General features: G+C 44.7%; 2 long non-coding RNA genes across 4 annotated transcripts; both read right to left on the reverse strand.

Moving 5' to 3' along the window:
- Positions 1–39,287: 39,287 nt before the first annotated feature.
- LOC125942589 (uncharacterized) lies at positions 39,288–50,450 on the reverse strand. The gene is made up of 3 exons (XR_007465242.1): positions 50,216–50,450; positions 47,731–47,895; positions 39,288–40,017 (listed from the first exon to the last, which is right to left on the reverse strand). It is a non-coding gene; the product is annotated as an uncharacterized LOC125942589 (long non-coding RNA).
- Positions 50,451–56,233: 5,783 nt separating this feature from the next.
- On the reverse strand, positions 56,234–60,466 carry LOC119455239 (uncharacterized). Of its 3 annotated transcripts, none has more exons than XR_005192865.2 (4): positions 59,715–60,466; positions 58,454–58,656; positions 57,912–58,072; positions 56,234–56,653 (listed from the first exon to the last, which is right to left on the reverse strand). It is a non-coding gene; the product is annotated as an uncharacterized LOC119455239 (long non-coding RNA). The 3 variants fall into 3 exon arrangements; XR_005192868.2 differs by lacking the exon at positions 56,234–56,653 and adding an exon at positions 56,670–57,573; XR_007465243.1 differs by lacking the exon at positions 56,234–56,653 and having other exon boundaries at positions 57,605–58,072.
- Between the last annotated feature and the right edge of the window lie 3,430 nt (positions 60,467–63,896).

Genomic DNA, 63,896 nt, shown 5'->3' on the forward strand with positions numbered 1-63,896 from the left:
TCTGCTTATCGTTCAAGCACTCACCGTGTTGACACTCACTTCCACTCACTCATGTTCACACTCACCTGCACTCACACTCACGTTCACACTCACCTCTACACACCCAGAAGCACTCACCCCGTTCACACTCAGCTCCACTCACACAGCACTCATCTGCACTCACACTCACAGGCACTCACCAAGTTCGCACTCACTTCCACTCACACTCACTGGCACTCACCTCCATTCACTCACTCACTGCCACTCACACTCACCGGCACTCACTCACACTCACCAGCACTCACTCGCACTCACACTCACTGGCACTCACGTGCACTCGCACTCACTTCCACTCACAGTCACTGGCACTCACTCGCACTCGCACTCATGTCCACTCACTCGCACTGGCACTCACTCACACTCGCACTCACCTCCACTCACTCACAGGCACTCACTCGCACTCACCTGCACTCACTCGCACTCACACTCACTGGCACTCACTCGCACTCACCTGCACTCACACTCACTGGCACTCACTCGCACTCACACTCAGTGGCACTCACTTGCACTCGCACTCACGCCTTTGAAATGAGTGCGAGTGAGTGTGAGTGAGTGCACTCATGAGAGAGTGCGCCGACCTATGCCTGATGCGCACCGGTGCGATTTGCTGAATTTGCCATCATTTTCGTGGACTGGATGTGGCAGGCCAGTGTTGGTGCGGAGCGGGAGGGGGGGGGCGCTTTCCCGGGAACGGCGCGGAAATTTGAAATTGGCAGTGAAGTTAGGGAAGGGGCTCTTGCATGGGTGGGGGCGCTTGTTCGGAATTTTACTGTAGTTATCCTGTCCAGGAGTCCGTTATTTCAAGTTTGACAATCATTTCATTGGTTAACAATCGCAAAGCAAACGTGTGCTGTCATTTGAAACAATACCATGCCCTTAAAGAAGTGATGCCAATTTTTTTAGGTGTGGTGAGCACCTGCACTGCATATATAATTTTGGTTAAAAAGAAAGTAAGGCAGAATGGGCCATATAAAATTAATGGCAATAATTTCGGCATAAGTAGATTTTTGCTCAAACCATCTGAAAGTTTTTGTTTTAGAAAGTATAAATTTTGTTAAAGGTAGCTGCTATCAGATGATTCTATATAAATATTTGGCCTTATGCAATACTATTTGCTTTAAATAAAATTTGGGGGTTCTATTTGTCAAAACCACAATATAATTGCTGAATGACATATTGTGTGTATTTGGGAACTCTGGATTAACTTTTGACACCCGGGGTATGTGTCCAATGCACCTTATGGGGGTGTTTTTGCACTTTGCTGCCATTGAAATGTGGACGTTGTGCATCGGATTTTATCCTGCGCCACTATGCCACCGCAATTTTTACTTTGCTGGCAGAATAGCAGTTTCCGAGTAATTTAATTAGCTCGACCTATTCATGCTGCTTTCTAAAAGTAGATTTTATGCATAGTATGTTGCTTGAGCAGTAGTAATTATTGTTACTCAAAGGTCTTTTTTTAACTGTGATAACACTTGTTTCAGTGAACTGCTAATGTGACAGGTTATTCTACGACACTAATGCACATTTCCTTAGGAGTCATAAGCATTGTAGGAAACCACTTATATTTAATAAATTTTGTTCAGTATCGCATGTTCTGAATGCTGAAGCATTCCTACCTGTGTGAATGTAAGCCAAACTGCTTTTGCCTATGTGTTGTCTTATTGCATGTGTGAAAAAAAATTGTTGGCTTTTGTTTACTTTTTCAGGTGCGCTGCAAGCTGTCACTCAAGCAACACATTCCAGTGGTGTTCTTTCAACAGAATGGGTGTATTGAAGTACCATTACAAGGTCCAATAAACAACGCTTGCGAGATGTACGACGTGCTCTTGCTTAAAATAGGAGGACTTCACTATTAATGTTAGCTTGAATAGGTGTGCTGATGAACCTGTGTTAAGTGTACTTGTTTATTAACAAGTACAAACCATTACCTCACCTGACATTTTTTCACGTCAACATAACTATTTACTGTAGATTTCTGAACGAGCCATTACATCAGCACAACACTGCAGTAAGGTCAGCACAAGTGTTCGTGCATGAACACTTGTATTTACAAGAATTGTATTTGCATTATTATACTAAGTATGACTCTAAGGTGCCTATCTTTTTCAGGGTGCATACTCTCGCAGGTCGTACAAGCTCGTCATCTTGTACGCACTCAGCTCATAGAAACAAACTCGTTCATTTAGTATGAGAATCTCGTTCAGTGACAAGAGCGCGATCTCGTACACTAGTGTAAGAGTTCTCGTAGACTGATCGAGTTCTCGTACAGTCTACGAAGCAATAATCGTGTACAACTATTTCTCGTACATTCTCGTTCACAATTTTTCCTTACCACTGTTGCAGCACACACACAAAAGTGATTTTTGGTGCTTTGAAAAGTTGCCAATTTGATTTACAACTGAACTGTGGCTGGCCTACCAAGAGCTCCTTGTGGGCCCTGAAGCCATGTTTTGATTATGAGGTGCACCGTTTCTGCTAACCGGAAAGGCGCGATTTTCATCCCGGAATACATTGCTGCAATCTTCTCCTGACGATGGGGGACTCCCATGCAGAAAGTTGGTCGATGAGATCATGGGTACTGAACTTCCTTCTTCGTGCCACCTCAGGGAAAGATGCAGCTACTTACTTACACAGTGACGTAGGGGCTCAATGGTTTCTAGTATTCTGCATGAGTTAAATCAAGACAACAGTGTAAAACAATTTGTGCATCAAAATGATTACTCTCCCTTTAATCTATCGAGGCACCTAGGAGAAATTCATAAAGGGAGTACTGACAGAAATATTTGTGTCCCGCTTTTGTGCTTTCTTAGGTGGTTGCCCACCCCACAATTATGACACGGAGCCTGAATTCCTTGAGCCGCACAAATAATTATTACATCAAACCTTATGCAGCTAGTTTAAAATATACTCCAAGTGCAGTTCTATTTTAGACGTAAAGCAGGAGACTATTCACATTACTGAAACCGTAGTTGGAATACATGCGGTGTCGCCAACTAGTCGACCATGAGCCAATTGGCTCAGTGCAGTAGTTGACGGTGATATAATGACCTTGTCACTAAAAGCCGCCAGACTGACCCTTTTTCTGAAATGCAGGACTCTCTCCTCTGTTATCCTGTCGAATGTTGAAGGATCTCTGTTTTTGCAGCAAGGTCATAGTGTGTGTGTATTTATCAGTTGTATCTGGTACCATGAGACCGCCACATAGAATATTGGTGACATGAATAAACTTCTGTTTCACGTGCAAAACCACACTACACTTCGCGCATGTTTTGAGCTGTCACACTAAAGGGTAACGTATTAATTCTTAATATTTTTGTTATCCTAAACAAGGAATCGAGTCTCCATAGCATAATTACTGAGTTGACAACTATCCATTATTAATATAAAAATGAGACAAATTTTGTGGTATACTAAAAAAACTATATACTTTCTTGTCACAAACAACCTCATCGTGATTGTTTTAAATTCAAATTCGCATCGGATATGGTAAATCTCAAAAGGAAGCCTTATTTCCTTACTGACAACACAAAGCTCCCTTTTCTGAAGCTGACAGCAATTAAACATTGCAATTTGCCAAGCTAGAGTTCAGGCTTATATTTAGACCCGAATAAAAAAGCTACAAAGTCCTCCACCAATAAATGCAAGTATAGCTCACTTTCATAAATGTCTGAAAACACAGTAAGATGTTTATGTTATTAAGGTTATAAAATGCATCACATTTACCTTTTAGTCGCAGATGAGGCTCAAGCAACAGTTTTGTCAGCCAGTCTGACCCTGTTTTGAATGAGTGACAGCATGTTAGCTCATGTTGAATTGTTCCTAGCAGCCTCTGAAATTCAGACAACACTAATCACCTGATGCAGGTGCACAAACGACTACTTAGAATAGCCAAATAGCACATTGGCTGTTTGCAGCGTTAAGCTGCAATGGCGTATGTCAAGGAAACTGTTTAAATGTGATAGCTTACTATTCAACAAACGAAATAAACCTTGTTTTAGCTTTGTTTCTTGTCTCAAATTTATTGTCATTGCTTTCTCTCTGCAGCCAAATTAACCCTACATTACTTCAAGGCCACATTCAATAACATTTATGAATTGCTTCATTAAAGGTTTTCCTCTTGCAGTTAAAAAGGTAGAAAGTCATGAACAGTGATAGCTTGCACAAAATTTCAAATGCGACCTCCAAGTGCAGACTGGCGATCTGGACGTCTGCAAGTTTGCAGGTGATCCGAACAGGACGTGTGCAAGTTTTGCAGATTCGTTCCAGTGGTTAAAGTCACTCATGCGGTCGTTTAGCTCTAACCAGTCTTCAATGTCCTCACCAGGAAGTCCAGCAAACACCGGTGGATCCTTCTGAGGGTTGGTGACCGTCCAAGGAGGAGTTCCCTGCGGAGCAGGCAAGGCAGATGTTGCGGTATTGGCTTGCTGGTCTTGGTACATGGCCAAGTGCAGTTGGTAGGTGCGGCGACCTGAGTGGAGCTCCAGGGATGTAGCGTAGGTGAAGTTAGAGACCGGGAGCGAGAGGACCGAGGAACTGGGCAGCACACTCCACCCCTTGTGAGACAATGTTTAGGCAGTCAGATTCTTCAAGAGCCCTCCACCAAGCCCCAAAACGGTGATGATGAGTATGTACAGATGAGAATATGAAGCGTATGATTAACTCTTTCAGTACGGCGCCATAGGCCATCGGACACGGAGTTCCGATGATTTTGAATCTCCCGCAAAATTTGAAACCGGCGCGATACAGACAACTAACGCCATCTGGCGTACTCCTTGAGAACTGCTTTTTCAGTTTCGTTTTTGTTTTTTTGTTGTTTGCGTGCGGAGGCGCCGCCGTAAGTGAAATTCGAACCGAAGGTGGTTTCGAGTTCAGCGAGAATGGCGTCCCGTCAGCTCCGCGCGCCGCGGCAGCCGACTCCTGTAGCAAGTACTTCGGCCGCTTCTGCTGCCGATTTTGATGATCCCAGCAGCAGTGATGGCTCTAGTAATGATTTGGGATCATCAGATTTCAGCTCCGACGAAGACGCTCCAACTCAAGCGCCTCGGACGTCAACAGGTGCTCGCAGGTGAGCTTTGTTTCTGACTTCGCGCTGTATTTATACAAAGGCCTGCATCATATTTGACGACTGCCATTTTATTTTTGTGTTTAGGGTCTCAACAACCTACGGCCAGGATGTGTTGCCGAATACACCACGCCGTATAATGTTCTCGCCCACGAGAGAGCCCGGTGTCCATCTCGGAGCAGCGCTGCGGAGTGACGCGCGCCGATACTCGAGAGCGCTCGATTTTTTTCTCTTGTTTTTTACTACGGAAGTGGTAAAGACTTTGTGTGACAACACAAATAAGTATGCCTGGATGCATATTTTGGATCGACAGACATACGCTCGACGGGACGGCTCCTGGGAGGAAGTCACTCCACTGGAGATGCTGAGAATGATTGGCATCATTATCTACATGGGAGTTGTCGAAGTGCCGCGACTGCACTTATACTGGCGCACAACTGGGATATTCAGTGGCCTTCTCCCGCGAAATATTATGCCGAGGGACCGTTTCTACGCGCTGCTGTCGTTCCTAAGTGTAGGGGATCCTGAAGACTTGGCGGCCGCAACAACTGTTGGCAAAACTTGGAGGGTATCCTGGCTTCTCAACCACATCAATGAAAAATCTGCAAATTTGTTTCAACCAGAGCGCGACCTTGCCGTTGACGAACGCATGGTGAAATCTGAAGCCCGATCAGGAATAATACAGTACATTCGAGACAAGGTGACAAAATTTGGATACAAACTCTGGGTGCTGGCAGACTCAAAAACTGGATACACCCTTCGATTTTCTGTGTATACTGGCAAGCGTGAGGCACCAGGACCACATGGCTTAGCCTTTGACGTAGTCAACAGGCTTTGCAGAGAGTACCTTGATCAGGGATACAAAATTTATATGGATAACTTCTACACTTCCAAAAAACTTTTCGAACACCTCCTCGAGCACAAGACCCTTGCATGCGGGACAACTCGCAAAGATCGTCGCTGCTTTCCTAATGAGTTGAGAGACTCCTCATGGGAAAAAAAGGCGCAGCGTGGAGATGTGCGATGGATTCGTGATGGTAACATCCTGTACATGCAATGGAAAGACCGGCGTGCAGTAAACTTGATGAGCACGATGCATACAGCGAATGAGCATGTTCCTGCCAAGCGAAGAGAAAAAAGGGGGGGCCAATGGGCTCTGAGAGTCATCAAAAAGCCAGTCCTTGTCCACGAGTACAACGCAGGGATGTTAGGAGTAGACAAATCAGACCAAATAATTGCCACGTACAACGTCCTTAGAAAATGCGTACGTTGGTGGAAAACTGTTTTTTCACTCTGTGGACATCGCGTGCGTGAACAGTTTCATACTCTTCCAGCAGCACCGAAAAGACAACCCAACAGTCCCAGAGCTTTCTCGAAGCACCTACTTTGACCAACTGGCCTTTAGGGAAGAATTGATTCAACAAATCTTTCAGTATGATGAAGTTGCACAAGCTCATGCTCCCATCTCACCCCCCTTCTCACCCCTGGACCCCGTTCGGCACCAGCCAAAAAGAATGAAGAGGAGAAATTGCAAGATCTGCTATGAAAAAACAAAAGCACAAAACAGAACAAACGTCTTCTGCTCCACTTGTGAAGTATACCTTTGCTTCCTGCCTTCACGTGACTGCTTCGCCGAGTGGCACAGCCGTCAAGGACGCTAAATTGACGGGCCCCGAAAAATGCAAAACGTGGTGTACAGGATTGATATATATTGAAGCCATAGTTAAGGGTACTAGCAGCAGTTTGTATATTTCAGAATTCTGAAAATAATTTTCTGGCTATGTACAGTCACTTATTTCTCTTTGTGTATACATTCCTGTGCATTGTTTTTGTTTATTTGACAAATAAAATACGAATAATTGTAACCCCCACAGCACTGCCATTTTTTTTTATGGAAAGCCACACCAATAAGCTACAATTTCATGTGTTGCAATTTTAAATGCGTTTAGTTGTTCAAGAGAAAAAAAATGTTTTCTGGACGCATTGTAAATTAGCCATTTTTCTGCAGTAATGAAAGAGTTAATGCTCACAATATATATATACTTGATCTCAATGCCACGTGGGGTGTTACAGAAAGTAGTGGGGCTCAATACGACAAGTGGAAATCGCGGTTTTGAAGGATGATGGAACGGGGTTGCAGACAATGGACACGGGGAGGCGGTTCCAGCTGGTCGATGTTCTTGGAATGAAGGAATAAGCATGCAGGTTTGTACACGAACTTGGGACGTGGACCTTGAAGTTGTGATCGGTGTGTGCTGAAATGTAATAAGGAGAAGTGAGTAGTGCATTCTTGAGGTGGATGATTGGTACGGTATATTTTGTGGAATAGCCCAAGCCGCGCCATTTTTCTTCGTGTCGTAAGGTCAGGGAGGTCCAGGAGAATTTTCATTGCAGTAACACTTGCAGTGCAGCAGTAATCAGAAAGGATGAAATGGGCGGCTCGGTTTTGAATAGCTTTGAGAGAAGAGGTAAGCAAGGCAGAGTGAGGATTTCAGATACAGGCGGCATATTCGAGCTTCGACCTTACAAGTGTTTTATAAAATGATAGTTTTAAAGAGACAGGAGCCAGTGGAAAGTTTCGGCGAAGGAAACCTAACATGCGATTGCCATTGTTAGCCACAAAGTCTATGTTAGATTGCTAGGTCAAGGTATTAGATATACGAACGTCGAGGTATTTATATATTAGCTAACTGCCTCTAAGATAGCATTATTGAGAAAGTAAAGATAAAGGGTGAGTGCGTTACTGTTACGACATACTCGCATTACATTGCATTTATTCACCTTCAGTTTCATTAGCCATTGAGTACACTATGCTTGGAGGTAGTTCAGATCAGCTTGAAGCAGCAGTGTGTCGCCTGGTTTAGTTATCTCCCGGTAAATTACACCATCGTCATCAAAAATTAATCTGAGAGGGAACATTGTTAGGAAGATGGTTAATATAAATTAGGAAAGGTGAACGGTTCCTCACTGTACATCGGAGGTTACAGTACAATTGGGAGAGTCGTAGCTGTTTGCCGTGACGTACTGCTTTCAATTTAATAAAAAGCACTCAATCCACTGGAGCACGTTGGGGTCGATGTTAAGGGTTTTTAATTTTAGAAGAAGGCGATGAGAGATGGTGTCAAATGCTTTCTGAAAGTCAAGAAAGATGCAATCTACGAAAGAGTCGCGATCGACGATGTTAAAGAGGTCGTTAGTAGAAAAGAAGCTGGGTTTCACAAGAGTAATGTTTCCTGAAGACGTGTTGACGCATACAGAAGTTACTTTCAAGGAAGGTTACTAGATTGGAGTATATTACATGTTCTAGCAGTTTACAAGGAATGCTGGCTAATTTGATGGGTCTATAGTTTTGGTGGCTGGATAAGTTACCTTGCTTCGGAACTGGTACCACCCTCCCCGCATTCCGGTCCTGAGGAAGCTGGGAACACTGGAAATACTGAGTAAATATTTGAGACAAGATTATTGATGAATATCAGTGTACTTCAGAAACACCACGGTGATTTCGTCGGTACCAGGTGAAGAAGACTGCTTCTGTGCCTGTGTTAGTTTGGCTATACCAACGCGGTCAACTTGATTGGATCCATCATATAAAAGAAGTCACTCCAGGCTTGGGGGCAATACATGATACATCATTTGAAAATGAGGCAAGAAAGCGGTTTTCAAGAACAATACAGCACTGAATGCTTGGTATGAGATATCACCTTTCCCATTGCAGAAAGGGCAATGTCCGAGGGTTTGCAGTTGAAGTGAGACTCGAACATACTCTGCAGTGAGGTTGCCAAGTGAAATTCCTTCGGGTAAGAGACATTCAAGGGAGGAATCCCATGGCAGTGGTGCACCGATGGGGCGGGTCGGGGGGGGGGGGTCTGGGGGTTGTACCCCCCCCCCTGAGTACAAGGTAACTCCCCCCCCCCCCTTTTGTTTACCCCTTTTCTTTCCCTGCGCCTTTGGGTACTGCAACTGAGATGTATGACGCGCAATCGTCTGCACACTCGCAAGCTTGCCCAAAAATAGAATTTTTTGACAATTTCCCGTGAAGAAATTGAAATTAGTGCTGTTTACATGGTATTACCAAACTGTCACCCCCCCCCTGGCAGAGATCCTGGGTGCGAAGAGTCTGAGGTGCCTTCTAAATGTGATGTTTTGAAACGTGAATTGGTCCTATTTTAGGATGGAGTTCTTTACATGTTGAGGTGGAACTGTGGCCTGGAACGTCAGGGTGTAAAAAGTCTGAAAAGGATAGTGGGGCACCTTGTACAGGCATGCCTTCATAAGCGAAGTCAACATGAACATTGCATAACTTAGATTAATGGCTGATATGGGTATGTGTTCCCCCTTAGGAAAGTATTTGGATTTTTGTTGTAGCCACTGCAAAATACAGCTACATTGCCTAATATCAATCCTCCAAGGAATTCTGCTCTTTTTCTGTTGTCTTCTAGATGAATTAATGTATTAGATTGACATCTCGAGTTGCCAATTAAGGCACCTCGAGTAAAGTACTTAAATTGGAGGCTCAATTTTTCTCAAGAGCTAAACAGTAATAATAAATATGTAAAAAAAAGTGTGTGACGTGAACGCTTTTGTCAAGACTGCAAGTACGTGGCACACCGATATATTTGCCAGCGAGTTGTTTCAGAATGAATGGGCCCACAGTCTGAAGAGCAAATACACGATGCCCGAAAGTTTTTTTTTCTTTTTTGTTGAGTAAATATGTGCAGAAGTGCAGCTATAATGTGTCGTATAAATATGGCGTCTGTTTTAAACGAAAGCCTAAAGTTATAAGGGTAATGAATATTCGTATTACATTACTTAATTTAACCCTAATTTAGGTTTTGGTTTTGAAACCGAAACCTTATACACGCCGAAAATTAGCAATCAGCGTCATCGCTTCGCTATGACGTGAGCGCGCTTCGGTCACTTGCACATCATAATTGGAATTCTCCGCTCTTTCTGCGCATGCGCGAGGAGTAGTTGGTGCGAGAGAGAAATGTGGGGACTTTCGGTCCCTGAAATTTCTCTTCGCCTAGGTACTACGGGGACGAAAGTTGTTAGCGCCGTTCGTCCCTAACCGAGCTGGCAGCACAGAATCGACAGAATTTGTGCCGGCAAGGCGAAGAAGCCGTGTCCGAGGTGAGTTTGTTGCGACGGTAGCATATTAAATTTTTATAGTCGCAGGGGGATGGGTTTGGAAGTGAGGTGTCTTCTCGAATGACTTTAGTGGCAAAGCATTACATCGTGCCGATGCATTGTTCATTAGTGTCGTTGAGCAAGATCAACATGCCGTACACTTCAGGAGATTCGCGGGAACGGAAACTGTTTATGAATTCAACTGTTTGTATGTGAAAATAAGAAAACTCAACGTCGCTATGCACTTTAATTGTCATAGACCATTGTGACGTACAGCTGTACAGCAACACGACAAAGCATTACGCCGCGCCGATGTTTACGAAAAGGCTTCGATGAATTGAAACACACATCGTATCCTGTATGTTAAAGTAAAGTGAACGTCGTCATGCAATATTTCATAGCCGTACATAGACCATTGTGAAAGCTGTACAGAAACACTCGTCAACCACGTGATACAGGTTCGTAGTTATTCTGAGGATCTTGTATATAATTAAGGAACGCGTATTGTACCCAATTCCTGGGCCGTTACGATCATTGTATCCGACCCGGCGTGCTAGGTGGGCGAAACAAGTGTCTCTGTGTTTGTACTGTGACAGGAGAGGTGACGGCGAGCGCCGCGAGTGGAAATTGGGTACAATACGCGTTCCTTAATTATATACAATATCGTCAGAATAACTACGAATCTGTACCACGTGGTTGATGAGTGTTTCTGTACAGCTTTCACAATGGTCTATGTACGGCTATGAAATATTACAGGATACGATGTGTGTTTCAATTCATCGAAGCCTTTTCGTAAACATCGGCGCGGCGTAATGCTTTGTCAGTGTTGCTGTACAGCTGTACGTCACAATGGTCTATGACAATTAAAGTGCATAGCGACGTTGAGTTTTCTTATTTTCACATACGAACAGTTCAATTCATAAACAGTTTCCGTTCCCGCGAATCTCCTGAAGTGTGCGGCATGTTGACCTTGCTCAACGACACTAATGAACAATGCATCGGCACGATGTAATGCTTTGCTACTAAAGTCATCCGAGAAGACCACCTCACTTCCAAACCTATCCCCCCTGCGACTATAAAAATTTAATATGCTACCATCGCAACAAACTCACCTTGGACACGGCTTCGTCGCCTTGCCGGCAAGCATTCTGTCGATTCTGTGCTGCCAGCTCGGTTAGGGACGAACGGCGCTAACAACTTTCGTCACCGTAGTACCTAGGCGAAGAGAAATTTCAGGGACCGAAAGTCCCCACATTTCTCTCTCGCACCCACTACTCCTCGCGCAGGCGCAGAAAGAGCGGAGAATTCCAATTATGATGTGCAAGTGGCTCGGACCGAAGCGCGTCCACGTCGTGTATTGGTTATTTGCGGCGCGTATCAGATTTCGGTTTCAAAACCAAAACCTAAATTAGGGTTAAATTAAGTAATGCAATATGAATATTCATTACCCTTACAAGTCTAAGCTTTCATTTGAAATGAACGCCATTTTGCTCCGCCTGAAAAAAAGAAATGCACAAATTTCGGCCGTCGAAAACACTTTTCGCCTGTTTTGCGATTTCTGAAATTTGAGCGCGCATAGAGACACAATGGTACATTTCTCGCTCACAATATTTTTTTCCCACAAAGAACAAGTGAAATGCTACTTGATGAGTATTTTATTGCATTTGGCTATAGAAGGAACTTTGAGAAAAAAATCACAAACATGTTAAACGGACTAAAATACTTGTAATTCAGTAATTTATTGCTATAGACTAATTAAAGTGAGGATAATGAAACTCGGTGCACACGAACTTTTATGTTTTCACATTCTTTAGAAATAATTTTCGTTGCTTTGAAAAGCACCGTTGTATTTAAAAATTGCACTTAAACATGAGTGGTTTGCCAAAAACATCAAAATTTGAAAATAGTTTTCTGAAAAATGCCATTTTTAATTTTTTTGAAAATCACTCTGGTCTAAGTCAAGGACGTTGTCTACCACTGTGCATAAAAAAAACGCTACAATATTTGAGTACCGAACAGGTTACAATGCAACAAATGTGACCACACTCAGCCTAGCGGCCATGCCACTGATACTGTGCTGCAAGTCGGATGCAGGTCGTTGAGAAATAATTCTACCCAACATACTCATAAAGAAGCCCTAAAAAAAATAAGAAAATAGAAAAGAAATGTGCCGCCAGGTTACATATGGTGCTTCAAGCTTTGTCTTCCGATCCGGCGTTTAGCAATCTTTAGCAGGCGATCCGTGGCGGCGCTCACGTTTCATCAGTACCGCTTCGATTGTAAGCGGAGTCCGCCTGCGTGCGACACCGAAGTTCGGAGAGTGAATGAGATAAGGAATGTAGAAAGTGAAAGGCGAAAGCTGTTAGTGCGTCAACATGGTATATTATACCCCTGTCACACGGGCACTCGAAAGTCGTTTGAGCAAAAAGACTTCTCCCCAAAAAGTTTCGCTCGCAGACACACGACAGGGAGCGATCTTTTTTTCAGAAGTGGTCTTTTCTGGAAGCGGAGTCCGTCAATCACTTTCAAAACCACTGGCCGCCAGCAATTATTATGTAATAAAGAAAATAAGCAAATGCCTTGGCTCATGACAAAAAAATAATTTTGTCTCAAAAGCCCAATGTTGCCAGATAGGCATGTGCACTTCGCTAGTTCTGCAAACTACTACATGCACTAAATCTTTATATTAATGTTTCCTAATCAGGCGTTAAATTTATTTGAAAAAACGTGTAATACAAGAAGCTTTCTCTTTATATTTCGAGATACATCAGTGCATTTTGGCCGATTTTGTTTCGAAGGATAGTGCCATGCTTTCGGCAGTGTGTCCACAAGGAAACACTAAAATGAGGTCGTCGGTGCCGTGTCTGCTGTGCAACACCTCTTTATTAAAAAGTCTTTGAACTTGGTAAAAGAGCGCTTGCGTGAAAGAGTTTTTGCATGGTCGTGTGACAGTGGTATTACATTAGGTCTGCTGGTAGTTTTTCTGAGGATGCCTCCAGTGCACGACGAATGTTTCTTCCTCCGCTGTCATGGCTGAAGCGGCAAAGTATAGCCTGAAACGCGTGGTTTGTGCCGACTATCTGCAGAGACACAAGAAAATTTTGTATCAGCGGAACTTTCGTAGCATAGAGGACTTGGACATTGTTCAAATAAGGCAACACCTGCCTAACACAAGTGTTCCTGTTCGAGAAACAGATTTTTTTCTGCGGGAACGCTGTCAATTGCTTCAAGGCACTGACCGCGGATTGTTCAACTTCCCTGGCTCCTGAGCACACGGTGACACATGAGAATGCATCGACACTGGTTGAAACATCTGGAAATGACGTTTCATCCGAGTCTGAGGAGGCATCTACGTCACAGGAAGTGTCCGCTCTAAAACAAGTGGCCGTTGAAGAGCTCGATAGCTATGTGCGGTGCCCAGATGTTTCGCCACTAAAACCTCCATATTTTATTAAAAGAAAACATTGAAGCTCATATGCCAAGCAAAAGGAAGGAGAAATTGAGCATGGTCTCAAGAAGACACTTAGGTCCAGTTTATCACAGCATACGACACAGAAAGCCAGCCTGTGACATCGACAGAAAGCTGAAATACCTGTTCAGACTGGCTGAACAACTTAAAGCAAGCCTTCGAAGCTTCGGAGTCATTCAGTGAGCGTTGTAGTCTTTTAACTTTGCTGCCAAAGTTGCTTGACATCAAAGAGATACAGCATGTTATTCCAGCAGCGACACGCTACATGATCCGTAAATCCAGAAAGTACAAAGAAAATCATGATGTGTGGTCTGGCCCTGACCCTTACACAAGAAAAAAGGTAAACGAGAAAGATCTCGAAGCAGTATTGCACTATTACACTGAAGATGAGTTTAATTGTATTCAACCAAGCGTAAATATGAAGGATGTGGTTCACGGTATACTGGATGGCAAAAAAGAATTTATTGCAAAACTTGTAATGACACGCTCTATACGTGAAACTTACCACGTGTTTAAGGAAGCTCATCCTGACACTGCAATCGCTCGGACTAAGTTCTACTCTTTGCGACCGAAATGTGTCACGCCCACGTCGACACAGGAAGTATGTGTCTGTGTGTATTCTGCCAACATAAAATTGGCAGTATGTGCCATCAACTCTGCTTCCGATATGGTGCAAGTTTTGACTCCTAAGCTACCAAAGGTTACATTATTTATGCTCCAAAAGCTGCCATTAAATCTTTCAGGCGATTGAAGGCAAGAGAATGGGTTGTGGTTCCTGCAAGGCCTGGTATTCAGTCGTGGCATATGTGGGAGTGCAAGCGGACTGCAGTTGTTCGTGGCAAGAACAGTTGCTTTGGATAAGCAACTTCTTCCGCAGTGAAATCGAATGTCACATGTTGTTAAAAAGGTGCCAGACCAGATTAATGAAATACAACCCCATGGTAGCAGTACCATCAGCCTTCTTTCTTGGCCACATTGGCATACAACATGCGCAACTGTGCGGTTAAAAAAGGTTGTAACCCACACAGGACAGCATCGCTTGTTGGCAGCATTATATTTGAACAATGAATATTACATTGAAGGAGTTCTTGCATAGCTCATCAAATCAGAATGCACGAAATAAGTGTTCCAGCCGTTAGGCTGACATTTTACGCATTGTAACTTGTTCGGTACTCAAATAATGTAACATTTTTTTAAGCACAGTGGTAGACAACGTCCTTGACTTCAACCAGAGTGATTTTCAAAAAAATTAAAAATGGCCTTTTTCAGAAAACTATTTTCAAATGTCGATGTTTTTGGCAAACCATTTAAGTTTCAGTGCAATTTTTAATTATAACGACAAAGCAACGAAAATTATTTCTAAAGAATGTGAGAACATAAAAGTTCGTGTGCATTGAGTTTTAATATCCTCACTTTAATTAGCCTGGAGCAATAAATTCCTGAATTACAGGTATTTTGGTCCGTTGACCATGTTTGTGATTTTTTTTTCTCGAAGTTCCTTCTGTAGCCAAGTGCAATAAAATACTCAAAGTAGCATTTCGCTTGTTCTTTGTGGGAAAAAAAATATTGTGATCGAGAAGTGTACGATTGTTTCTCTATGCACGCTCAAAGTTCAGAAACCGCAAAACGTGCGGAAAAGTGTTTTCGATGGCCGAAATATGTGCATTTTTTTTCACGTGAGCAACTTTTTTAAAACAAAACTAAGTTCAGAATCGTTGTTCTGGGCCCAAAACCTGCGCCTAAAGAAAATTTCATCAACATTGGGAATGGTGACCAGGACCACCTGTTCGTTTTATCTGGATTCACCCTCATAGTAAATGTTATTTGCGCACCACTTGAAACGAGGACTAGAAACGAAGACTATTGCGGTTGTGTCTGTCGTTTCTAGTCATTGTTTCAAGGGGTGCACTAATAACATTTCACAAAAGTGTTCACGTCACACACAGGAATATTTTTTTATCCATTTATTATTACTGTTTAGCTCTAGATAGAGAAAAACTGAGCCACCAAAGTACTTTACTGGAAGTGCCTGAATTTGCAACTCAGGATCTCAATATCTTTTACAGCAATTGGTCTAGAACACAACAGAAAAAGAGCAGATCGAATTCTTCAGAGGATTGACATCAGGCACTGTAACTATGTTTTGTTGCTAGAAGGGCAATCAGTACATTATGCCCTCAAGCTAAAAGAAAAATCCAACCCCTTTCTTCAGGCAGAATATGCACACATATCAACTGTTACGATTAGTTACGAAATCTTCATGTTGACTTTGTTTATGATCATAATGTATAGCTGTACAACGTGCCCTAGCATCCTTTTTTTCACCCTGCTGTTCCAGACCACTTCCTTCAACACGTACACATAAAATACTCTATCCTAAAATAGGGCAATTCACATTTCAAAACATCAAACTTAAAAGACACCCGACTCCCCTAATATCACCATGGGATTATTTCTTTAATGTCTCTCACCTGAACACATTCCACTTAGCAACCTCACTGCAGAGTACGTTCGAGTCACACTGTAAACCCTTGGCCACTGGCCTTTATTTTGACAACTAAGGATGTTTCTGGTGCGTGACACTAAACAGAGTGGACAACATGAACTAAAAGAACACATTGAGAGTCTTAGCTCAAGAACCATCCATTCCTTGTCTCGCAATGCATAGTGGTAACGAAAGGTGCAATAAGCAGGAAACTCTCAAAAAGGTTTACTCAACAATTCACATATATCCATTCTTGATACAAACATCTAAAAAGAAGCACGCATACAGACATACAAAACCATGCAAAATTCCTTGCTTAAGACAAATAAAAAGGCTGTGCTTCACACTATCCCTCTTATGACTTCTGGGTATCAGTAGTGTCACAGACTAAGAACCAAAGAAAAGGCACTAGTATAAAGAAACTGGGCCCAAGGATATGAGAAGATAGCTTTGCTGACACGGTCCCAGTAGACATCCATTTAACCTTCGCCATTTCCACTTGGCCCCTTTTACCTCTACATTATAAACACCTCGCACATGTAAACATTTAAAGGGGCCCAGAACCACTTTTTATCAAAGTTGAGAAAGACATTCGAAGTGAAAATAGGCTATTTCAGAATCACTTTGCCACAAAAAGTACATCAAAGCATTCAGTAGAAGCGGAGTTAATGGCAATCATACACGGCCTCTGTTGTGCTCCCCTTCCACCTTCAATGTCTTGCACTGCGAAGGCTACGGCGGAGTGGTGCGGGGCCACAACGCTCTGCCTCCAAAACGTCACCATGGCGCGCAGTTCAAATTTCATTTAGGACTTGCGATTTTGGTGCCTACGAAGTGCTAAACGTAAGCCAAATGCGGTTGTCCTCAGCAAGCCGCAGTGCGCTTAGCCACTGTACTCGTGGCAGCACCTCGCGGTATAGCTGATCACAGCAACCAATAGCAGCCGTGTATTGGAGTGTGTTTTATGAAATGAAACACATGAAAAAGAGTGAGGATCATGGGGTCTTTTGAAACGAGAGCGTTTGAGAGAAAGGTGACTTCGCGTTCTGCTTGCGAGCTCCACGGACCGCGTACGACAGCAGAACTTGGCTGAGATGTTCACAACAGCGTATGCTACCCGCGGACTATGTCATTTCACCAAGCCCGAGGGGTGGTTCAGGGCCCCTTTAATGTACCGGACAGCACTGGTGGTAAGATGCTGTCATATTCGACCAGTACATGTAATGTAGCTGCAGGTTGCAAACTTGAGTCATTGGCAGCCATTAGGATCACTTTTTCTATTAGCTTTGAAACAATGGCACTTGCACTGTCCAGCATTTCCAACAGGTTAGGTGCTTCGTCTTCCACAGTTCGCTGCAGACCAGTAACGTCTGCAAGTGCTCCACCTGGTGTTTCAAGCACGCCTGGTATCTCCGTTTCAGTAGCTTGCTGAGAAACTGTAGCATCTATAATGGCACCGTCTGGTGCTCACAACTGATACCTTGTTTTCTGTTGAATGCAAAACAACTGTCTTTAGGAGCTGTGGCAAGCTCATCTGGCCCTGCCTGTGACACAATACAGTCTACAAAATTATTTTGTGTGTGTTTGATAGCAGTGCCTCATTTTCATTTGCTGGCTCTGAAATGACAGAAGTAGGAGCTTCCTTGGGCTCTCCTGACAGGCTTAGTTCTTTGTTCGCAGTCAGCAGCCTGTCTGAAGTGCCATTATGAGGCAGAAGAATGTGGGATTCAGCAGAGCTCAAAGGAGCCTCGTCCGCTGCTTCTGACAGGTTCGACAGCTCCCTTATAGTACAACACTTACCTGACACTTGCTATACCACGGTACCAATGTGCACTGCCAGCTCTTCAACATGGTCATCATGTGTAACCAAAGCCTCGAATGGCTGTGACATGGTACTGTTGATATGAGCAGCCCCCTACCTGAAGAACTCTAGACCATACCTGCCACGCTTCCACTCCGAACTGGTTCAGGTGGCTGTGATGAGCTGTTGCCATACAGTTCACATGAAGTATCAGTAGCAGTGTTATCAGTAGGTGCCGCTTTCTGCAACTCCAGTGGCTGGGAAGCAATTGTGTCTTCAGGCTCATCAGGTGGTTTGATATCACAAGCCTCATCAGAAGGCTTGGCCATATCCACCATCTTTCCACTCTGAAATTGTACAGGTGGCTGTGATGTACTGTTGTCATCCTGTACACATGAAGTATGGGCAGCAGTGTTATCAGCATGTGGAGCTTTCTGCAACTCCAATGGCTTTAAGACAACTGCATCTTGAGGTATGGTGTTGGAGAACTTCAGCTGGCATGAGACAGACTCTGGCCCTGGCGGCGACGAACCAGACATATCCAACTGCCGCGTGGGAGTGCTACAGGGGCTGAAGGAGGAGTGCTATCGTCAGTGGAGCTCATGCGTGGATCGACCGTGCTCGTCTGAGATGCGACATCACGGACCACACTCCTCGAATGCTTCATGAACGATTCCACACACTTCTGTACTGCCTCCCGGAACTCGGCACGGAATTCCTGAACCACCATCCTCGCGAAGCGAAGCAGTCTTGCCCTGAGCACAATACAAATGTATCATTATGAGGTCACGAATTAACTCTTGTTTTCTCAAAGAAGACTGAGGAACAATGCTAGGTTAGTTTCTTCTGGTCAAGCATTCACTGAGAAGTCAACCTGCATTTATTTAGCGGAAGAATGCTAGTTTAAAAAAAATGGCTGATGAAATTTTCCTTTTTTAAATTTCAAGCCTGAACTGCAGTGCTAATACATTAGCATGATGTAATGGATTTCAAAGTACATTCGACCGTTGAAAAAGTTCTCATAACTGATTAGGTTGAGAGCATGGTTCTTTTAAAATGCAAAATAATTGTTTGTTAATGAACTATCAACCAGTACCGAGCAGGTGCAGTCCACCGCTTACGATAACACGAAGAGCACAGGAACTTCAACCCAGTCATTAAATTTTGAGTGCTTTTCCACCTTGTCAACACTCCACTCATGGCAAGACTGACATGTCTGATATTTGAGAAGTGTAATTTACCGGCTCAGCTTGAACATAATGTTCCCTCTTTAGTATCCCTTCATACCTCTCTTTCCTTTTTGACTTCTTTCTACAAGCCGGCATGGAACGGCTAACCACATCTATAGACAGCATTGTTCTAGGTCTATTTTTACTACACTAGAACTGTCTGCAGCATGAATATGAAATGCTCTCACAGCACCTGCTGGAATTACTGCTGGTGTACTTTCAGGTTACAATCAATGCCCTGGTCAGATGGTTAAATCTAGTGTTACTTTGAGCAAGTGCACTGTTGCAGCGAGTGTCACTTTGGCAACACACTGCAATGTGGGAAAGTGTCATTTGGAATTGAAGGCAATGTCATTGGGTAAATATTGCGCTTATTCGTGTAAGGCCTGCACTTTGGTTTTTTTTACTTCTTGCAGGGTGCGATCCTTAAAGGGCCACTCCGGTGATTTTTCGACCATGTCAGGGCAATGACAATTTTATGTTGCTGAGACCCACCCTCCTGTGATGCATTTGACAGGAGAATTTCTCTACAAATTTGAAAATAATTTTAAATGAGCAAAAAAGTGTGAAAATGAAATCGAAACCTGACCACGCAGTTGAGCGAAACCCTTCGTGTCACGTAAACTGCAGCACACCAGTGCGGCAGACCGAGGCATGCCGGTCTCACCATCGCGGATAATGGAAGCGGCAAAGAGCAGATGTTCAGCCGATTTGTGATCACACCGCACCTTCGGCACAATGTCTCCGGGTGATGAGAGAGAGACAAAAGTTTTAACAATATGCTAGGATGGTAGTCTGGCAGATAATTATAATTTACACAATGATTACATAAACACAGTCATACACACACAACCAGAGATACAGTTAAACCTGCTTATAACGAACCTCCATGTAACGAATTCCTGGATATAACGAAGGGAAAACAAGGGGAATGCGGGAAATGGCGATTCAAGATGATGAGTAACACGAGAACAAGGTGAGAGCAGGAGCCAACGTTTCAACAAGTGGACTTATTATCACTAATATTGTAAGACAAGTCCACTTGTCGAAACGTTGGCTCTTGCTCTCACCTTGTTCTCATGTTACTCATCGTCTTGAATATAACAAAGTTTTTCTATTCCCCACCATTACTCCAGAGAAGCACATGTATTTGAGACGCCTATGTAACGAAGTGGCAGCAGGAGACCCCCTCGAAATAACAAATTTTTCTCGCCGACAACCTAGAGATTTCGCCCCAAATTTTGACATTTTTGCACAAGCAGCAACCGGAAGCACCTTCTCTGGCGCTACTTAATGCGAACGGTGGTGTCGCGCTTGGCGCACTTGAATTCACGGTGACTGCGAGGTCCGAGCGAGCACACGTGTGCATGTGTGCGAGCGTGCGCGAGGCGGGCCTGCATCCCTCGACCTGGCGATCTTGCTGCCGCGGGCGTGACCTTTCCCCCTCCTTTCATTCAAACCTGATCCCCCCGCTTGCTGCAGCTGGCCTAGCCCGCCAAGCCGGCACTCGCCTTTTGAAGTTGATGTTGCCGAAGAAAAAAAAACGTCCTTTTTTTTCAACGTGCTGGAGCGCCACTCTTTGGTTACTGCTTAAGTTTCTGTGCTTAACTTCACTAGGCGACACTATATAAGGGCCGTTACAGGTCCCAATACAGCTTTCTGTTGCTCAATACGTGCTACATAAATGTATTTTTTCGAGTGTGAAAGAAGCCCGCGAATACACGCAGAATTGCTGCACGACTGGCCGCTCCAGGCACTTTAGCGTGTATTCACGGGCTTCTTTCATGCTCGGAAAAACACTTTTATGTAGCACGTATTGAGCAACAGAAAGCTGTATCGGGAGTTTTTCATGTTGCTCTACAACTTTCTCATTGACACTGATAATTAGGACAGTACTTCTCGAGTTAGACAATTACAATTATTAAATCTCAGTAACGAAAAAAGTACTGGTGGCTACTCCACTGTACTGGAATCAATACGCACTAGGTTTGCTTCGCGTAACGCCGTTCCTCTTTTTTAAAATCGTGCTGCATGATAGCTGGGACACCCTGTATATGGCATAGTGAGCATGTAAAATGATATTTTCAAGCTTAAAACATGAAGAAAATTGCTTGAGAATGTTTTACAAGGGTTCTCGATGGAATGAAGTTTGAAAATAAGCCATAAAATAAAACAAAAACAAAAGGTCACTTTTGGTCAAAATAATCAAACGCTTAAGGGTTTAACTTGTGGCCGCAAGCTCATAGTAGCACTTTCGTGGCACTGCCTGGTGGGTGACAATGTAATCTGCACCAGCTCTCCTAAGCTGTCAAACGGCGATGACAGCCTGTGACGGTGAGCCAATGATGGCGGCTCAAGCTCACACACGCAAGCGAGGAAAGTGGGGAGAAAGCGCACCATGTTCTGATTGAGGGGAGGGGGGGGTTTACTCTGGCGGCTGCTGCATATGGTGCAGCTGTGCGAGCTTTATCTTGAAAGCGATCCGAGACGCGGACAGTCCAGGCATCTAGGCGCACCGAGGGCCGATAGCTTCGTGTGTGCTATGGCACACTTATGCTTGCGTGTCACCTGCGTTCACGAAGTGAAACGTCACTGTAATGTTTTTTTCTTTTCAAATTTCTGATCTTGAAATTAAGGAGTGCAGCACCTGACAAGAGCGATACCTACACGAGTAAACATGGCATTTAGAGATAGGTGCTTCCGAGGTTCACCAATCGCTACCTTTGCTGCTTTGGACTGACCACCACCCCGCACTGTGATAACTGTGGTGCATTAGAAACTGTGGGACGCGTTTTGTTGTAATGTACAGATTACAGGGACAAGAGAACTTTTTATTTCACTAGAATATGCTCTGCTTCCCAAGAACCACTACATCTAGGAAGAGTACTATGTCCTTCGCCTTCTCCTTCAAAGCAACGTGCACATTCCTAGAAGACATTATTTGACAAGCCCGCTCACATGAACACAATCACTTTTTTTCTCGCCTATACATACCACAATTGTCTATTTTCTTGCTTCTCTTTCCCTTTTCCACCCTCCTCTTCATAGGTTTTTTCTCTCCCTGAGCCCTTTGCCTAACTAGATACCCACAGAATTCTAGGCATTTCAATAAAGAGCTTTCTCTCTTTATCTGTGCCCGGACGTACACCTTCCTCTTAAGGGTTCATACAGAACATCAGCTCCAATATTTGAGGACTATTCAAGGATGCCAAAGGCCAAAATTCAAGGAGAGGGAAACAAAGCTTAGTCATACAATTCACACACACACATGGTAAAATAGTGAAATCTCCTTCTCGTTAGCTCCAGTTTCTTGCAGCTAAGCAGCTCCTGATTTGGACACACACTTCAAACTCGTCGGGTGGCTTTTCAAAGTTGACTTTCCCATTGTAATGATGTCAATCGCCTTTAGAATGATAGTTAACAGTGCCCGGCTTCAGCCAAAGACACTCATCATGTTAAAGCCAAACGGCTGAAACTTACTCTCCACCAGAGCTCGGAAATGGAGCCATGATGTTTGGGTTGTGAACCAACTGGCAAAAAAAAAAAAATAGTGGCATGGCTTGATGACATCTGTGTTCGCCTAGCTCCACAACGTCAATGGCAATTTAAACAACCCTGTCTTTGGTGGCTGTGGACATGCCACATTGCATCACTTAGCGACACTCTGGAAAGACAATATCTAGGATAGTTTCCAAATAGGCAGTGTACATGGCACGGAGAAAGAAGTATTTGAGGAGGAGAATCTCTAGGCGGCGGCAGTGCGCGCGGGCGGCGCGATAGCGTCACGGCGGAATGCGGTATACGCCGAAGCACGACAGATGACGCTTTCGGCGTGTTGCCATCTTTTACATGATCTTCTATGGACGGGACGCATAAAAATCGTGATAGCGCCTCGTACATTGTAAAATTTCTAAGATTTCTGTCTGTAACATCAATCGGTAGATATGACAGATATTTTAGCTGCAGTCACTAATCGATATTGCCAGAATTATAGGCCGTACAGCGCTTGAAACGAACTGCTAATAGTGGCCCCTGAGCAGACGACGTCTGCCACCGCATGCACGCGCCCCTCGCTCGCATATTGTGCGCGCGCATGCGTAGGTGGCCTTGGGAGGGAGAGTTCCCAATAAGTTCGCGCATCCCTTCGCTGATTTACTGGTTCTCTTTCTCTTTAGCGCTCTCAGTGGCTTCTGCGCGTTTCGCCGGCGGCGCCGACTCCGATGTTTGCGCGCGCTTTTCACGCCGCGACAAAGGAGAGTGCTTTGCAGATTTCGACCAGTGGTTCTTCAGGATGGGGCGCAAATGTTTCGAGCCGAACTGCAGCAGTGGGTACGCGTCCTTCAAGGAGAAGGTAATTACCTTCAAAGCTCCTAGTGACCCAGTGCGGTTGGAAGCGTGGGCTCGCGCCATACCAAGAAAAGACCGACAGCTGACGCCTCGTGACTACGTTTGCGAGAAGCACTTCTCGGACAGTGACATAGACAGGCGGCACTATTATGGCGAGCTCGGTGGCGAAGTTCTCCTTGACAAACCGAAACGGCCAGTGTTATTACGAGACGCCGTGCCTTCAATCTTTCCGCGCTGTCCCAGCTATTTGTCTGCTGTTCCCAAAAAAAGACAACGAACTGGACCTAACGTGAAGTGCGGAAAGCATGCAAGGACAGATACTTCAGGGGCTCGAGATACGAACAAACCCGCTGCTTGCAAGGGTGAGGAAATTGAGACTGTGTGTCATGTAACGTCCTCTTTGCATGAGTTCACTGCATTGAACTACGAAGAAACAAGTACCGGCGTCTCCGAGGTTGAAAGATACAATACTGCGCTCTGTGCCGGTAGTTCTGGTGCCGCTGACGCGCTAGTGACGGACATGCGAATGGAGTCTTCGCAACTTAATTCATCTCAGATGTGTGTCTTGGACAAGTTCATAGGACAACAAGAAATCGTCATGCCCAGCGCTGCTTGGAGCCGACAAGATGTCGTGGAAGGAGCTCCGAGCATCTGCTTCATCCAGCTGAAGAAGGCATCACCGAAAACACCGATTTTCGTAAATAAGAGCCTCGAGTTCACAATGTGCAAAGAAGGTGTGAAGATGACAGAGTGCGTGCTACAGCGAGAGGTCAGCAGCAGAATAGTGAACTCTTGCGCAGGAACCCAGCATGCTATTGACGTCACGCAAATGCTCGAGGTCTTCCACAAGAAACTTGTATGTCGCGGCAGTCCGACACAGGAAAAGTTTCCTGGGATCAAAGTAGAATGTGGCTCCGTCGACGCGACTGGATTTTGGCGGCATAGAAGGTGTGCCATTCTTCTTGATGGTCCAGAAGATCAGTGCGGCGCGTGCAAGACGTTTTCCAACACACTACGGGTCCACTGAATTCGAAAGCAAAAGTGCAGACAGACGACACGAATACGACTACCGTTCAGTCCATCAAAGAAAAGCAAAATTGAGGCCTTGCGAAGTCGGTATATTGCCTGCTATCGCTCTAAGAAAAGTCTTCTGGCAAGAAAAGAAGCTCTCGAAGCTGACCTAGTCAAATGCAAAAAACAATCGAGAGAAGTGAACGAGAACAGTTTGAATGACTTGATGCGAAAGGCATCCTTTCCAGAGACGCATTGTATGCTGCTGAAGGAATGTGTGAAAGCTGCAAAGGCTGCGTCGAAGCGAGGAATGCGTTGCCATCAAGATTGGTTGTTGCTCTGTCTTCTACACATTCGGACGTCATCCGGCTACAGATTTCTGCGCGAAAACAACATTCTACCTCTGCCCAGTGTGAAAACAATCAGAAAGTATCTCGCCATGGTTGGAATGCAATGCAGTTTCGATGCCGAGTTTTTCGAAGCGTTAAAAGCAAAACTGGATTCCAAAACGGAGTTTAGAGACATGGCATGCTCCTCTTTGACGAAATCCTGGTGAGAGAACGGAAGAGTGTGAACTCCAAAACCCTAACCTACACGGGTCTCGTGGACTATGGTGAGGGAGATGAGCATTGTTCCGAGCTGGCAAATCATGCGCTGGTGTTCATGTTCTGCCCCTTCGGGGACAGTTACGCGCAACCGATTGGTGTATTTGCATCAAAGGGAACTACTAGAGCGACAGTCCTAAACCAGTTGGTCCTTCAGGTGATCATCATGCTAGAAAACGCTGGTGCACTAGTTGATGGGATTGTCTGTGACGGAGCGGCGACAAATAGAAAGATGTGGACACACCTGGGCGTCAGCGGAAAGCTCGATGAGGCGAAGAATTTTTTTGAGCACCCCGTAAATGAGGATCGCAAGGTGTTTGCCTTTTCTGATGTACCGCATCTGTTCAAGTGCATCAGGAACAGACTGCTTAAACAGCGTCTTCTCAAGGTGAACGGGCAGTGGGTGAAATGGAATCTCTACACTGCCGTGTACAAGGAAGACTGCAAGAACGCGGGAGGCCTAAAGGTTTGCCCAAAGATAACGGAACACCATATATACCCCTCAAAAATGGAGCTTATGCGCGTTAAGCTGGCAACACAAGTCTTCAGCCGGTCAATGTGCTCCGGTATCAAGTTCTACGCTGATCAGAAAGTATTGAATTTGCAAGAAGCTCCAGGAACAATCGCGTTCACTGAGAGAATGAACAACCTTTTTGACTCCATGAATAGACGACATCCTATAGAAGGGGTGCGACATGGCAGTCGTGACCTCACCATGATTAGAGACTCAATTCAGTGGCTGGGTGACTGGGAATGGGAGCTCCAGTTGGGCGCAATTATGAAGGAAATGTTTCTCACACCAACAACTGCGGAAGGCCTCCGTGTTACAATGCTTTCTACGCTTGCGCTAACCGAGTACCTATTAAGCAAGTGCGATTACAAATACGTCCTAACGGCGAAATTCAATCAGGATCCTCTTGAGAGATTCTTTGGCAAGGCAAGACAGGCAGCCTGCGACAATGACCATCCAGACATCCCAACTTTCCTGCAGTTGTACCGCATGCTTTCCGTCTACAGCCTGCTCAAACCACCGAGGTTCGGGAACTGCGAAGTTATTGAAGAAAAGCCAGCCCTCGACCTTTCAGAATTCCGCAAAATCTTCCAAAAAGCTGACAATGACCCCTCGCACCTCAAACAGCTAAAAGCAAAGTTAGACGGACTTGTCGAATCAGGTGATTGGGACTTGGATGACGCTGTCCAGGATAGCCAAAAAAAGCTCTGAAGTCGTCGATGCGGTCTTGTACTACATCACAGGATTCCTGTCAAGAAGGATGAAAACAATGCTGCCGTGTGAACTCTGCAGACAATCACTTTCTGTCGCAACACCGACGTTGCCACAAGCATCTCTTACAAACTGCAAATCAAGAGGTGGGTTGACTCATCCAAACACGCGGCTATACGACATGATTCGCTGTGCAGAAGACTTCTCCAAGAACATGGACGAATACGACGTTTTTTGGGGAACCGTTGACCATGTTCTTCAAAACTTCGACCTCACGTTTCCATGCCGCGAACACAAAAACGACGCTGTGGCCAAAATTCTTCACTACTACGTGGGAATGCGCATGAGACAACACTGCTCAAGTGAAGCACGAAACAGGCAGAAAATGGCCCAGGAGAAAAAGAAGCTGTCAAGGCTTGCAAAAGACTGATTCGCGAGAAAGAATGGTTTCGATAAGTTTTACGAGAGTAAATTTTTTTTTTGCTATTGCATGAAGGAAGAAGGACAAGACGTACAACACTTTCGTCATGTAACCTCATCTGTACATTAAAAATAAAATGAAAGTTCAGCATGTGCGTGCATCTTTCGTCTGCGCTTGTTCATTATAGATTCTCATATAAGTTTGTGCCTCAAATATTCTTAGCATTGAACAGTGACGTCGGAATGGAAGCAGTGAAGCCACTGCCAAGAGGACTAGCAATATATTCGTGCAGGAATATTACTGACGTCGACCGGCAGTGTGGTTAGTGAGGATTCAAGCTCTGAACAAAATTCGGTGTGTTTTCGTAGTATGGATAATTCAATAGAAACAGCGAAGAAAACGAATTGTCATGCTCACCGTGTCCCTCGTGCATTCATTTAAGACGACTCGAAGGCAAAAGCCATCTTCTTTTTCTTCCCGGCTGATGTATTAATGCTGCCCCACCACCCTTCGAAAGCTTTTGCACCTAACGTGGTTTTGCACTGCCTCCAAGATCGGAACCACGTCACCTGGTCTTGCATTGCCTCCGTGAAGACCACCTTTGACCAAGCCACGATGCGATGTGATTATGTCATCATGTGACGCTACGTCACGTGACGTCATCATGACGTCACGATTTTTGACAATCTGAGTCATCGTGATGTCATAGGGCGGTATTTGATGGTGGTGGTGATATATTGCATCACTCGTCCCCGACGCCGCGGCACGCTGACGGTCAAATTTTGCGTTTAATGAGGCATCTAAGGCTTTCGCCTTAATATAAGTGCAGGGTTATACGTCCCAAAAGCACGATACGATTATGAGGGACGCCGTAGTGGAGGGCTCCGGAAATTTCGACCACCTGGGGTTCTGTAACGTGCACCTAAATGTAAATACACGGGCCTTTAGCATTTCGCCTCCATCTAAATGCGGCCGCCGCAACATCCCAAATTTGAATTGATGGAATATAGGTTAAGTCCCATTATTCGTTGAAATAAATTATACCTAACTCATTGGGTTCACGTAATCAAAAGTTATAGATTTCGCATTGTACAAAATATATCACGCTGGTAATTTCCCTGTATGTGACACCATTTTTCTCATTAATTTACCGAAAAAACTTGGAGTGCGCTTGAGCTTTGCCTTCTAGAGTAGAACGCAATAGAGTAGTCGGGCCCCGTGCGCATCGCCTTCTCAATTGCTAGCCTCACCGACACCGGTATTTCTGCGAAACGAGCTCTTTAACGCTATCGCGTTAAAATTTGGAGCCGGCGAGGACGCACAAAAACATCAATTCGGGCGCAAAGCGCGAACGGCGAATCGGCGACGAATGGCCTTGAACCGACGAGCTTCGTCGGAGAGCGTGGTGAGAGGGACGCGCGCATTTTTCCTTCTCTGCTAGCGGAATCTCACGACAGAGGGTGCGTGAGCGCTGTGCCCGATTCCTTGACTTTATTAGGACGCCCGAGCGAGCGCAGTTTCGCCTCCTCAAGAATTCTTGCTCCGTGGTCCATGGCATAGCCCCAATGCGAACTTTGTTACTTTGAATGTTTGAAAGTTGCCCCCAAGTCTAGGTTTCAGTAATTCATGGCGCACATTTATTTTCATGAAGTTTCAAGGGCTCTTGGACCTCTTTTTCCAAATTCAAGGGTCTTTAAGGAGGTGTACAGACCCTGCCTCTTAAAGACCCTGTGGAAATCCTCGGGTCCCACGACTGTCGCATGCACAGTGAACATCACGTCGGGCTCACGCGTGTCAGGCAGGGTGGGGACACGGGAAGTTTTCTTTCACGGGCAGCGCATGGGAATTGCAAGCACTACCAGCGCCACCGGGTGTGTCACATGAGATCCCTCTGACATCGCCAGAGTCTCTTTATGACACTGCTTTAAAGTAGTGCCAACATGACACCTTCACATTTTCTTCAAGCTTGTCACTGACCCCGTGAACAAGGCGCAGACGCCGGACCAAATTCCAAAGCCGACATATCAGCTTCCGAAAATAATCCCACGAAAGCAAGGACAATTAATATTGGGCCCTCTGGTGCGCCAGCGAACGCCGGTTGCTGTCCAAAGAACGAGTCAGAGCCCAGAGTTCGCAAACACAACAAAATGTATTCTTCACACAAGGCAGTTACACACACACTTGCACACTTAGGCTAGGCACAACACAATACAAATCAGATGGGTATTAACAAACACAAGAAAATAATTAACGACAAGCACTAAAAGTCCAACACATAAAGTACTAAATAAAGAGGAACACTAAGTGTCCAATCGTATTCATCGTGCTGGTTGGTCTTGGAGTCTGACGATCTCGGCGTAGCTCGGGCAAATCTCGAAGAACTTCTTCCGGAAATGCAGATGCTCGATGAACTCGTCGACTAGCTTGCCGGGGAATCCCCTTCTTCCGCAGATACTCGGTCTTCACGTTATATCACTTCACCGGTGCGGACTGAACTCTCTGAACTCCTGAATTCCACTAAACGATTCTCGCACAGCGGTTATACAGCTTCCACAGGCGTTCTCGAACATTCTTATCGGTGTCGTGATCTCGTAGCATGGCCAAAGCTTGGGAACCTTCGAGGCTTTTCTTGTTCCTTCGGCCGCCGCCGTCGGAGCATTCTCGAGGGGGGGTGATGACTCATTCTGTTGGTGCATGCTCTTGCTGTAGTAATGTCTCTCGACTCGCCGGGTGAGAAGGTGTCTCGGCGCGCGCGTGTGCTCTCTCTCTCTCAGGTTAATGTCGCTTCATCGAGGTTCTTCTAGACGATTCGGCGCCGTTGTTCACGTCGTTGTTTGAGGCGTATGTGCTCTCCCCCTCTGTTGAAGTTGCCGTGAGGCCGGCATGTTCTTTCGCTGGCTTGCGTGACACGTGGCGCGCGGCTTGGATTACGCGCTCTTTGTAACAAAGCTATAAAAGGTGCAAGCTCTGTAAATCCTACAATATTAGTGATAATAATCAGAACACCCTAAATATGTAATTTACGGTAACACTTTTTTTCTAGGAGTGTGTGAATAGTAAGTTTTGAGACCAATCGAATGTGAGATTAATAGTGGTAGAGGCAAATCAAATATTGAGATACTTTTCTGAACAATGAACAGCCATTCTCACAATTGATATGAAACTATCTTCACATTGTAGTATTCATAATGATGGCAAGCTTCTGTCGCTACACAGCCCGTTATGAAGAATGGAGCCTAAGATACATATAATTACTCTGCTTGCATCAACAGGATTCTTCGGCCAGTGCGAATGATCACTGTATAGCCATTAAAGTGTCTCCCTGAGTGATATAGGCTGCTCCACTATGCAAGTTCTCGTTTTATGTCCATACTATTCCTGCGGGGAAGAAATTTATCGTGCCTTTGTGCCATTTCTGTTTACTTGCGCACACTTCATATTTTAAAATATTAAAAACTATTAAAAAATATTTATATTTACGTATAGTAGTGCCTATTTGATTCAAAGTTTGAAACGAACAAGACACTAGGCGTTTCATTATTCGTAACTTTTGAATATTCGCACACCCTTACTTGTTTCTACTAACCAGCTTTGGTTGCCGGGAGTTGTTTCTTGCCAGGTGGCTTGTGGATCGTTGCTGTATTGTTTTTGGTGAATGTCCGAAGTCCTGCAGAAGTGTACACCCTGTTGTCCGAGCCCACCAGAACTTTGCCAGGAAACTGTTTTGCGACCAGCCGTATGGTTTTGGCTGTTGCACCGAGACGGCCCCGGATCGATGGCGGGAGTTGGAAGAGGCACACCCTCCTCGGCTCTCACAGCATTGTTGAGATGTGGCAATATGCGGCCCAGTGCGGCGTCCTCCTCCTGCTTAGACACAGCAGCTGAAATGTAAAAATGCTCATATTTAGGATCCTGGCTTTTTTTGCATGCCGTTTCAGTTTTGTTGCTATGTTTCTGCAACTGCTGCGGCTACCAAATGTGAACACAACCAGGAGGGGGAAAAAAAGTGCACAGCTGTCACATGGACGTCATCACATTTTGCTCTCTGTCATGACATCATTTTGAGACCAGCTTTAGTATTTATTCACTAAGCGCCAGCCTTCCATGCGCAAGAAGCGGGTGCTACAGAGTCCAAAACTTTTAAAATGCGTGTCAATACTACTTTGAACACATGCACGGATCACGGAGTATGAATTCAAGCTTCATGCAGGATGGTCCAAAACTAATGTGTCATGAATACATGCTTTCTCTTTTAATGACCCACAATATGAAATGTTTCGTGCACAAATTTTATTCTAAGATTGTTGCCACAGGTGATTCCACTACAATAAATCACCCGCACAATACAAATTGGAACAAAAGTTTTTCTACAAACTGGAAAAAGACACTTGATTGATTGATGCATACTTGCAACACCAGAAAGGTACACAGGCAAACCTACACTCGTGGGAAACTTTCTGTGGAAATCAAGGGAAAACTACAGGAGCAGAGCTTCTGCACACGTGTTACTGTGCACAGTAGTCCGGCAGCATTTGACAGTGCTTCTGGTCTCTTAAAATGGATACTGAATTAGCCTAGCTTCTACGTGCGATAGGTTTGCATTTGCGCAAACAAAGATAAAAGCATATAAATGAGTCAAACTGTATCTTCTTTTCCTGTCGTAAGTAAGATGTAATTGTTTTCTCATTCCCAGCTTAAACTATCGCAGATGAGGATGTGGCACCTTTTCTCAGGTGCTCTGTTCCTTGAGCATGCTGTGCATTCGTAGCTTCCCTTTCACTGCCACAGAAAGTTGACCGCGAGTATTACAGCCCCACAGTGTCTTCATTGATGCAGGGAGATACTGTTATACAGTGCGAAAGGAGTCTGCAAGACCCCCAAAGAAACAACAAATGTCCAGAAGCATCTTGGAACATCCTCCATGCAGATGATACTGTTTTCTGGGCGACACTGAAAACATGTAAAAGACAACTAAACTGGTTTAGCTAGGCCATGAAATCAAAGCCTCTTGGGCTTGGAGGCAATAAGGACCAACTTCTGTGCAATGAAGACATAAGGTCAATCCAGAGGACATGACAACATGCTACTATTTAGGAAGTCCCCAATGCCAAGCAACTGGGGATGGCATGGGTAACACACAAGGTAAACTAGAAGAAGCTCTTCTGCTAGCTGCTGTGACAGTAACAGCCAAAACAGGTGAACAAGGAACGTGCAACACCATTTCTAGCTTTTCTGCAGGAGTACTTGCAGCAGCTGCAATAATACCTTTGCACCAACATCCTCAGCAAAACAATGCTCGGTGGCCAAAAGCAGGTGCCTTACGGTTTTGAGTACTAAATGAAAAAAAACTTTGGGGCTTGCAGGTGTCCCCTGATTACAAGCAAGAAGGTGGAACTGTACCTATACTACCCCCTTACATGAGCTGCCTTCCACCCTGGTTACCAGTGGGCCTTGCCATGTAAATGGCAAATGGTTTGTACCGTCTCTCTTTACACACAATTTGAACACTCTGTGCTTATGTACATGAAATTCTTCATAATTATCTTGAAGAAAAACTGACACTGCCCTGCTGCTGTTCGCATAGGAATGCCAGGATGTGCTGCCCTTGGTTTGGCATCATTCTCAGAGGGCCAAGACAATGTGAAGGTGCGTTGGGCTGGCAGCATTCAGTCTGTCACAGTGGTTTACTCTGTACTATAACTGCTTGTAAAATGCAGATTTTATAGCAACAGCGTTAATGGTCCTGTGTCGGAGAAAATCCGGTGTCGAACCATGCAGGTCCTCCGCGTGACGCATAGGCATTACTGAAATAATTGAATTTCTCCGAGTAAAATGCGTCCGAAAATTCGTAATGTACGACTTACACGCAACCTACAGACATGATTGCGATGGATTGTAATTTGAACAGAAGAGAAAACATAATTCTGTTATGCCAAACACAAACCCCTTTTCCAGCTGCCGTTTAATGTCTGTGTTTATGGGCGCTAGGGCATAAAGCGTCGCGCACTTGCTGTTGAGACACGTGTGATATATTCGGATCAATGACGCTATCACACTCCACTTTTAAAGACAAAGTTAAACGTCATCCCATTAAAAAAAACTTAAGCGTTTTTCAATTGACCCATAAAAACTCGTAAAGGGTTGCACAACTATACCAAATAGAAAGAGTACTGGTGGCTGCTAAGGTATTAAGTGTGAGTAAAATATGAAAAGATGTACTATAGGCAAACAAACTTTATACGATGATTTCACTCTAAGAAAGCATGATTTGTGAGGGGGTAATGGTTATGCTTTAAGCCAAGCCATGTTCAAGACAAGCCTCGTGCACCCACATACCAGCATTCCTGTAGTGGCACGGCATCCATTACAAAACTTGCATAGAGGGTGGCAGCAGATTTTCCTTTAGGCCATATTGTAAGGACCTCTGTGCTTGCACCGTACTCAAGTACAAGCTACGCTACCATTTTGTTTTACTGCTTCAAGTTTGTGTGGTGCTGCAACGGACAATAAACTGAAAACGAGATTTACCCAGCATTTGTTGAAGAGCTACACCTTCATTACTGACCCCTACGCCCATCTGTTCTGCGTAAGCATTCGGTGAAAGCAACTGGCGACCATTCAGTTGACTTGCATATCTGGGCCTGAGTTGTGCAGATCGTAAGGCAGCAAACACTGCCGCTCAGCTTAAACGAGAAGAAAACTTAAATGGCCAAGCTAGTGCAGCGGACATCAAAAATTCACGGTGCATGGATTCAACAAAAACAAAAGTTAAATTTCCAAACAGTTTTTGCCTGCAGCCAGGAGAACCGCACAAAACTACATTGGTTGCATATACTTGTGGACAACTTACTGCAACAGTGAAGGTAAAGTTATGGGGCTGGAGCTTCTACGCACGTGACGGATACTATGCTAAATAGACTAACAGAGTTTGACAGCATTATCTGTAGCTGCTTCTCAGACAAGATAAACTGAATCAGCGTAGCTTTCTACTTGAAAAGCTTTCACATATGCCGAATCGCAGAAGAGTAAATCGAACAAATTAAACTCAAATACGAGTGGTTTAATGTCCCATTTAATGTTGAGTGTGATATTGAATAAGATGCTTAATGTTTTCTGTTCCCTAGCTTGAACTAATGCAAACGAGACTGTAGTACTGTTTTCACGAGCGCCACATTGCATGTCGTTTGCCTCTGCAGCTTTCCCTTCATAGGCACACAAAGTTGCCCGTGGGTATAGTACAGTGTTCAGGCAGTAAATATTCGGCATTTTCTCAGACCCCATGCATGACCCATGAATCTTTGACGGTGATAGTACGAGGGCCACTCATAAATGTTTGTAGTATTGCCACGTATGCACAGGGATTAAGCAATGAGAGTTGGATGGGATTTTAATACGAGCCCGCACACATGTTAACCAGCTTAACTATTTGTTCAGCAGTTATCAGCCGGTCAGCAAACCCTAGGGTCTCCACTAGCAAATCAGTTTGCATTTGTAGATTGAATGACACTTGGCCACTCCATTCTTCATGGTCCAGGCTTGTTCGACAGCACTGAAACTGTCTGCGTCATTTCAGGACAGTGTCATGAGCTGGGGCATTGTTATCATACAATGCCACCAGCTTGGTGTGAATCTTTGCCACTGGGTCCCTTCAATTGAAGAAAGTGGATTGTTGCTTGTGCTTCAACCAACTTTCTTGATGGACACTGCTATTGTTGTTTTGGTGCCTAGCTGTGTTCTGGGGTACTATACAGCAGGTAATTTTTATATTCTGTTAGAACAAAACATACATTCGCTTATTTTGATACCTATGTGTACGCCTGTTCTAAATTCATGCTACTGATAATTAGGAACTTTATGAATGCTTCTTACATAGACATGTGCGAATATTCGAGCGCTTCGAATGTTCGAAGGAATATTACAGTATTTGAATTCGCTTCGATCAGAATGTAAAATTTCCTATATTTCAAAGTATTCGGGGTGAATGAATATCAAAACTGCGTGCAAGCACTATCAGGAGTTTCGGTTTCGTTAGGCAAGGCGCAGTGCCATTGTCTTGACTACATGTGGAGCCAAGACAAGCTAAGCCACATTCAGAGCGTTGTCGTAGCCATCTTACGCGTGCACGTTCGTCAAGGCTCCTGTTTCATTGTTTGGTTACCGTGCGGCATGCGTGCCGTCAGCAGGTGTTGATCGCGCTCCGCGTTTAAGCTTCAGTGTCCATCAGTTCCTTCAATCAGTCAAGTGACATAGCCAATGCATCCACGGGTGCCAACCTGATATGGAACTTTTTTGTAAAGGTCCCGCCAGGCCAAGAAGCTCAGTGTCTGAAATGCCATGCTATTCTACGACTCGGGCGACGCATTTAAAAAGGCACCCGGATGTCTTCGTGGCATACAAAAAGGAACGTTGTGCCTGATGTTCAACAGCCTTCAGTAGATGGCCGTTTCAAGCTAAAGCTGAAACATACGGCGCCAAAAGCACAGCAAATGACAAAGGCTATTGCCGGATTCATAGTCCACGGGATGCATTCTTACAATGTTGTTGAGGAGCCGGGCTTTGTGGCCGTTATGATCGCTGCTATACGTGAGTACGTTCTGCCATCGCGAACACCATTTTCCAGAGCAATAATTCAGGAGCTCTACGCTTTGAAAAAGCAAAACTTAATAAACAGCTTTCAGGCGGTGATTGACAGTGGAGTAGTGGCAATTTCAATAACGACGGACAGTTGGACATCGAGTGCTAATGAAAGCTACTTGTCGGTAACATGCCCACGTCATGGACAGCTCATTTCAACTGCATGTGCAGAGACTGGCATGTACAGAAATTGCAGACACTAACACAGCCGGAAACTTGGCACTGTTTCTGAAAAGCGTGATGGAGGAGTGGGTACTTCCCGATCCAGTTACTGTGCCAGTGTATGTACAGATAGTGGAAGAAATGTCACTACAGCAGTTACTCAGTCGCCTTAGGTAGGCATAAAATGTTTCGAGCACACGCTGCAGTTGTGCGTGAGTGATGTCAAGCGGGATATATCTGAATTTTCCCAACTGTGCACGAAGGCCCGGGCTATCGTTGGCCGCTATAAGAAAAACTCAAAGGCTCGGGCACGCCTTATGGAAGTACAAAGGGAAATGCAGATGAATGCCCTGGAAGTGGTGAAAGATGTTCCGACGCGTTGGAATAGCGAGCATCAGATGATGACTAGGCTGCTCAAGCTTTGCAAACCGATCACCATGGAGCTTTTGGAGTGTGATGGGGTTGATAACCTCACTGCAGCTGAATGGAAGCTGATAACTGCCGCTGTGAAGGTACTGGATCCACTTACTCAAGCTACAACAGAGCTATCTGTGGACAAATATCCCACATTGTCCCAAGTCATTCTATTGCTGGAGTGCACTGGCATTGTACTTGCTCGACATGCAGCTCATGCATTAAGGCAAGGTTTCCTGGTGTCAAGACATCCGACGATACAGCCCTAGCGATGTTGCTGGATCCAAGATTTAAGGATGCCTGCTATATGGAAAGGGCAGAGAAGTGGGCCTGTGCTGTTCTCACTAAAGCAGCAGAGAGAACACTGCATGTTATATGCTGTGAAACATCAAGTGAGAGTGGTACAGGTTTAGATAGCTCCCAAGATGCTTCTGTGTGGGGGGCCTTTGCAAGCTTTGGATCAGATGGTTCTATGAAATCTGGTCCTTCCATCAAAGATGATGTTGAGAGCTATCTGAGAGCTCCCCTCCTTCCTCGCTATGGAGACCCACTCGAATGGTGGAAGAGCAAAGGCAGCCACTTTCACCCGTCCCTTGTAAGGGTAGCCCGCAGGTACCTTTCAGTGCCAGCAACCCAAACAAGTGAAAGGTTATTTTTGACAGCTGGTGCCATTGTAACCTGCAGAAGGGAGCACCTTTCTCCCCAGCATGTGGAGCAACTAGTTTTTCTGCATGAGAATTTTTACTTTAATTTTATTAACTGTGGAAAGGAATACCTTTTACTTGCATGTGTAGCTGTGATATTTCTTTATTGAAACATGTTATCAAACAATTTTCTGTTACTTTTTTTGTTTTCTCTGTGATGTAGCCTTTTAAATAGTAGAAATAGTGCCTTCCTCACTGCATGTGGAGCTGCTAGTCTTTATGCCAAAATTGATTTGCTTGAAATTTGTTAAGAAATGATTTTCTGTGATGTTTTATGCATGTGTGTGTTGTAGGTTGTTATCTGTGTAGAAGGGCGCACTTCAACTAGTCTATATACAGAATTTTTTTTTTACTGGTTAAGATATGTTATCACAGGATTCTCTGTGATGCCTTTGTATGTTGTATCCTCAGAAATAAGGAATTTTTGCATAGAACAACTTGTTCTGCAGACACCTGGCAACTATTCGAATTCGCTTTGAAAGTATTCGACCCCAAGGACTATTCGATTTGAACCAAAATATTCGCACAAGCCTACCCTTACAATTTCCCAGGCGTTCCGCTCAGCGACTCTTGACTCCTGCTCCCAAAGAATTTTGACGTAATAACTTTTGTCACTTCATAATACAGTCACACCTGGTAATAACGAACAAGGCTAAGTACTAAAAATAGTTTCATATATCAGGTAATCCCATATACCAAAACTCACTGATAATGAAGTTAAGAGCTTTTGGGATGCATTCGTTCTGTGTGAACTTTCTATCACCAGGGCAATAAGCCATGAAGGAATTGCGTTTTATTTTATTTTTTTAACACCACGTGTAGCAGGCAGCAATTTTTTATCTAGACCTTAAACAATTTGTCAGAGTCACTGAAAATGGCAACGTGATAGTATCTCGCTTCCGATACGCTTCCAATACACAAGAATCTGAAATATTTTTTTCTGGATGCGACACTCTTAAAAACAGTTTGCACCCTTTTGGGCTTAACTTGTTCCACAATAATCGTCATCTACCTTGCTCGCATTTCCTTTTTTAAAAACATTGCACTTGCTATTTTACTGTTGAGAATGCTGTCACGCTGATAATACGCATGTTGTTTGTGACCTGGAAGTACCGGGTGTGCAGCATTAAATAAAGGAAACGCGAGCACGATAGTCGACGATTATTGTTAAGGGACAAGATAAGCCCTAAAGAGTGCAAGCTTTTTAAGAGTGTATGTAAGCGGAATGCAACCATCTGCTTGCATTAATGTCATATCCGCTAACCCCCAGTTGCATGAATCGTCTGCTTATTCAAAGGCTGATGAGAAAATTGGGCTATTACTAGCCCCGCAGCTTTCCTAGGATTGCTTAAAATGTATACACTACTCATTTACAACCAATTTAGTTAAAGCAAAATTTCATTGCAGTTGCCATTTAACAAACATTTATCACTGCCTGCAGTTTAGCTAACTTGCCACATTTTTGAACCATCAAGTACTTACAAAGACTATTCAGGGCTGGTGCTTCTGCTGCTGTGTTCAGCTGCCCTGGCATTCAGCAGCTTGACAAAGTCTTCCGGGTCCAAACAAGCAACGTCCAATGGCTTCTGCCCCTGCCACGCAAGAACACGTTGCATCTCTTCTCTACCGTGGCTCGTGCCGACCCTGTAGTCAACAAAGACCACGTCGTCCGCTTGCAGAATTTTGTCCGCACAATCTGTGTGTGCCATGCCATCTCTGTAGAGGCAAGTGAACTTGAGTTGCCTGGTGCCAGAGGATTCATTCCCACACTTTGCACCACGCCATGCGCTATGCTGCCGTAACGCCCCCTTTCTCGCCGGGAAGACCTCAACCGACGGCTGGGAGTTGGAAGGTGCTGCAGGCTGACAAGTTGCTACAATGTGCTTGTACTCTGTGAACGTCTCGTCCATTGCTAGAGCAAGCACGCTGTTGAAGAAGTTTTCACTGTAGCTTATATAGAGTATGGGCGGCCAATCACGAATCAACACGAGCATTGCAATCCAGGTGTCGTCGCTTTCGACGGCATCAAGAGCATCACCACCCCTAGTTCGAAATACCAAGTTCTGGGGCAGTTCGTCGAAGGACTTGATCTGCCTGCCCATGTGGTACACAATGGTGATTACCACCTGTGCGGCAACCTTTCCATCCAGCCAGAAGATATGACCAGCCTTGTCGGACTCCTTGAAAAAGATGCCTTTGATTCCCAAAAGCTTTCGGCGAGCGGACCATGCCACGGGCTGCTCTGCAAATGACTCGTCACCTGGATTCAGTGGCTTTCTTGGATTATCTTCCCTGTCGGGAAACCCACAGGGTAATCCTAAACATCAACATCGGATCAATTTAGCTCACTGTTATCATTGAGCATACCTGAGCTCGAGGTCTGCTTCATCTTGAGACATAAACACTTCATCCCCACTGACTCCTTCCGAGTTAGGAACACTATTGGAAGGCCACTAAACTTTGGTGGCCTTCCACTTGCACCACTTGTGCCTTTGCTGTGTGGCCTTGTGTCAAAACGGGCTATTGCAGGTGCACCTGTCTTTCGTTGTGAGAATGTCAGTCAAATTCTTGCTTCCTTTGGTAGGTGCTTTGTCCACGAGACTGCTGTGAAAGACCGCGCAGTCCTCTTTCTGCGGGCCAAGCGTAATGAAACCAAAGTCTGGCTTCACTGAGTGTACAATGCCAGACCTGTTGTGGAGCCTCTCATCCCCCTCTACCGACGGCTTTTTGTTGACTGTCACACAGAGGAAGGTGCCGGCAGCCTTCATTCCGATACGTTCCACGCATGTTGCTTTGAAGGAAGCCTTGTGTACAACTGACTTAGTAGCATCGAAGAGGACACAGTCACCTTCACTTAAGCCAGAGGGTGTCAGAGTGGTGTGGCGATTTTCTTCAAAACTCTTAATGTGAAAATTAACAGTCATTTTGATAGGCTGTTCTGCTGTTATAAAGCCAAAAGCTGGGAATATGCGCAACACATTTCCTGTCACGTTGCAAAGGACTGCAATGTCATGTTGCAACATCAGTAGGTGCTCAAACCTTCACGGTGGCCATAAAAAGACACGACCAGATTTGTCAATCAGAAACTCTTTGGGATGCTTTTTTATGAAGCTCCGAATGGCCTCATTACCGCCATGTTTGGCACATACTTCTGAAGGCAAGGTGTCCAGGCAGCTTGCTCATGCTGATCCCTTGATTCCTTTCGATGCATTTCTTCAAATATGACAACATCTAGGCATAGAGCGATTGTAGGTTGGTGACTAGGGGAGGACGATGTGGCACCTACAAGTAATTAAGCAGAAGCAAACTATGCAAGTAATGCCAGCAAGCTGCTAAGTGTGCAGAGCATGCTGAATATAGCATATCAGTTGTGCGGAAGCCCACAAGGCAGAGGAAAGTTCATGAAAAGGCAAAATTGTCATCCACTTGACCACAGCACGAAGAAACCCCTGTGGGTTTCTCAAGAAGCGAGCTTCATATTTGAAGAAAAATTCGTTCTTACAGTACATCCCAACCCAGAACGAATTATTTTTCAACTGCGAAGCTTTCTGCCCTAGAAAGCCATACGGGTTTTCTTTTGTAGCTTTGTGCTAAAGTCAGGTGGATGAAAATTTTTTTTCTTTCATGCATACTGAACTTGATGCAATCCTAAAATAGGGGACAGGGTCACAAGGCCCTGAACTAACAACTGCAGCTTATTTCTGATATGCTTCTGAATAAATATTGGCAATGGTATCAAAACAACGGGAAAAAATGACAAAAAGTGCAAGAGAGTCAAGTGTGTGCAACAGGGTAGGTTTTCAAAGGCATCACACTCGACTTCTGTTAGGATTTTTGAGCGAGCGATAGCAAATGCAATTCTTTTTCCATGAGGCTGACAAAAGAATTGCTTTTGCTATCGTCACTCAGCCTGTAAATAGCATTGGTTGCCACTACATCAGTTTACACTGATTTTCGGCTAACCAAGTAAACAGAAATTAGTGTATTTATATTCTAATCATGCCGTTTAGCCTCTTATTCAGGCAATGCCCTGTCTTACCGGTTCAGTCATGAACTGTGCACACTTGAATTTTTTTGGACGCATGACAAACATGAAACAAAAGTAAACATTTCGCAATGGTCTGCCTTATGTGAAAATACTAAATGGCTCACCAGAGCCCAGACTTCCACGCACACTTTTCTAGCGAGTTTGTGCATCCGTGGACATTTACACCGGTCAGATACGAGCGCTTGCACTGACTCGCGTCTCCAAGTTCCCGGAGCCTTGTGGTCGACGGAGACCATTACTAATAGAATGTGGCTGTCCGAGCATCTTGCTTCGTCTCGGAAGCCACTGTCTGTTGCAGACCAGCTTTCTTTCAGACTCGGAAAAGAAAAGCAATAGTACATTTAATGGGTTTTATAAGAATTTTGAAACCCTTAAATTTCAGTACAAAATTATATCTGCCAAAGTGACTAGACAGCATTGAATGTGCGCTGGTGTACGGCCTTCATAGATGCTAAACGCCATTCCATGCGAGGCATGGGTGGCACATAGGAATGTAGAAGCAAGCTGGTTTGCACTGGGAAGTATACACAGAGCCTGGGATTAATGATAACGGCACACGATAACCAGAAAGAAAGCACTCAACCTCTTCGTTGTCTGATATTAGCTGGCACTTCTTAGGTCATCTTACAGTCTTTGAAAGACTTTGCAAACAAAGCCCAATTAACAGAAACCAGAAAGCACAAGGCACTTCATTTTGTGAATAGTTCATAAATTCCGCCATCTGTCATAGTCCAGACAGACGAATATGCCATGCTGATAATAGCTGGGACTGCCCTTCCAACACTCAGTCCCCGCTACTTTTTTTTTCCCTAGTGGACTCAGCCAAACATTTCATTCTACGTAGAACCTGGTTCTCCGTCATCAGCTTCTTCTAATTCATATTTAATCAAGTATTCATGTCTTCACCTGTCAAAGTGCTGACAGACCTGCCATGGCTGCCCAGGTGTGACAAAGAGATAGAGCACCGAGACATTTGCTCCACCTGGAGTCAGAAATTTAACTTACGAGGTATTTGTGTGTTTAGATGACCTCTCCTTGGATGGAACAACAGGTATGCAATGTTATGATTTGCACGTGTTGCTTGTGGAGAGGCAAGGAGTGTGCTGAAAACTACGAACAAGTATAATCGAGAGTGGAAGTCAAAAGAAATGGGATTGAGACCAACACAAACCAGCAGCTCGCGTCAACACGGAGCACATTGTAACACAAGCAGACGACACTTGCTGTGTGCCGGAAGTGCTTTCAAGAGCGTAGTGATACTGTCCTCGTGCATTCTCTTTCCGTTACTTTCTTTTTATAGAAACAAATTAACTAAGATTTAAACTATTACGAACATTTGTTCACATGATGTTGGAAAAATAATTGATGACGCGTCCTGGGCAACCAATCGGATAGCGCGCCCTGACGTCATATGGTCAAATCTGGTCAAATGGTCAGGGGCGGCTTAAAATTCATCCAAGTGGCATGCTGCGATCGGTAGCGATGAGCCTTTTTAAAACCTTGTAATAAATTACACGCTCTATGAAGAGCACTTGGATGCATCAATTAATGATCAGAAATACCTACTCTAACGACTCAGTACTTTTGTACAAAATTGTCAAAATCGTTTCAAGTTCCCTTTAATGGGGGACGTGGCTTTGAAACTCAACTTCCTTATTTCTTCATGGATATTGATGAAAATTGGCACAAATGTGTAGAATGTCTCCCTGATGCTTTCATAAAAGTTTGAGTGATACCTTGAGAACATTTTATTGAGCAGAATTTTTCTCCCTTGAACTTTCTGCAGGGCCTGGGGAGCTTAAAAAATGCAATGGAAGGCTCAGCGCATAATCTAAGTGCACGCTGTGTGTCACGCAAGCCAGCGAAAGAAGCACGCCAGCCCCGCGGCAGCTTCAACAGAGGGGGAGAGCGCATACGCCTCAAACAGCCGACGCGACCAAGAGTCTAGAAGCATCGGCAAGTTATATGAAAGCGACGTTAACGAGAGAGTACTACAGCGTGAGCATGAGGATGAGTAACCACCGTCCTCGACGACGCGCCAACAGCCGCAGCTGAAAATGCGAGAAATAACTAGAAGATTCTCAGGCTTTGTTCGTGCTACGGGAGCACGACTCTTATAGGAAGGTTTGAGAACGCCTGCGAAAGCTATAAAAACGTCGTGTGGGAATTAGAAGGGGGATCAGACCGCACCAGTGAAGAGATGTGACGTGAAGACGTCTGTGGAAGAAGGGGATTCCCCGGCAAGCTAGTCAACAAGTTCATCGAGCGTCTGCATTTCCGGAAGTTCCTTCTTCGAGATTTGCCTCGAGCTACACCGAGATCGTCCGGCTTAAGACCAGCATGGGTGAATACAATTGGACACTTAGTGTTCCAATTAATTTTGTACTTTACGTGTTGGACTCTAAGTGCTTGTCGTTAATTATTTTCCTGTGTTTTGTGAATCCCCATCTGAATTTTATTGTGATGTGTCTAGCTTAAGTGTGCATGTGTGTATGTAACTACAGTGTTTGGAAGAATATATTTTATTGTTTTGACAACTCTGGGATCTGACTCGGTCTTTGGACAGCAACCGGCATTCGCTGGTGCAACAGAGGGCCCCTTACTATTTGTCCTTGCTTTCGTGGGATTATTTTCGGAAGCTGACAAGTCAGCTTTGAAATTTGGCCCAGTGTTAATGCCTAACGGGGTGTGTTCACGGGGTGTGTGACAAGTATTGACTGCATAACTAAATGCGTGCTGAAGGTTGTGACAATTTTCTTTTTTTTCCACAACCCCAATCTTTTGGAGTGTCATTTTTTATGTTACCTTCAAATCAAGCCCAATTTCGGAGTGAATGAATAGCCACATCATAAATTTATAAACAGTCAACATTAAAAAAGTGAGACTGTCACGACCTGCACTGCAGCCCAAGGAACTTGACCAAAAAAAGAAAGTCAAAATATTCTAAACGGTAACAAAAAATTGCGTCCGAAAACTGAGCAGAAATACAAAAAAGCAGTTTTGAGAAAACAGCTCTCAAAGCTTCTCCTTCTCTTCAGTTCTATTGAAGGCACCAAATTTCTAGTCAGTGTGTATTACGATGTGCGGCTTCTTGGACATGTGGCCTCCAGTCTGGTCTGCCTTCATTCCCCCCCCCCTTTTTTTGTACGGCAGTCTTTGCTGCTGCTCTACAGAGAGCATGGTGCCTGGGGTTCTAACCAAGTGACCTGCAGAGCTCTGTGTGGGCATGAATATAGCTTCAGTGTTGTACCTGCAGACTGCCTCATTGATAGTATTCTCCATTGCAATCAGTGAGGCATTTTTTGCTTTTGGTAGAATCGACCATGCTGCTGAATAAAGGCTCTCAGCAGCCTTCCCAGTCATCTTCCCTTGACAATGGCTGTGGAACTTGGGATCAGAGAGCCAGTGATAGATATGCAGCTACTAGGTGCTTTCCAGCTTGTACTTTTGTATGATGCCTCACTTTTGCAGCCAGGTGTCTGTGCCAGCCCAAGGGGCCTAGTGAACAGAGCTCATGATGAGGTTCACTTTATCAAGGGGTGGTATAATAGACAGTGTCATGAGAAATCTTGACATCATGACAATGGAATCGACGCTCGGTGTGCTTGGTTGCGGGTCCGAGGTGCCTACATACGAAATTCCCAGCCACGGGCTCAAGGAGTCGATGTTCGATGTGCTTAGGCCCACAGTTCGAGGTGCCTATATGCGAAATGCCTAGCCGCAGGTCCGAGGAGTCTACACTTGATGTGCTTAGCTGCGAGTTGATGCACGTAGGCGAGGGTCCAAGGAGCACGCACGCGATGTGCTTGATCGCCGAGTCGGAGGTGCCTATGCTCAAAATGCTTAACTGCGGGTGAGAGGATTGCATGCGCAGTGTGCTTGGTCGCGAATTCTGAAAGACTGAGTGCTGAAAGGCTTAGCCATGTGTCCGAGGACTCCGCACACAAAGCTTGGTCGCAAAGCGGAATGCTTAGCCACGGGTCTGAGACGTCTACAAACGGAGGGATCAGCCACACTACTGCAAATGTTCGTGTAGCACCCATTTTGACAGTTATGGAGACTGTCCAGAGCTCGCGAGATGCAGAGCAAAGCAGACGACGCGAGCGCTGGGCCAATGGCGAACTGTGCTCAAGTCACGTGGTGGGTGCGGCCAATCGCAGACTCCGAATCATTTGCTGTTTGTGTGCTTGTTTCTGTATGGAGGAGATAGCTGAAGTGGTAAATTTGAAGATGGAGAAGTGCACTTTCTGACGAGAACAAGATGGCGGCGCTCAGATGTGCCATTCCGGAGATAACGTGGCTTCAAAAATGCTGTTCTTTCGTGACTTCCGCAAAATTTTGTGGCACCTTGGCTGATACAACTAGATTTTCAGAGCACTTCTACATGGTTTTCAGGGATGATATTTCGGAATTAGAAAAAGAGTTACAGAAACTGAAAATGTGATTGCCAAAAAATCTATTTTCTTGGCCATCTTTCGAGATGCGAAAGCCGCGTCCCCCCTTAACGTTTCAAAACTAACCCTGGGGATGACAGACACTACAGTAGAGTGCTTTGGAATAATTTTAACCTTGGGATTTTTAAAGCACACCAAAACCTCGGCAGAGAAACCTTTTAGTTTCTTCCGTTACAATTACGCTGATCCCAAAATAATGAATTCTGTAAACTGGGCCAATCACAATGAGGGTGCCCAGTGTCACATAGTATGTCAAAGCACTAGCATCCACTAGGAAAGGACAGGGCAAAACTGACAGGATTTTGCTTTTATAATCAAGTTGCTACGTGATGTGACGCATCCACCGTCTGAAAGCACTTGGTAAGGTGCGTAGTTATTCTCTCATGCCATGAATGTGCGTGTGGCCTAGCGGATGGAGCATTGCACTACTGTGCTGGAGGCACCCGTTCAAATCCCATCATCGCCTACGCAATTTTTTTTTCATTGAGTGACAGCTTGTGTGAAATTCTTGATGGCATCTGCTTGACAAGACAGCCAGAATATGCTAAGTAGTGGGAAGGAACAAAGGAAGCTTTGCTATAAAAAGTGTGTAAGAACCAGATGTGAGAATAAGTCAGCACGCACCCAAGCAATGCACCAAAGATGGCAGCCTTGGCCGACTGTGGTGCTATTCAGGCCTAGATATTCTTGTTTCCGTCAAGCATCCCAATGACCTGGAAGTCTGGAAAATTAAGAAAGTTTACTGTGTGCACACTCAGTTTCATTCTTCGCAGCGAATGTTGTGAAAACTAAGCAAATAGTGTGGTCATAGAAGTCACACACCGCACGTTTCGCACATTTTAAAATAAGTTCATAACCAGTCCTCTAATATGGTCACAGTATTTCTGCAACGGAAGATGAGAAAACATTGTAACAGCCGAGATTCTGCAATGGTAACAATAAAAAGCGGTCGAGGTCTTGCAAAGAACAATAATTCGGCATATGCTGAAACCTCCAGTTCTAACTGCAATACACTATGTAAATACTAATGCAATCCATTCCCTTACAGTGCTTACTAAGCAAAGTATCACTGAAAAGGCAGATTTTTTCAAACGTCTGAGTACACATCTGGGACTCGCACAGTGTGCTGGTACACCTGACCAACACAACACTCTGCTCTTTTACACACTGCTTACGAAAGGTGTGTGGAAAAAAATTATGCGTGGCTCAGATATCGCAAACACCAGAGACCAGCGGAGCTGGGGAAAGCCTAGTAAAGTAGTGGCAAACCACAAACTTAGTCTAACGTTTGCTGGGCTTCTCCCATCTCCACTGGTCTCTGGCATTTGCGATAGCAGAGCCACGCATAATTTTTCTGCATAGTATTGCAATGAATTCCACTGGCTATATTCACGAGCCTCCGGATCTTCATTTGTCTGCCTACACGAACTTTCGGCTTCCCTCAATTTAAACTCAGAATGTTCTTTTCTGCGACACTTGGTTTCCGCTTCCCTATAGCTCTGGCTTCAGCCTTTCAGAAGCAACGAGTGTCCAGTTCTCTGGTAGAAACCTGCCGAGCTGCCGCCAGAGGCATCGGCAGCAGCCATGGACACCGGGCGTGTTCGGTGTGAACGCGGGGAAACGCAGTCGGTGTTGGCAGCAGCTCTACGCGTCCCACTACTACCTGCCTCACCCCTCCTCTCCACCTTGTATCCACTATGCTGTGCGATGCCATTTTTATACTCTGTTTTCACTCTCTCTCAGCTCTCTCTCCCCCTGTTTTGCGAAGCTGCGGACGACAGAATGGTCATTATAGCGAGGTTCTAACAGCTCCGCTGTAAAAACATATTTTCCAAGAAGCCTTCATCAAATAAACTTTTGGAGCTGACAGCACACACTGTAATGCGTATACTACGTACAGCTTATGCAGTATAATTAACTGATTGCGAGTGATCTGCAATTGTCGGTGCCGATGGCAAAAATGCGACTGGAGTGCCATATGATCGCTATCGCAAGAAAAGTAGGAGACACATAGTACGATTCGGCATCCGATACAACCATACGTGCCAGACGGCCTATTGGACGCCAAATCCTACCGTGTCTCTCCTACTTCATGGCAGCAAGTTCAGGGTGCGATCATTATGCAAGGAAAAGAAAAAGCACACTTCTTGATTGAAAAAGTGGGGGGTGCATTCATTATGCGAGTAAGCACGGTAAACCCGACTACAAATATGTGGCGTTTTTGAACTTCAATTTTTACTAGTTGCACCGAACTCTGCTAATTTTGACTACCATACACTCCAAAGTAGATGCACATTTTTTTTTCTTTTTCGAAATGCTCAGCTTTGATTTGAATTTATAAGTTTGTAGCACTCATGGAAGTGTTTCGCGTTGTTGAATGATAACGTCTTAATGTGCTCTTCTAGACTAAGGCTATGTGGTGTCTTGAAGAGAGTTGCTTTGTTACTGGAACATTATTTTCTCCAAATGTCCAAAGAACCAAGAGGTACTTACCTCTGAAGAAATTCAAGGGTCACCCCTACACGTGCAGCATATTTGATGTTCAAGCAGTGTAGTGGACACCAAACAGGTACTCAATAGCCAGCTTCAAGCCAATGTTTGGTACTATAAGCTCCCTATCCACAAGCAGATGGCAGGTGCATTGAAAGATGGATTGACCTGGGAAAAAGCAGATTTACAGTGAGAAACATACAATTTTATGTTGATACACGCTGACTCATTTATTCTCCATAAGTTAATATGAAAGGAGTTGACCTGAACCAGGCTATTTCAGTAAAATCTGACTATCATATTACAGGCAGATCAGAAAATAGTTTCTCTGGAAGTGGGGGAGTGCAAATAAAAATAATCAAATACAAATGTTTAGCTAAGAGGTCTCCGGAACAATGAAAATTCTCTCCAAGTTCCCACTTATCTGCCCTCATCAACACTGGCGCTCAGCTACCAGCCAAGAAGGCTAACCTTCACAGTCAGTTGAGGAAAGCTCTCGTGCTTGTTGCACAGTGCACCGTTCCTGTCAGTAACAGTGGTCACGAGACTACCATTTTATTTGTCCCTCTTAAACGGTGTCCCCGTGATGTGATCCTTGACCAGGATCTCTTGTCTGCCCACTCTGCACTTATTGACTAAGGAAACGGTGTTCTTCAAATGGAGCTCCCGTATAAACCTGACATTGTTTGTGATCCCCCGAAACACCTGTGCTGCATTGATTTTGTTCACTCACCATCCCAAGCTGCAACCTACGTCTCTTTGACGCCTTCCATTCGTGTAACAATATTCCATTAGTTTGAAGACATTTCACATTTTTAAAAATAAACCTTTATGGCAATTGAGTGTTTGAGCAACGTACCGGCGACATTATGGCCAAGAAACTAAATGACAAACCACATTACGTCCTATCTGTAAAGGTTATATTATGTGAGGCAATTTGTTGCCTCACAGAATAGAACTTTTATAGATAGATTTTGTTTAGTAGCATTTGGTGAAATACACCATGTAGCCATTCAGGAAATTGCTCACGGCCTTTGCAGTTACTTGCTTTTCTTCGTGATGAACAGTGCATTTTGGGCTTTTGGTTAAAGAACATATTTTATAACATTGGTAAATAAAAAAAAGGCTTGGAAAGCTCACCGAATGCAATTATGACTGGGCAAACAAGCAGGGTGTCAAGAAAATTGCTTGTTATCTCTGTTTATGCCTGATACAACAAAGAGTAAAACCACATGGCTTCAAGTAATCACAGATAAAATGTTAGAGAATGAAACACTTTATTATATGTGAAATGTTGGTTAGTTCCTACTGGAACACATGTGCTGTAGGTCTGTTAGTGTCTGGACCAGGAAACCTTGTTAGTGAGGCAGAAATTGTACTTATTTTTTATAATCCAGAAGTGCATACGAGAGAAGCAGCTTGTTTATTAGGTCTCTATTTTGTGACTGGGCCTGCCTGTGTGTGCTGGAAATACAAAACAGTTTAGGAACAAAGCAATCATATTATAGCATTTATCCAGATTGTTTCAAAACAGAACAGCATGCTCATTATGACTGCACTGCTTTAGGAAACTGATCAGCTTGTGTGCTCAAATCCGTATAATTGTAAGCTTGACCTGTTTGCCTAAGGTTCATGAAGAGGCCCTTTGCGATACAACTAGGGAATCAACAGTAAAATGTAACCAATCATCTGAGGTCAGAAAGAATGGTTGAACATGGCAGAGCCTTACAGGCCTACACCCAACTGAGCGAATTACATCACAAGTAACACACACAACCTTCCCTGCCTGCATAACCATCTACTGACTGTGTTTCGGTGTTGAAAATTCAACCTTGTGGATCCAATAATGTATAACGTTTAGCCTCACAGTCCCATTGCTACAACAGCAGAAATATTTGCCTCAATCACCGTGCTTCTAGTGTGAGGCATTAGTTGAAGTTGCAAACTCTCTTCATTTTCAACAAAGTGCTGCTTAATAAATAATTAAATAAAAATGATTAAAATTGTCCCACGGCAGGATTCGAACACAGATCCTCTAGCATAGAAGTCTGATATTGAAACCATGACGCCAGGGCCACCCTTATGAACTTATTGCGGGCAAGCAAGTGCTGTTAGACGCTTGCCGTGTATCAATTTGGCCACCTCGGCAAGCTGAACTGTTGCAATTAGTAGCGATTGTGCGTGTTCGTAGCGTCTTCTGCAGTTGGAAAAGTATAGATTGCTCTGAAATTTACGACAATGATGGCATATAAAGCGTAGTAAACAAAGCCGCAGGAACGTCAGAATCCACAAGCACAAAGATCAGACAAATCTACGTACTTCCCATCATTCCCATGGTGGCTGAACGATTGCAGCACTAGACTTGCCTCTAGTAATTAGTGTAGGAATTGCTATGCTCACTGCCAACATCATACATGAGGAACTGACTAAACCTTGCGCACATGTGACTATTTGCTTACAATGCATGTGTGTTGACACCTGGTCTTACCTCACGCACTTGTATGAGTTGGCCGAGATCATCTTGGAAGTAGGATATTGCTTCCTTATCCTGAAATAGGATAAGACCGACCGATGCAGCATCCTTGTCACCGACACTGGTCTCTACGTGCATTATTTTCAAACTCCACTCCAGCAATGTGTAATACCCAGTGCTCGAGTGCACGACCGATGTAAGCAGCAGCGCTGCGTTTCTGGGTATGCTGCTCAGCCTTCCAACCAATGGCATCCCTGCAAGTTAAAAAAAAAACAATGCAGAGCATAAAATTCAATTATCGAAGAACCAAGAGCTGGGCACATGGGTACATCATAGGAATAGAAACATAAGCCCGTTACATTTTCTTAATCTTCTCGCACATGTGTGTTATCTAACACAGGGCTTTGCTGCATTGTGTTAAATACAGGGTTGAAAGTTTAGTTGCAAGTCAGTGCCTGCGATTGTTTCCCAACTGTCTTCAAATTAAATAAACATTTGATTTAAGAACAAAAATATATTTGAGACACCTGTATTTCTGTTCTTACGTGAACACCCTCAACCGATTCCTGTCCTGCTGCACGAATGACAAGATCCGCTGGTCAGAGGCGGTTTCATTTATTTTAGCAGTCCTGAAATGCCGGATAGTGCAGGTATGCTGCACGTTAATTTTTCAATCGAGCACAACGTCTTTCTGAATATTCCTGAGCATGTGCAAGTCTTTTAAATTAATAAGGTTGTCTTTCTATCACAGGGATCGTTCACAGGGGCAAACCAAAACTTCGACACGGGCCCGCTTATCTGCATCGATCGAATATGGGGAATCATTGACGATTTCTCTGCAGGTCATCTGTAAAAAAAAAGTGTCTCACAACCGGACCTAAGCAGTTCCTCGAGCCTCTCTATAACGTGTAAGTAGAGACTTGAGATTCGTTAACAGCAACAACATGCGAGCGAGAGACCAGGGGCCGTATTCTGAAACGTTCGCCTAGGCGAAATTTCTTTTTTCGCTTTCAGGTGTGCGCCGATTGGCTGTTTTAGCAAAATTGGATGAGCTGATTGGGTGGTTGAGCCCGACGTCATTCAATTTTGCTCAACCAGCCAATTAGCGCGCACGCTGATTTCGCCTAGGCGAAATTTCGCCTAGGCGAACGTTTCAGAATACGGCCCCTGAGATGCCACACGCATTTGCTACTGAAGCGCCGTCGTTGTAATCGAGAACGAGCGTCAGGCGTGCCGCTGCTCAGGGCGTGTTCGACCCTCGCACGAAAGGAATTCATCGGGTCGTCTTCGCAGCGGCAATTCCAGCAAGATATCTGATCCGTGCCGGCTAGCGCGCAGCTGCGAGTGGTGTTTTTGTCGAAGTAGTGCAGCCTCACTTCTGCAACACCAGTCAGAACCTTGCCCGCAGCCTTACCAGCGCCTCGTCTGCCGCCAGCGTTGGAAACTATTTGCGATGCTCCAACCAATGCCTCCTAAAAAAACTTAGGAGGCATTGCTCCAACAAATGATAATCGTGCTGTGATAACCGCAGCTGACTTGTTTTCTTTCGAATGCGTCCTGAGCAGCGGCGCGTAAATTAACGCCGATGCGCCAGTGTAAGGCGCGGGCGGCATCCCAGGCCGCGCTTTCGCGCGTTGTTGTTAGTAGTTGTGAGGTATACGCAGATGACATGAGCACGCCGTCAATGCCGGTACAAACTCGTGCAACGACACACTATGCAAATCACCACCGCACAGGCACGTCAACTACATATATCGATCGACTATCTGTGAGCGGCTAGACGAAGTGACAAGCACCCACCGGCGATTTGGCTTCAAAATTTAAATTCCCACGGGCGATAGTGCAAGCTTCGTCGTTCGGTGAAGAACAGTGACGGCTGAACGTCACAAAGGCACTCGCATGATGTTTAGAATGCCGTATAGAAAGGCAGGCGCACGAGCGGGCGGTGGATCAGTGATTCGTTGGTGAAGAGCTTTCTGACACAACAAAGAATTCAAGTTCATTCGAGCTTACCGTGCAATCCTTTGACAGAAGCCGGAGAATACACAACGCCGCACGGTTGGACTATCGCAGCAGCAAAAAACGCCGGAAATGATGAAAACCGGAACGACGCCCCCTCTGCTCACAAATCCGAAACCACGGCAGACCTGCGTGGAAAGGCGCGCAACGAGCCTTTCCTCCTCTCTGGCTTGTGCGAGCCGGCGCGGCGCGGCTTGAATGTGTTGCCGGTCGCGCGCTGCGGAACGATTCGGAGGTGTTTTAGTTAGTTCTGAGTGCAATTTACGGGATGTCAGTTCTTACGAGGTCGTCGAACAACCACTCCTTTAGGTGCTGCAGTAGCTACAGTATCTCGATCGAAATTTCTCTCGGATGTGCAAAAATGCGACGCGCATCATCAGCCGCGGTGTGTGTATGTGTTGTTAACTATGTTGGATGTATCGATCGGTTTTCACTCAACGAAGAGTTGTAAAATATTTGCAAAAAGTGTGGCCTGCTGCGTTGCGTCGCCGTCAATGGGCGAGCGCGTCTTGGCTGAGTTGACAGTTGCGGCCACTGTTTTTTGTGAGGACGCCACTTCTCCGGTACGCAAGGCATACGCCGGTTCGTGCTACAATTGTGGTTGCCTCAGGATTTATGCGTGTTGGTGTGCTTTTGTGTGCGCATTCTCGTGTGCTTTTTTTGTGTGATTGTGTGTGTGAGCAGCTTGCCTCATGTTTCCTGTGCTTGTGAGTACGGTTCCTTGGTGTGCGCGTGTGTGGCAGACGGTTTTTTTTAGCGGTGTGATGCCGCGAAGCTGTTGTGTGCCGCTGTGCAGCTCGAACGCGAGAAGAGACGCTACTGTGAAGTACAGCGGTGAGCACTGTTAGGGTGAACACGCGAGCGCGTGGCCGACGGCACTGTCAGCGCCCCGTTACGGTCATCACTGGAAACATTGCGCATGCGCATCACGCCTTCCGCGAAATAATTGTTCCACCGCGCGCATGACGTCATGAATGCACTTGTTCGTCGTCTGCTAGCCGCATTTTTGTTTTCTAAGCCCATGCATCCTGCATTTTAAGATTTCTTTAAACATCTGTGCTTGAACAGAACAAGACAAAAAAACTTGTATATCTATGGGGGCGTGTCTATTCGTTCCCTTCAAATTTGTTGTGCATGCAACACCGTATATAAAACAACCAAACATCTTTCGCAGCCGTTCATTCTGTCGCCAGATCGTATTATGGCTAGGGTTCCCGATGATGAACGGCGCTCAATTGTCGATCTTTCCCTGAAAGGTTATTCCCAGCGGTATATTGGCGCTTTAGTTAATAGGCCCCTGAAGACTGTGAACAGGATAATTCAAGCCTACAAGTATGAAGGTCGCATTCAGGATGCACCCCGCGCGCCCCGCCCTAAAGCTACCACAGACGATGAAGACGCCCTCATAGTTGCAGCTGCTGTTCGTAACCCTTTCTTGCCAGCCCCAGCAATACGCGAGGACTTGGATTTGGACGTTTCGGACACCACTGTTCGACGTCGCCTGCGTACTGCGGGCCTTCGCAGTCGCGTCGCAGCGCAGAAGCCACTACTAACGGCGGCAAACAAGGACGCACGACGGCAGTTCGCTGAGCTGCACGAAGCATGGACATCAGAAGAGTGGGGTCGCGTCATCTTTTCGGATGAGTCGACGTTTTCGACGCGACAAGACCAAAGATTGCGCGTTTGGAGACTACCAGGCACACGGTGAGGCAAACTTCCTGCTTTGAAAAGCAATTGTTTTAGTTAACGTCACAATGCCACGCAGGAACGACCCGGACAACGTGCAAGGTGTTTCTGCCAGTGGGAGATCGAGTGTGAACGTGTGGGGTGCTGTTTCAAGATATGGTTTAGGGCTCCTGCAACGTATACGTGGACACTTATCGTCGGAACAATACTGCAACATTTTGAACAATGTGCTGTTGCCATATGCGAGCAGTTTATTCCCAGACGGTGATTACCTGTTCCAACAGGACCGGTCACCGATACACACGGCGCGGGCTGTCAAGGAGTTCCAGGCGGAGCAGCACATGCAGCTACTGGAATGGCCTCCGAAAGGAGCGGACCTGAATGTGATAGAAAACGTGTGGGGCCGTCTGAAAGCTTCTTTGGCAAGGAAGCCCCTTTATTCCGCGACTTCGGACCAGTTGTGGGCGCAAGTCAGCAACGAGTGGGAAAGGCTGAAAGCCGATCGGGAATATGTTCGATCACTTTACGACTCGTTACCGTCCAGAATAGCTGCAGTCGTTGCTGTAAGTGGTCACATGACTCGCTATTAGATTTGCTCATGTTTTTATATTTGTTCTCATGGTCTTGTTTAACTTGAATTGAAAAAGTGCAATTTTCTTGAATAAAAAGTTTAATAATTATCCCTCTTACACTCACTTTTTTCCTTCACGCGCCAATCTTCAATCCAGATGGACCTTGAAATGCAGAAGGTATCAGCTCAGCGAACAAAAAATGCGGCTAGCAGACGACGAACAAGCGTATCGATGACGTGATGCGCGCGGTGGAAAGAGTGTTTCGCAAAGCACATGCTGCGCATGTGCAATGTTTCCAACGATGGCTGTTACGCGGCGCTGATAGTGCCGTCGGCCACGCGCTCGCGTGTTCACCCTAACAGTGCTCACCGCTGTACCACGAATTCCCCTGCGATCTACAGCGTCGGGAAGCGTGGCTGAAGAATATTTCTCGCCAATGGCCGTCAGGGAAAGGAAGCAAGTGGGAGCCAAGCGACAGGTCGCTGATATTTTCATTACATTTTACTGAAAATGACTGTAAAAAGAAAACGAAGATTAGGCTTTTGCTTCCGACTGCGGTCCACACTGTGTTTCCCAGTTATCCGCAGTACATTAAAAAAAGAATATCAGAAACACGGGCAACATATATGTAAGATATGAGCAGCGCGTAAAAAAAAGAAAGAAAAGAAAACGGAGGCAGAAGGAAAAAACGTACACAGAACAAGCGCTTGTCAGTTCTACGTATCTTATTTTGCCACCGTTTCTTTACGCGCTACTGATTTCAAGTCATGCATCTTAACTAACCTGCCCAACCAGGTGCACTTGTAAGATTGCAGGGAACAGAGATATAGAGGAAAAGTTATATTTCAGGAGAAAAGGCATCAGCTCCCAGGTAGCACAAACCCATCTAGAAGACGTCTACATTTGGGCTTGTTCAAGCCACGAGGTTGTCTACTATCCAGCTTCTACAAGCCGAGTAGTAGCCTTAGAACTCCACAAGCACTCCTGAAGCCAAGCTAATGCTCCCTCAGTATTCGTCTTGGGGAAGTCTTGGCAAGCTGTTCGTTAGACTATCTGTAGAACTTTCGTATAAAGGATTATTTTGCTTGCCGGATAAATTATGCAATCCACCTTGCAAAAAAAAACGTTAAATAATGCATATGTTAACCATGCACTAATGCAGATCACTGGTCCTGATATGCTTTTATTCTAACCAGTCTTGTGATTCAGGATTTCTAACCAATGTAGATATATTGAATGTGACTGGCTTTAACTTCAAAACTAAAACACACCAAAGCTACTAAGCTGAAAAAGTTCAGTATAATGGTCTAAATGCATGCTTTTGCAAAGGCATAAATATTAAAAGGAGCCACATAGATTTCACAGTTTGTAATAAAATCTGTGAAGGTATAATGTTGAGAGGCCGTGTGCGACATGCAATTTCTACAGTGCTGTTCACTTGCAAAGTGTATTAATGTTCTTGCGAGTCTATTCACTTCGGAATAATGTTATTTCCGTGCATAAATGACATTGTTGGCATATGTATGTATACATGTTTGCATGTCACAGATGGGCTCTCACTATTATACCTTGACAGATTTCATTACCAAACTATTGAATCTATGCAGCCTTTAATATTTATGCCTTTGGAAAAGCATGCATTTAGCACATAATACTGAACTTTTTTCAGCTTAGTAGCTTTGCGTGTTTTTATTTTGAAGTTAAAGCCAGTCGCATTCAAAATATGTACATTTTCTAGAAATCCTGAATCGCACCACTGGTTCCAAGAAAACAATAGCAGTACCAGTGATCTGCCTTAGCGCACAATTAATTTGGGTATACTGCTAACACAAGCAAAATTCATGCAGCACACAAGGGTGTTGAATGAGGCACATTGAAAAGACATCTTGTAAAATGCCTCTTCTGTAGCCAGCATTTCATAACAATGTTTAAGAGGCAGCAAAATTAGCAAAAAACAAAATTTTATTCTTGCAAATTATGTACATGTGCTTGCCCTGCTTTGAGTCTGACTAAATATATACATAGGAAATGAATGGCATGTAATGCCGTGCACTGATTGACTAGACTGCATATATTCTGGATTGCATGTCTAGAAAAACTGAACCCACATCTTAACAGAACTAAGCAGGAATAAAGGCATGTCAGCTGGCGGCAGGTCCAGTATCCTTTGATGCATCTGCGCCAGTCGAAAAAAGAGAAAAAAGACCAGACTCACTTATAGTAAGGCCAGTAAAAGCCAAATGCTTAGCATAAACATGACTAAGAAATAATCTCTACATATTAGAAAAATTAGCGAATACACTTTGTTTTCTCTCGGTGACTACTGTTAAGGGCATGTAATGCGCACACCACTTTCAAACATTATAGAACTGATGCACTCATGATGCATAGTTATACTTGTTTTAAGCCTGGCCTTTCAGTGGCTGTCCCCACAAGACTGAACAATGGTATAAAAGAAACAAATACAACACATAAAAAACTGCTTAAAATCTGCATGCATAAGCATAGTGCCAGAAGACAGGTATAATTCATTCTATAATTTCAAATGCCTTTTCACGTTCACCTAAATCATCTCCCATGTCCTTTTGCTGCCTGGAAGTAAATATTTATATCTTTCTTTTACACTGCATCATGTAAGCAAGTGGCCCTGAACGCCAACTCTACTTGGGGTTCCCAGAATTTATTGTCTAAAGTGAAATTCTTCAGAATGTATACAAGTTTCCCTATGGCCACAGTAAAGCATGATGTCACAACATCATGCATAGATGGTCGTTGGAAGTTATCTGGCGATTGAGAACAGACTGATATAAGTAGAGTTTAGAACGCCAAGACAAAATGTTAATCCCATACCATGCACTTCTGATCTAGAACCAACAGTCGATTTTAATGAGATGTAAACATGCTACATGATGCTGACTCAGTTAAAAACGTAAGTATATCTTAAATTTCTATATAAAATTACCTGAACACTAAGCTTAACGTAACGTGCTGGCTTTTTATCCGCTCGCAAGCTGCAATTCTTCAACCAGGCAGTTGCTGCTTGGCGAATGGCATCGGTCATCACATTTTCCCACGTGGTATTGCTATGAATAGCTTCTGGAATGCCAAACCATCTAGTCAAACAGTGCAAGTAGCACGTGTACACGGTATCAGCAGTTGTGGCTGATATCCGAACCATTGCTACATACGAACAGATTTGCAACTCGTAAATAAAATTTGTGGAACATCAGTTCTATGGAACTGCAAGGGGGAGGAAGGCTTGTAAAAGAAAAAGATATCCACCCGACTTAGCTACACGGGATGGATGATATTTTTTTTTCAAATGTGTTCATGTTTTTATTTATTTTTTTCATTCAAAATAGCATGTATTTTGTGAGTAAGAGTCACTGCACTTTATCTCTAGGCCCAGTCAAACAGCAGCCCTCTAATCTTACCTTCCATGACACTGTAGACATGCACGTCCCTGAAGCTCTTTTTCCGCCGCTGGCCTAGAGTCTAGCTTAAGTTTCCACCAAAACAGTCTGAAAATAGTGGGTAGGATGCCCGCAGTAAAGCTTCTTAAGTACCAGCCCCCCATAACAGAGAGCCGTTGTGTCTGAAAAAAAAATTTGGAAGAGAACAAAAGGGATTCAAAGCCGAAAACACCAAATATACACACTGTGGATATTACAGTGGCTGCATGAAGGCGGGTATTAAATCCACAGAAAAGGTAAGGCAGATGACACTAGATGGTTATGCATTCCAGAGAAATTACTGCAGTAATATTTACATACAAAAACTGCCAAGATGTAAACAGCCATAGTATAAAAAAGTATTAACTGAAACTACTGCGTATACAACTCGAAAACATGAAGCCACACAATTTCAATAAAGCAATGAAGTCAATTTAACATGCATATAAAAGGCATTAGTTACACCTGGCACGAGTTATTATAAAAATGTGCTCATGTAGTCAATTAATAAAGCTTTTACTTACAAGGTGTCATCAGAATGCAGGATTGGAGCTCTGCTCGGATTCTAATGTGGTCACGGTTTTTTTGTTCACCAAAGGCAGCTTGTAATCAGCCACTGCCATTCTGCCAGTTTCGTTGGGAACACTGAGAGCTGCTAGGAGCCTTTCATCTTGACGTCTTATAGTCTTCCCATGTCTGTGATTAGTACGTGAATGTCTGAAAGCACCTAGAAAATATAGACAAGAGCCATGCAAACTTTGACAGCTTGGACGGTAGCTAATAACATGTTGCACGACGCAACTTCTACATGCATGAGTATACTCCTATATAGCTGCACATGTTCGATCCTGCTCTGCTCGTAAGTACTTCAAGTCCCATCCAAGCTTTTGGGAACTAGTGCCATCATTCCCTATCTGAGGTGCAACCTGGCTCAAGATTATGTCACTATGGTTGGTGTTCTTCGCTGAAATCATGGCCTCACTGCACTACGGGTAGCATTCACCCATAGAAGTGCTTGCATTGGGCAGGCTGTCATACTTTTGCTGTTCAAGGCCTTGGGTACTACAAAAAATGAATCAAAGCGTATCTTATACAACGGGCAACAAGGGAGTTCGCACAAAGTCTCATTTTGTTTTTGTGCGCCGCTTTGCTTTTGGATAACGTAGGTACAGCGCAACAATTTTTGGAAGGGAACAATTAGACAGGAAAACGCTGGTACAGCGTATCCGTTTCTTTACAAAAGTTGTTGCGCTGTACCTACGTTATTCAGTATGTACCAACTCGCCCAAATCAAGCTGTTGTTGTTTTGCATTTGTTCTTCACAAACTGAATGCAGCGGACGTATATAAAACGCACGTGCTTACGTCTCGATGCAATCAGTCGGAGACGCAGATATATTATTCGCATAGTGATGCAGTTCTAAGACCATCAACGAAGTAATATAAGTCAATAAGCGGCATAGCTCGCGTTTATATAATTACAGCACCAGCTTAAAACATTCGCAACTTTCGACCACGAGGAAACTAGGCGGCGATTCCGCGAGAAGTGGTTCCCGATGTAACAATTTTAGCACGGTCAGTCGATGCTAACGGCAGTGAATGATCCCACACCAACCAAAATGTAATCCCAACCTGACGAGCTTATATATAGTGTCCGTGACATCGGACGTGCCGCGAGGAAATTCGAAACAACAGCCGTTGCATGAGAAACAATCAACCAAGAGGGTCATGGTGCTACAATCGTGTGACAGAGCTTTCTAAAGAGAGCAAAACTTTAACCACTTACCAAAACGAAGCTGAGCCATCAACGCAGGAACACACAGAGAATGCGATGTACGCACGAAAGCGACCCGTTGAATCCTTTGCAAAGTGCGGGCGCGCGGCCATGCGCGACACTGCAAGCGCGAACGGAGACAATGCACGGCAACGGCAGCATGGCAGGCGCGGGAGCTAGCGTTGGAAGCGGCCAAGCCATAGTAGCGCACCAACTGTTGTGCCGCACCATGTTATACTAGCCTGTGAAACTTCGTTCAAAATGTTTTATTAAAGCTTTTACGAATTGTGTAATAACGGCACACATTTTATTGAAAGGTTTTGTTGTATTGCCATCACGGGCACACGAAACTATGGCGCGGCTTTCAGTTTGAGCTGACGCGGTAGGTTTGAATTGGCCATGGAGGAAGGTACCTTCCTCAATGGCTGATACTTGGTACGCGCGCTGTAACCGTCTAACTAGCGGCCTATGCGAAATCGACTCGAGCATAAACCTTGCAGTACGCTGGTAATACACTGTTTTGTGCGGAGAGCTGTTATATGACGATACCATAACGATGTAATCATTCCACTGATGGTGCTGTCGAAGGAATCGTTGCAAGCTGGTAGTAAAAATGTGCGCAAGTTTTGCTTGCAAGACTTGGAGATTGACTTTAAAAACGTGTACCAGAGCCTGTACGTCTCCACCAGGTCTTACAGCAGAAGTCTTCAAGACTAGACATATAAGCTATACAGAAGACGTCTAATTTGGAGCTTAACTTAGCACTAGCCGTTTCAAGCTGGGTCAAGCCGAGTCAGGAAGGCTTGTAGCGACTTTTGCTTCCTGGGAGGGCCCTTTGGCCACCCTCCTCAGGGCCTGCATCACTCACTGCTTCGTCTTGAAGAAACACGTAAATCCACTCCCGATAATTCGTAATAGAGCAGTTCTTTTCATTTCAGGTGAGTCGAGCGAGCAGCGTTCATGGGGAGCATTGAGGCCCACTCTACAAAAGATTGGCCCTCCTAGGGCAGACTTTTCACATATGTAGGGTAATCGGCAATTCTAATAACGACTTCAATCTTCAACCTGTAATGTGCAACTATAAAACGCGTTATTTACGGCCTGATTAGAGACACTGTCGTGCGTGCCAACGCGGCTGTGGAAGTGCTTCTCCGTGAACGGCCGTAGCAGAGTAGTGGCGCCAGAGCGGGCGCGAGGAGAACTAGGCCCGAGATGCCACGGCCGCCTGGATCGACGCGCGCGGCAGGGTTGCTATGGACGTCCCATTTGGACGGAGAGGGTGTAATTGCGGAAAGGGGCGTGGCCGCTGCTTTCGCCGCACTGCGGCGCGCGTCTCCCACCCCTCAACTCCCTTGCTACGGCTGCGCGCGAGGCGCGCTACAATGAAAATATTGCTTTATAAGAAACCGCGAGAAGTTGTGCCGAACAAAAAGGCACACAAAAGCACTGATGTCCCTTGACGCTATTTTTTTTTCTTCTTTGCACTCCAGCCTCTGTCATATGATGATGCTGCCCGAAACGCGTACACTCGTAAGCAAAAGTTTTGCGGGAAAATTATTTCCGCGTGCTCAAGCGCAGCATGCCAATGGAAAGCCTGCACGCGAGAGAAGGCATTCGAGCTCTATCGGCTAGAAGGAATGCCAGCTGACTGACGAGGCAACCAAGATTTTTTTTTTTTGCGAATCCGCAGCCCGCAAACTTTTGTGTATGACTTGCATTTTCCCCAGCTTCACCAATTGACTGTCAAAATACGCTTTGGAAAGCGAGAGATATGACTCGGAACTTTTAAATGGAGAGCTGAAGTCGCGACAGTCTTGCATCTGTACATGCGAATGCGCTGTTTATTGTGTTAAATAAGCGTGTTAAATAAGCGAACTCGTCGCGCGTCTTCCTGCACGAAGTATCAAGCTGCTTACCTCAGTCGACAGCCACGGACAGACATTTTTCAGCAACTTTCTGAGCCATCAGTAAATAATTGAATGCCATGTTTGTATTCATGGCGAAATTACCAGCATAACACATTCACAATATATACCTACAATTTGTTTACGATATAGCAAACACACAGCGCTTGCATGTGCACTCGCAGTACTCCTTCAAACCCGGAGAACTTTTCGGCTCAGTGGCTTACTCATTAGTTTTTTGCGGTAAGCCACTGTGCCCGTAACGACTGCGCCAATATTTGAGAGTAGGGGCTTTATAAATTTGCTTGCAATTAATGAAGAAATCGCTGATGCATGCTCTTCGTTTGCCTGGCAAGCAAAAAGATGGCAGCTCTCTAAGTGAGGACAAATAAACGTTCCACTGCTCCAGTTTCCTCCACTGGAAATTCGTGAAAACATAGACCAAGCTTTTTCTTGGTGCTCGACTTGCAGCACGGCACGCAGCAGTACTGCAAGTTTCTGAAAAATACAGTAAATTACACGCAGAATTTCCGGCGAGATTATAAAAACAAATCACTTGCCTCAATTCAATGTGGTACAACAATATGAAATGCATATGAAAGCATATATGCTAGTTACACAGGGCCTTCAGCAGCAACACTTCCAAGTAACATATAGTAGTTCGAGGCTTGAAGGAAAAGCCGCTTCAGCACCACTAATGTATCGCGGGAACTTCACAATGTAAATGCGACGCGCATGCAAGAGCCCCGAATAATTAATTCGGCCGGTACATCAGGCTGTAGAAAATGTACTGCAAAATTATTATTACCACCGTGATGTCTGTATATGAAGACTTCTATGAACACAGCGTCGACCCGAGAACGTACGTAACCGTACAGTGACCACGATGATGAAATACGTTTCTTTTGGAAGGGAAAAGCGAGCGCAAGAAAAGAATGACAAGCGTGGTCAGGGGAAGCGCTTAGGCACAGCGGCAACTCACTCGCCAGAATACATGTCTCAAGGCGCATACAATGCGCCACACAAAGTCGCGTAAACACCCTGCCTATGCGTTAGCTGCATCTCTATCGTATTATGCTACAAAGAAACACCCTCGCTGTGTAAAGCCGGCTTAAGAATCTATCACCACGTGCCTTGATTATCGTGCAGTTTCTTGCAGCTGTCAGTCCACTTTGGGCAAACAATCAACCCATCTTCAACACGTGCCAATGTCAAATGCGCATCTCTCCAAACATCTCCACGGCCGCGACGCCGTCAGCAGATGATGATGATGATGATGATTTATTGGCATCCCCTTTGAAACGGGGCGGCGACAAATAGTCACCTAGCCTGCTTGATTTAATCAGGTATACTATACATGTTCTTTATCTAGCATTTTTGTATACATCTCATTATTTTTCTTTTTCAAAAATTTACCTTGTACCGCGCTGCCTATGATTTTAAGAGATCAGGTCGTATCCATCTTTTCCCAGCTTTTTTTCCACCAGTACTCTAATAGTCTCTTGCTGATCTCTACAGCTGATCTGTTTATGTTTCCTTCCACTTTAAACCCAAGCGCTTCTGGGAGTTGCACGTTACCTACGGTTCTCGCTGGGTGGATCCCGTCGCATTCCATTAGGATGTGATGAGTGGTCTCTGGATCTTTACTGCAGCATACACATGTCTCATCTAGTTCCGAATATTTGTTCCGATTTGTTTTCGTCCTTAGGCAACCGGCTCGAGCCTCAAATAGCAAGGCACTGCCCTTTGTGTTATCGTACAGATTTTCCCTTCTAATTTCTGTCTTCTCATTCTTGTAAATCTCCATTGTCCTTTTCGTTTCCATTCTTTGCATCCAATTCACGGTCTCTATTTCTCTCACTTTCTTTCTGATGACCCCTGGTTGTCTAGTTTACAGTTTCGATTATCCTGTACTTGGTTGCCAACTTCCTTGACCTCTTCCTCCATTCTGTGTCCACGCTTTTCATGTAGAGATACTTGTGCACTTTAGCCGCCCATTTATTTTCATCCATGTTCCTGAGCCTTTCTTCAAAACTAATTTTGCTTTGTGCTTCTCTGACTTCAAAAGAGGCCCAACCCATGTCAACATGCACTGCCTCATTTGTCGTATTACCGTGTGCTCCCAAAGCCAACTGGCCTACTGATCTTTGGTTAACTTCCAAACCCGCCAATATATCCGATTTTAAGCATATAATGGCATTTGCGAATGTTAGCGCTGGCACCATTACTCCTTTCCAGATTCCACGCACCACCTCATACTTATTGTGGCCCCACAGTGCTCTGTGTTTCA

The sequence above is a fragment of the Dermacentor silvarum genome, chromosome 1 (genome assembly GCF_013339745.2).
Source record: "Dermacentor silvarum isolate Dsil-2018 chromosome 1, BIME_Dsil_1.4, whole genome shotgun sequence".
NCBI lineage: Eukaryota > Metazoa > Arthropoda > Arachnida > Ixodida > Ixodidae > Dermacentor > Dermacentor silvarum.